Source organism: Lethenteron reissneri, unplaced genomic scaffold (assembly GCF_015708825.2).
Source record: "Lethenteron reissneri isolate LAM-NWPU_2019-01 unplaced genomic scaffold, ASM1570882v1 scaffold_88, whole genome shotgun sequence".
Taxonomy (NCBI): Eukaryota; Metazoa; Chordata; class Hyperoartia; order Petromyzontiformes; family Petromyzontidae; genus Lethenteron; species Lethenteron reissneri.
This window is the reverse complement of record NW_026892417.1, coordinates 1-54,613: the sequence shown is the minus strand read 5'-3', so window position 1 is coordinate 54,613 and position 54,613 is coordinate 1. Positions and strand designations below refer to the sequence as shown.

At 41.4% G+C, this 54,613-nt stretch overlaps 1 protein-coding gene across 2 annotated transcripts; it reads right to left on the bottom strand.

Annotated features, from left to right (window-relative positions):
- Positions 1–28,084: 28,084 nt before the first annotated feature.
- On the bottom strand, positions 28,085–48,486 carry LOC133340207 (zinc finger protein OZF-like). Of its 2 annotated transcripts, XM_061548234.1 has the most exons (5): positions 48,418–48,486; positions 44,354–44,481; positions 40,990–41,405; positions 32,467–32,510; positions 28,085–30,886 (listed from the first exon to the last, which is right to left on the bottom strand). In XM_061548234.1, the coding sequence occupies exons 2-5, from the start codon at positions 44,464–44,466 to the stop codon at positions 29,648–29,650; spliced, it is 1,812 nt and encodes a 603-aa protein (XP_061404218.1). In that variant the 5' UTR covers positions 44,467–44,481; positions 48,418–48,486; the 3' UTR covers positions 28,085–29,647. The 2 variants fall into 2 exon arrangements, with proteins under 2 accessions (XP_061404218.1, XP_061404217.1); XM_061548233.1 differs by lacking the exons at positions 32,467–32,510; positions 40,990–41,405; positions 44,354–44,481; positions 48,418–48,486 and adding exons at positions 36,550–36,622; positions 36,908–36,997 and having other exon boundaries at positions 28,085–31,007.
- Positions 48,487–54,613: the final 6,127 nt, after the last annotated feature.

Here is a 54,613-nt window from a genome sequence, read left to right as displayed (position 1 = left end):
ATGGCAGCATTAAGCAATTGGTAATTAAAGTGTAAAATTTTGGACAAAATTTTCACGAACATTAACTGTCAAACACAACGAGTCTGTGTGCAAAATTTCAGCTCGATTGGATCACGGGAAGTGGGTTTAAAAACGACCGAAAGATGTGCACGATCGTAAGCGCACAAGCAAGCAAGCAAGCGAACTTGAAATAAAGGATTTAATAAAGGATTTTAAATATATTCGCCTGTGGAGGATGCGGGGATCGATCCCGCGACCTTTGGCATGGGAAGCGAGGAGGCTACCAACTGCGCTACTCCGCCAGGGCCTGTGGAGGTGTCACGCTCTGGGCTCCTACACTGTGACGTTCAGCCAAAGCCATGAATGAGTTATATTTGAATAAATGGAAAATAAAAAAATTTTGCCTAAAAAGTGTAAAATTTTGGAATTTTTTTTTTCACGAACATTAATTGTCACGCACAACGAGTCTGTGTGGAAAATGTCAGCTCGATTGGATCACCGGAAATGGGTTAAAAAACGACCGCAAGATTTACACGGTCCAAAGCAAGCAAGCAAGTGAACTTAATACAAAGGATTTAAAATTAACCCGTAAAAACAAAGTTTTTCACTCTAAATCCTTTATATGCGTGGTGGCTAGAGTCCTCTCGTCCTCTGGCTTGAGATGGCTGCCACCTATGGGTCAGATGATTGTCTGCCAGCATTAAGCAATTGGTAATTAAATATTTAAAACATTTTCCCTAAACAGTGTAAAATTTTGGAAAAATGTTTTCACGAAAATTAATTGTCACGCACAACGAGTCTGTGTGGAAAATGTCAGCTCGATTGGATCACGGGAAGTGGGTTAAAAAACGACCGAAAGATTTGCACGGTCGTAAGCAAGCAAGCAAGCACGCAAGCAAGCAAGCGAACTTAATATAAAGGATTTAAAAAGAAGCAAATCGGCATACTAACCTATGCCGTTTTTGGCCAATATTGGCCACATTTTTACAGCTTTCTTTTTCAACAAAAGTGCAATCCTCGGGGTTGTTTTGCCTTATATATCCGATATATTACGTTAAAAAGTTGGAAATTTCACCATGAAATTTTCAAGTAAAAAAAGCAAATCGGCATACTAACCTATGCCGTTTTTGGCCAATATTGGCCAAATTTTTACAGCTTTCTTTTTCAACAAAAGTTAATTCCTCGCTTTTGTTTAGCATTAGTATGCTAGATATTGCATTAAAGTAGGATATTTCACCATGAACATTTCATGTAAAAAAGAAGCAAATCGGCATACTAACCTATGCCGTTTTTGGCCAATATTGGCCAAATTTTTACAGCTTTCTTTTTCAACAAAAGTGCAATCCTCGGGGTTGTTTTGCCTTATATATCCGATATATTACGTTAAAAAGTTTGAAATTTCACCATGAAATTTTCAAGTAAAAAAAGCAAATCGGCATACTAACCTATGCCGTTTTGGGCCAATATTGGCCAAATTTTTACAGCTTTCTTTTTCAACAAAAGTTAATTCCTCCGTTTTGTTTAGCATTAGTATGCTATATATTGCATTAAAAGTAGGATATTTCACCATGAACATGCCATGTAAACAAGTATAACCCGTAAAAACAAAGTTTTTCACTCTAAATCCTTTAGATGCGTGGCGGCTAGAGTCCTCTCGTCCTCTGGCTTGAGATGGCTGCCACCTATGGGTCAGATGATTGCATGGCAGCATTAAGCAATTGGTAATTAAAGTGTAAAATTTTGGACAAAAATTTTCACGAACATTAACTGTCAAACACAACGAGTCTGTGTGCAAAATTTCAGCTCGATTGGATCACGGGAAGTGGGTTTAAAAACGACCGAAAGATGTGCACGATCGTAAGCGCACAAGCAAGCAAGCAAGCGAACTTGAAATAAAGGATTTAATAAAGGATTTTAAATATATTCGCCTGTGGAGGATGCGGGGATCGATCCCGCGACCTTTGGCATGGGAAGCGAGGAGGCTACCAACTGCGCTACTCCGCCAGGGCCTGTGGAGGTGTCACGCTCTGGGCTCCTACACTGTGACGTTCAGCCAAAGCCATGAATGAGTTATATTTGAATAAATGGAAAATAAAAAAATTTTGCCTAAAAAGTGTAAAATTTTGGAATTTTTTTTTCACGAACATTAATTGTCACGCACAACGAGTCTGTGTGGAAAATGTCAGCTCGATTGGATCACCGGAAATGGGTTAAAAAACGACCGCAAGATTTACACGGTCCAAAGCAAGCAAGCAAGTGAACTTAATACAAAGGATTTAAAAATTAACCCGTAAAAACAAAGTTTTTCACTCTAAATCCTTTATATGCGTGGTGGCTAGAGTCCTCTCGTCCTCTGGCTTGAGATGGCTGCCACCTATGGGTCAGATGATTGTCTGCCAGCATTAAGCAATTGGTAATTAAATATTTAAAACATTTTCCCTAAACAGTGTAAAATTTTGGAAAAATGTTTTCACGAAAATTAATTGTCACGCACAACGAGTCTGTGTGGAAAATGTCAGCTCGATTGGATCACGGGAAGTGGGTTAAAAAACGACCGAAAGATTTGCACGGTCGTAAGCAAGCAAGCAAGCACGCAAGCAAGCAAGCGAACTTAATATAAAGGATTTAAAAAGAAGCAAATCGGCATACTAACCTATGCCGTTTTTGGCCAATATTGGCCACATTTTTACAGCTTTCTTTTTCAACAAAAGTGCAATCCTCGGGGTTGTTTTGCCTTATATATCCGATATATTACGTTAAAAAGTTGGAAATTTCACCATGAAATTTTCAAGTAAAAAAAGCAAATCGGCATACTAACCTATGCCGTTTTTGGCCAATATTGGCCAAATTTTTACAGCTTTCTTTTTCAACAAAAGTTAATTCCTCGCTTTTGTTTAGCATTAGTATGCTAGATATTGCATTAAAAGTAGGATATTTCACCATGAACATTTCATGTAAAAAAGAAGCAAATCGGCATACTAACCTATGCCGTTTTTGGCCAATATTGGCCAAATTTTTACAGCTTTCTTTTTCAACAAAAGTGCAATCCTCGGGGTTGTTTTGCCTTATATATCCGATATATTACGTTAAAAAGTTTGAAATTTCACCATGAAATTTTCAAGTAAAAAAAGCAAATCGGCATACTAACCTATGCCGTTTTGGGCCAATATTGGCCAAATTTTTACAGCTTTCTTTTTCAACAAAAGTTAATTCCTCCCTTTTGTTTAGCATTAGTATGCTATATATTGCATTAAAAGTAGGATATTTCACCATGAACATTTCATGTAAAAAAAAGCAAATCGGCATACTAAGCTATGCCGTTTTTGCCCAATATTGGCCAAATTTTTACAGCTTTCTTTTTCAACAAAAGTTAATTCCTCCGTTTTGTTTAGCATTAGTATGCTAGATATTGCATTAAAAGTAAGATATTTTACCATGAACATTTCATGTAAAAAAAAGCAAATCGGCATACTAACCTATGCCGTTTTTGGCCAATATTGGGCAAATTTTTACAGCTTTCTTTTTCAACAAAAGTTAATTCCTCGCTTTTGTTTAGCATTAGTATGCTATATATTGCATTAAAAGTAGGATATTTCACCATGAACATGCCATGTAAACAAGTATAACCCGTAAAAACAAAGTTTTTCACTCTAAATCCTTTAGATGCGTGGCGGCTAGAGTCCTCTCGTCCTCTGGCTTGAGATGGCTGCCACCTATGGGTCAGATGATTGCATGGCAGCATTAAGCAATTGGTAATTAAAGTGTAAAATTTTGGACAAAAATTTTCACGAACATTAACTGTCAAACACAACGAGTCTGTGTGCAAAATTTCAGCTCGATTGGATCACGGGAAGTGGGTTTAAAAACGACCGAAAGATGTGCACGATCGTAAGCGCACAAGCAAGCAAGCAAGCGAACTTGAAATAAAGGATTTAATAAAGGATTTAAAATATATTCGCCTGTGGAGGATGTGGGGATCGATCCCGCGACCTTTGGCATGGGAAGCGAGGAGGCTACCAACTGCGCTACTCCGCCAGGGCCTGTGGAGGTGTCACGCTCTGGGCTCCTACACTGTGACGTTCAGCCAAAGCCATGAATGAGTTATATTTGAATAAATGGAAAATAAAAAATTTTTGCCTAAAAAGTGTAAAATTTTGGAATTTTTTTTTCACGAACATTAATTGTCACGCACAACGAGTCTGTGTGGAAAATGTCAGCTCGATTGGATCACCGGAAATGGGTTAAAAAACGACCGCAAGATTTACACGGTCCAAAGCAAGCAAGCAAGTGAACTTAATACAAAGGATTTAAAAATTAACCCGTAAAAACAAAGTTTTTCACTCTAAATCCTTTATATGCGTGGTGGCTAGAGTCCTCTCGTCCTCTGGCTTGAGATGGCTGCCACCTATGGGTCAGATGATTGTCTGCCAGCATTAAGCAATTGGTAATTAAATATTTAAAACATTTTCCCTAAACAGTGTAAAATTTTGGAAAAATGTTTTCACGAAAATTAATTGTCACGCACAACGAGTCTGTGTGGAAAATGTCAGCTCGATTGGATCACGGGAAGTGGGTTAAAAAACGACCGAAAGATTTGCACGGTCGTAAGCAAGCAAGCAAGCACGCAAGCAAGCAAGCGAACTTAATATAAAGGATTTAAAAAGAAGCAAATCGGCATACTAACCTATGCCGTTTTTGGCCAATATTGGCCACATTTTTACAGCTTTCTTTTTCAACAAAAGTGCAATCCTCGGGGTTGTTTTGCCTTATATATCCGATATATTACGTTAAAAAGTTGGAAATTTCACCATGAAATTTTCAAGTAAAAAAAGCAAATCGGCATACTAACCTATGCCGTTTTTGGCCAATATTGGCCAAATTTTTACAGCTTTCTTTTTCAACAAAAGTTAATTCCTCGCTTTTGTTTAGCATTAGTATGCTAGATATTGCATTAAAAGTAGGATATTTCACCATGAACATTTCATGTAAAAAAGAAGCAAATCGGCATACAAACCTATGCCGTTTTTGCCCAATATTGGCCAAATTTTTACAGCTTTCTTTTTCAACAAAAGTGCAATCCTCGGGGTTGTTTTGCCTTATATATCCGATATATTACGTTAAAAAGTTTGAAATTTCACCATGAAATTTTCAAGTAAAAAAAGCAAATCGGCATACTAACCTATGCCGTTTTTGGCCAATATTGGCCAAATTTTTACAGCTTTCTTTTTCAACAAAAGTTAATTCCTCCGTTTTGTTTAGCGTTAGTATGCTAGATATTGCATTAAAAGTAAGATATTTCACCATGAACATTTCATGTAAAAAAAAAAGCAAATCGGCATACTAACCTATGCCGTTTTTGCCCAATATTGGCCAAATTTTTACAGCTTTCTTTTTCAACAAAAGTGCAATCCTCGGGGTTGTTTTGCCTTATATATCCGATATATTACGTTAAAAAGTTTGAAATTTCACCATGAAATTTTCAAGTAAAAAAAGCAAATCGGCATATTAACCTATGCCGTTTTGGGCCAATATTGGCCAAATTTTTACAGCTTTCTTTTTCAACAAAAGTTAATTCCGCCGTTTTGTTTAGCGTTAGTATGCTAGATATTGCATTAAAAGTAAGATATTTCACCATGAACATTTCATGTAAAAAAAAAGCAAATCGGCATACTAAGCTATGCCGTTTTTGCCCAATATTGGCCAAATTTTTACAGCTTTCTTTTTCAACAAAAGTTAATTCCTCCCTTTTGTTTAGCATTAGTATGCTATATATTGCATTAAAAGTAGGATATTTCACCATGAACATTTCATGTAAAAAAAAGCAAATCGGCATACTAAGCTATGCCGTTTTTGCCCAATATTGGCCAAATTTTTACAGCTTTCTTTTTCAACAAAAGTTAATTCCTCCGTTTTGTTTAGCATTAGTATGCTAGATATTGCATTAAAAGTAAGATATTTTACCATGAACATTTCATGTAAAAAAAAGCAAATCGGCATACTAACCTATGCCGTTTTTGGCCAATATTGGCCACATTTTTACAGCTTTCTTTTTCAACAAAAGTTATTTCTTCCGTTCTGTTTAGCATTAGTATGCTAGATATTGCATTAAAAGTAGGATATTTCACCATGAACATTTCATGTAAAAAAAAGCAAATCGGCATACTAACCTATGCCGTTTTTGGCCAATATTGGGCAAATTTTTACAGCTTTCTTTTTCAACAAAAGTTAATTCCTCGCTTTTGTTTAGCATTAGTATGCTATATATTGCATTAAAAGTAGGATATTTCACCATGAACATGCCATGTAAACAAGTATAACCCGTAAAAACAAAGTTTTTCACTCTAAATCCTTTAGATGCGTGGCGGCTAGAGTCCTCTCGTCCTCTGGCTTGAGATGGCTGCCACCTATGGGTCAGATGATTGCATGGCAGCATTAAGCAATTGGTAATTAAAGTGTAAAATTTTGGACAAAAATTTTCACGAACATTAACTGTCAAACACAACGAGTCTGTGTGCAAAATTTCAGCTCGATTGGATCACGGGAAGTGGGTTTAAAAACGACCGAAAGATGTGCACGATCGTAAGCGCACAAGCAAGCAAGCAAGCGAACTTGAAATAAAGGATTTAATAAAGGATTTTAAATATATTCGCCTGTGGAGGATGCGGGGATCGATCCCGCGACCTTTGGCATGGGAAGCGAGGAGGCTACCAACTGCGCTACTCCGCCAGGGCCTGTGGAGGTGTCACGCTCTGGGCTCCTACACTGTGACGTTCAGCCAAAGCCATGAATGAGTTATATTTGAATAAATGGAAAATAAAAAAATTTTGCCTAAAAAGTGTAAAATTTTGGAATTTTTTTTCACGAACATTAATTGTCACGCACAACGAGTCTGTGTGGAAAATGTCAGCTCGATTGGATCACGGGAAATGGGTTAAAAAACGACCGCAAGATTTACATGGTCCAAAGCAAGCAAGCAAGTGAACTTAATATAAAATATTTAAAAAGAAGCAAATCGGCATACTAACCTATGCCGTTTTTGGCCAATATTGGCCAAATTTTTACAGCTTTCGTTATCAACAAAAGTTAATTCCTCCCTTTTGTTTAGCATTAGTATGCTATATATTGCATTAGAAGTAGGATATTTCACCATGAACATCTCATGTAAAAAAAAAATTAACCCGTAAAAACAAAGTTTTTCACTATAAATCCTTTATATGCGTGGCGGATAGAGTCCTCTCGTCCTCTGGCTTCAGATGGCTGCCACCTATGGGTCAAATGATTGCATGGCAGCATTAAGCAATTGGTAATTAAATATAATATTTTTGTCCTAAAAAGTATAAAAAAAATTAAAAATTTTCACGAACATTGTCACGCACAACGAGTCTGTGTGCAAAATTTCAGCTCGATTGGATCACGGGAGTGGGTTAAAAAACGACCTGAAGATTTGCACGGTCGTAAGCGCGCAAGCAAGCGAACTTAATATAAAGGATTTAATAAAGGATTTAAAAATATATTCGACTGCGGAGGATGCGGGGATCGATCCCGCAACCTTTGGCATGGAAATCGAGGGCGCTACCAACTGCGCTACTCCGCCAGGGCCTGTGGAGGTGTCACGCTCTGGGCTCTTAAACTGTGACGTTCAGCCAAAGCCTTGAATGAGTTCTATTTGAATAAATGTAAAATATTTTTTTTTGCCTAAAAAGTGTAACATTTTGGAATTTTTTTTCACGAACATTAATTGTCACGCACAACAAGTCTGTGTGGAAAATGTCAGCTCGATTGGATCACGGGAAATGGGTTAAAAAACGACCGCAAGATTTACACGGTCCAAAGCAAGCAAGCAAGTGAACTTAATATAAAATATTTAAAAAGAAGCAAATCGGCATACTAACCTATGCCGTTTTTGGACAATATTGGTCAAATTTTTACAGCTTTCTTTTTCAACAAAAGTTAATTCCTCCCTTTTGTTTAGCATTAGTATGCTAGATATTGCATTAAAAGTAGGATATTTCACCATGAACATGTCATGTAAAAAAAAGCAAATCGACATACTAACCTATGCCGTTTTTGGCCAATATTGGGCAAATTTTTACAGCTTTCTTTTTCAACAAAAGTTAATTCCTCGCTTTTGTTTAGCATTAGTATGCTATATATTGCATTAAAAGTAGGATATTTCACCATGAACATTTCATGTAAAAAAGAAGCAAATCGACATACTAACCTATGCCGTTTTTGGCCAATATTGGCCAAATTTTTACAGCTTTCTTTTTCAACAAAAGTTAATTCCTCGCTTTTGTTTAGCATTAGTATGCTATATATTGCATTAAAAGTAGGATATTTCACCATGAACATGCCATGTAAACAAGTATAACCCGTAAAAACAAAGTTTTTCACTCTAAATCCTTTAGATGCGTGGCGGCTAGAGTCCTCTCGTCCTCTGGCTTGAGATGGCTGCCACCTATGGGTCAGATGATTGCATGGAGGCATTAAGCAATTGGTAATTAAAGTGTAAAATTTTGGACAAAAATTTTCACGAACATTAACTGTCAAACACAACGAGTCTGTGTGCAAAATTTCAGCTCGATTGGATCACGGGAAGTGGGTTTAAAAACGACCGAAAGATTTGCACGATCGTAAGCGCACAAGCAAGCAAGCGAACTTGAAATAAAGGATTTAATAAAGGATTTAATAAAGGATTTAAAATATATTCGCCTGTGGAGGATGCGGGGATCGACCCCGCGACCTTTGGCATGGGAAGCGAGGAGGCTACCAACTGCGCTACTCCGCCAGGGCCTGTGGAGGTGTCACGCTCTGGGCTCCTACACTGTGACGTTCAGCCAAAGCCATGAATGAGTTCTATTTGAATAAATGGAAAATAAAAAATTTTTGCCTATAAAGTGTAAAATTTTGGAATTTTTTTTTCACGAACATTAATTGTCACGCACAACGAGTCTGTGTGGAAAATGTCAGCTCGATTGGATCACCGGAAATGGGTTAAAAAACGACCGCAAGATTTACACGGTCCAAAGCAAGCAAGCAAGTGAACTTAATACAAAGGATTTAAAAATTAACCCGTAAAAACAAAGTTTTTCACTCTAAATCCTTTATATGCGTGGTGGCTAGAGTCCTCTCGTCCTCTGGCTTGAGATGGCTGCCACCTATGGGTCAGATGATTGTCTGCCAGCATTAAGCAATTGGTAATTAAATATTTAAAACATTTTCCCTAAACAGTGTAAAATTTTGGAAAAAATTTTTTCACGAACATTAATTGTCACGCACAACGAGTCTGTGTGGAAAATGTCAGCTCGATTGGATCACGGGAAATGGGTTAAAAAACGACCGCAAGATTTACATGGTCCAAAGCAAGCAAGCAAGTGAACTTAATATAAAATATTTAAAAAGAAGCAAATCGGCATACTAACCTATGCCGTTTTTGGCCAATATTGGCCAAATTTTTACAGCTTTCGTTATCAACAAAAGTTAATTCCTCCCTTTTGTTTAGCATTAGTATGCTATATATTGCATTAGAAGTAGGATATTTCACCATGAACATCTCATGTAAAAAAAAAATTAACCCGTAAAAACAAAGTTTTTCACTATAAATCCTTTATATGCGTGGCGGATAGAGTCCTCTCGTCCTCTGGCTTCAGATGGCTGCCACCTATGGGTCAAATGATTGCATGGCAGCATTAAGCAATTGGTAATTAAATATAATATTTTTGTCCTAAAAAGTATAAAAAAAATTAAAAATTTTCACGAACATTGTCACGCACAACGAGTCTGTGTGCAAAATTTCAGCTCGATTGGATCACGGGAAGTGGGTTAAAAAACGACCTGAAGATTTGCACGGTCGTAAGCGCGCAAGCAAGCGAACTTAATATAAAGGATTTAATAAAGGATTTAAAAATATATTCGACTGCGGAGGATGCGGGGATCGATCCCGCAACCTTTGGCATGGGAATCGAGGGTGCTACCAACTGCGCTACTCCGCCAGGGCCTGTGGAGGTGTCACGCTCTGGGCTCTTAAACTGTGACGTTCAGCCAAAGCCTTGAATGAGTTCTATTTGAATAAATGTAAAATATTTTTTTTTGCCTAAAAAGTGTAACATTTTGGAATTTTTTTTCACGAACATTAATTGTCACGCACAACAAGTCTGTGTGGAAAATGTCAGCTCGATTGGATCACGGGAAATGGGTTAAAAAACGACCGCAAGATTTACACGGTCCAAAGCAAGCAAGCAAGTGAACTTAATATAAAATATTTAAAAAGAAGCAAATCGGCATACTAACCTATGCCGTTTTTGGACAATATTGGTCAAATTTTTACAGCTTTCTTTTTCAACAAAAGTTAATTCCTCCCTTTTGTTTAGCATTAGTATGCTAGATATTGCATTAAAAGTAGGATATTTCACCATGAACATGTCATGTAAAAAAAAGCAAATCGACATACTAACCTATGCCGTTTTTGGCCAATATTGGGCAAATTTTTACAGCTTTCTTTTTCAACAAAAGTTAATTCCTCGCTTTTGTTTAGCATTAGTATGCTATATATTGCATTAAAAGTAGGATATTTCACCATGAACATTTCATGTAAAAAAGAAGCAAATCGACATACTAACCTATGCCGTTTTTGGCCAATATTGGCCAAATTTTTACAGCTTTCTTTTTCAACAAAAGTTAATTCCTCGCTTTTGTTTAGCATTAGTATGCTATATATTGCATTAAAAGTAGGATATTTCACCATGAACATGCCATGTAAACAAGTATAACCCGTAAAAACAAAGTTTTTCACTCTAAATCCTTTAGATGCGTGGCGGCTAGAGTCCTCTCGTCCTCTGGCTTGAGATGGCTGCCACCTATGGGTCAGATGATTGCATGGAGGCATTAAGCAATTGGTAATTAAAGTGTAAAATTTTGGACAAAAATTTTCACGAACATTAACTGTCAAACACAACGAGTCTGTGTGCAAAATTTCAGCTCGATTGGATCACGGGAAGTGGGTTTAAAAACGACCGAAAGATTTGCACGATCGTAAGCGCACAAGCAAGCAAGCGAACTTGAAATAAAGGATTTAATAAAGGATTTAATAAAGGATTTAAAATATATTCGCCTGTGGAGGATGCGGGGATCGACCCCGCGACCTTTGGCATGGGAAGCGAGGAGGCTACCAACTGCGCTACTCCGCCAGGGCCTGTGGAGGTGTCACGCTCTGGGCTCCTACACTGTGACGTTCAGCCAAAGCCATGAATGAGTTCTATTTGAATAAATGGAAAATAAAAAATTTTTGCCTAAAAAGTGTAAAATTTTGGAATTTTTTTTTCACGAACATTAATTGTCACGCACAACGAGTCTGTGTGGAAAATGTCAGCTCGATTGGATCACCGGAAATGGGTTAAAAAACGACCGCAAGATTTACACGGTCCAAAGCAAGCAAGCAAGTGAACTTAATACAAAGGATTTAAAAATTAACCCGTAAAAACAAAGTTTTTCACTCTAAATCCTTTATATGCGTGGTGGCTAGAGTCCTCTCGTCCTCTGGCTTGAGATGGCTGCCACCTATGGGTCAGATGATTGTCTGCCAGCATTAAGCAATTGGTAATTAAATATTTAAAACATTTTCCCTAAACAGTGTAAAATTTTGGAAAAAATGTTTTCACGAAAATTAATTGTCACGCACAACGAGTCTGTGCGGAAAATGTCAGCTCGATTGGATCACGGGAAGTGGGTTAAAAAACGACCGAAAGATTTGCACGGTCGTAAGCAAGCAAGCAAGCACGCAAGCAAGCAAGCAAACTTAATATAAAGGATTTAAAAAGAAGCAAATCGGCATACTAACCTATGCCGTTTTTGGCCAATATTGGCCAAATTTTTACAGCTTTCTTTTTCAACAAAAGTGCAATCCTCGGGGTTGTTTTGCCTTATATATCCGATATATTACGTTAAAAAGTTTGAAATTTCACCATGAAATTTTCAAGTAAAAAAAGCAAATCGGCATACTAACCTATGCCGTTTTGGGCCAATAGTGGCCAAATTTTTACAGCTTTCTTTTTCAACAAAAGTTAATTCCTCCGTTTTGTTTAGCATTAGTATGCTAGATATTGCATTAAAAGTAAGATATTTCACCATGAACATTTCATGTAAAAAAAAAGCAAATCGGCATACTAACCTATGCCGTTTTTGCCCAATATTGGCCAAATTTTTACAGCTTTCTTTTTCAACAAAAGTTAATTCCTCCCTTTTGTTTAGCATTAGTATGCTATATATTGCATTAAAAGTAGGATATTTCACCATGAACATTTCATGTAAAAAAAAAGCAAATCGGCATACTAAGCTATGCCGTTTTTGCCCAATATTGGCCAAATTTTTACAGCTTTCTTTTTCAACAAAAGTTAATTCCTCCGTTTTGTTTAGCATTAGTATGCTAGATATTGCATTAAAAGTAAGATATTTCACCATGAACATTTCATGTAAAAAAAGCAAATCGGCATACTAACCTATGCCGTTTTTGGCCAATATTGGCCAAATTTTTAAAGCTTTCTTTTTCAACAAAATTTAATTCCTCGCTTTTGTTTAGCATTAGTATGCTATATATTGCATTAAAAGTAGGATATTTCACCATGAACATGCCATGTAAACAAGTATAACCCGTAAAAACAAAGTTTTTCACTCTAAATCCTTTAGATGCGTGGCGGCTAGAGTCCTCTCGTCCTCTGGCTTGAGATGGCTGCCACCTATGGGTCAGATGATTGCCTGCCACCATTAAGCAATTGGTAATTAAATATATATATTTTTTCCTAAAAAGTGCAACATTTTGGAAAATTAATTTCACGAAAATAATTGTCACGCACAACGAGTCTGTGTGGAAAATGTCAGCTAGATTGGATCACGGGAAGTGGGTTAAAAAACGACCGAAAGATTTGCACGGTCGTAAGCGCACAAGCAAGCAAGCGAACTTGAAATAAAGGATTTAAAAATATATTCGACTGCGGAGGACGCGGGGATCGATCCCGCAACCTTTGGCATGGGAAGCGAGGGCGCTACCAACTGCGCTACTCCGCCAGGGCCTGTGGAGGTGTCACGCTCTGGGCTCTTAAACTGTGACGTTCAGCCAAAGCCTTGAATGAGTTCTATTTGAATAAATGTAAAATATTTTTTTTTGCCTAAAAAGTGTAACATTTTGGAATTTTTTTTCACGAACATTAATTGTCACGCACAACAAGTCTGTGTGGAAAATGTCAGCTCGATTGGATCACGGGAAATGGGTTAAAAAACGACCGCAAGATTTACACGGTCCAAAGCAAGCAAGCAAGTGAACTTAATATAAAATATTTAAAAAGAAGCAAATCGGCATACTAACCTATGCCGTTTTTGGCCAATATTGGCCAAATTTTTACAGCTTTCGTTATCAACAAAAGTTAATTCCTCCCTTTTGTTTAGCATTAGTATGCTATATATTGCATTAGAAGTAGGATATTTCACCATGAACATCTCATGTAAAAAAAAAATTAACCCGTAAAAACAAAGTTTTTCACTATAAATCCTTTATATGCGTGGCGGATAGAGTCCTCTCGTCCTCTGGCTTCAGATGGCTGCCACCTATGGGTCAAATGATTGCATGGCAGCATTAAGCAATTGGTAATTAAATATAATATTTTTGTCCTAAAAAGTATAAAAAAAATTAAAAATTTTCACGAACATTGTCACGCACAACGAGTCTGTGTGCAAAATTTCAGCTCGATTGGATCACGGGAAGTGGGTTAAAAAACGACCTGAAGATTTGCACGGTCGTAAGCGCGCAAGCAAGCGAACTTAATATAAAGGATTTAATAAAGGATTTAAAATATATTCGACTGTGGAGGACGCGGGGATCGATCCCGCAACCTTTGGCATGGGAAGCGAGGGCGCTACCAACTGCGCTACTCCGCCAGGGCCTGTGGAGGTGTCACGCTCTGGGCTCCTACACTGTGACGTTCAGCCAAAGCCATGAATGAGTTCTATTTGAATAAATGGAAAATAAAAAAATTTTGCCTAAAAAGTGTAAAATTTTGGAATTTTTTTTTCACGAACATTAATTGTCACGCACAACGAGTCTGTGTGGAAAATGTCAGCTCGATTGGATCACCGGAAATGGGTTAAAAAACGACCGCAAGATTTACACGGTCCAAAGCAAGCAAGCAAGTGAACTTAATACAAAGGATTTAAAAATTAACCCGTAAAAACAAAGTTTTTCACTCTAAATCCTTTATATGCGTGGTGGCTAGAGTCCTCTCGTCCTCTGGCTTGAGATGGCTGCCACCTATGGGTCAGATGATTGTCTGCCAGCATTAAGCAATTGGTAATTAAATATTTAAAACATTTTCCCTAAACAGTGTAAAATTTTGGAAAAAATGTTCTCACGAAAATTAATTGTCACGCACAACGAGTCTGTGTGGAAAATGTCAGCTCGATTGGATCACGGGAAGTGGGTTAAAAAACGACCGAAAGATTTGCACGGTCGTAAGCAAGCAAGCAAGCACGCAAGCAAGCAAGCAAACTTAATATAAAGGATTTAAAAAGAAGCAAATCGGCATACTAACCTATGCCGTTTTTGGCCAATATTGGCCACATTTTTACAGCTTTCTTTTTCAACAAAAGTGCAATCCTCGGGGTTGTTTTGCCTTATATATCCGATATATTACGTTAAAAAGTTGGAAATTTCACCATGAAATTTTCAAGTAAAAAAAGCAAATCGGCATACTAACCTATGCCGTTTTTGGCCAATATTGGCCAAATTTTTACAGCTTTCTTTTTCAACAAAAGTTAATTCCTCCCTTTTGTTTAGCATTAGTATGCTATATATTGCATTAGAAGTAGGATATTTCACCATGAACATCTCATGTAAAAAAAAAATTAACCCGTAAAAACAAAGTTTTTCACTATAAATCCTTTATATGCGTGGCGGATAGAGTCCTCTCGTCCTCTGGCTTCAGATGGCTGCCACCTATGGGTCAAATGATTGCATGGCAGCATTAAGCAATTGGTAATTAAATATAATATTTTTGTCCTAAAAAGTATAAAAAAAATTAAAAATTTTCACGAACATTGTCACGCACAACGAGTCTGTGTGCAAAATTTCAGCTCGATTGGATCACGGGAAGTGGGTTAAAAAACGACCTGAAGATTTGCACGGTCGTAAGCGCGCAAGCAAGCGAACTTAATATAAAGGATTTAATAAAGGATTTAAAATATATTCGACTGTGGAGGACGCGGGGATCGATCCCGCAACCTTTGGCATGGGAAGCGAGGGCGCTACCAACTGCGCTACTCCGCCAGGGCCTGTGGAGGTGTCACGCTCTGGGCTCCTACACTGTGACGTTCAGCCAAAGCCATGAATGAGTTCTATTTGAATAAATGGAAAATAAAAAAATTTTGCCTAAAAAGTGTAAAATTTTGGAATTTTTTTTTCACGAACATTAATTGTCACGCACAACGAGTCTGTGTGGAAAATGTCAGCTCGATTGGATCACCGGAAATGGGTTAAAAAACGACCGCAAGATTTACACGGTCCAAAGCAAGCAAGCAAGTGAACTTAATACAAAGGATTTAAAAATTAACCCGTAAAAACAAAGTTTTTCACTCTAAATCCTTTATATGCGTGGTGGCTAGAGTCCTCTCGTCCTCTGGCTTGAGATGGCTGCCACCTATGGGTCAGATGATTGTCTGCCAGCATTAAGCAATTGGTAATTAAATATTTAAAACATTTTCCCTAAACAGTGTAAAATTTTGGAAAAAATGTTCTCACGAAAATTAATTGTCACGCACAACGAGTCTGTGTGGAAAATGTCAGCTCGATTGGATCACGGGAAGTGGGTTAAAAAACGACCGAAAGATTTGCACGGTCGTAAGCAAGCAAGCAAGCACGCAAGCAAGCAAGCAAACTTAATATAAAGGATTTAAAAAGAAGCAAATCGGCATACTAACCTATGCCGTTTTTGGCCAATATTGGCCACATTTTTACAGCTTTCTTTTTCAACAAAAGTGCAATCCTCGGGGTTGTTTTGCCTTATATATCCGATATATTACGTTAAAAAGTTGGAAATTTCACCATGAAATTTTCAAGTAAAAAAAGCAAATCGGCATACTAACCTATGCCGTTTTTGGCCAATATTGGCCAAATTTTTACAGCTTTCTTTTTCAACAAAAGTTAATTCCTCGCTTTTGTTTAGCATTAGTATGCTATATATTGCATTAAAAGTAGGATATTTCACCATGAACATTTCATGTAAAAAAGAAGCAAATCGGCATACAAACGTATGACGTTTTTGGCCAATATTGGCCAAATTTTTAAAGCTTTCTTTTTCAACAAAAGTGCAATCCTCGGGGTTGTTTTGCCTTATATATCCGATATATTACGTTATAAAGTTTGAAATTTCACCATGAAATTTTCAAGTAAAAAAAGCAAATCGGCATACTAACCTATGCCGTTTTGGGCCAATAGTGGCCAAATTTTTACAGCTTTCTTTTTCAACAAAAGTTAATTCCTCCCTTTTGTTTAGCATTAGTATGCTATATATTGCATTAAAAGTAGGATATTTCACCATGAACATTTCATGTAAAAAAAAAGCAAATCGGCATACTAAGCTATGCCGTTTTTGCCCAATATTGGCCAAATTTTTACAGCTTTCTTTTTCAACAAAAGTTAATTCCTCCGTTTCGTTTAGCATTAGTATGCTAGATATTGCATTAAAAGTAAGATATTTCACCATGAACAATTCATGTAAAAAAAGCAAATCGGCATACTAAGCTATGCCGTTTTTGCCCAATATTGGCCAAATTTTTACAGCTTTCTTTTTCAACAAAAGTTAATTCCTCGCTTTTGTTTAGCATTAGTATGCTATATATTGCATTAAAAGTAGGATATTTCACCATGAACATGCCATGTAAACAAGTATAACCCGTAAAAACAAAGTTTTTCACTCTAAATCCTTTAGATGCGTGGCGGCTAGAGTCCTCTCGTCCTCTGGCTTGAGATGGCTGCCACCTATGGGTCAGATGATTGCCTGCCACCATTAAGCAATTGGTAATTAAATATATATATTTTTTCCTAAAAAGTGCAACATTTTGGAAAATTAATTTCACGAAAATAATTGTCACGCACAACGAGTCTGTGTGGAAAATGTCAGCTAGATTGGATCACGGGAAGTGGGTTAAAAAACGACCGAAAGATTTGCACGGTCGTAAGCGCACAAGCAAGCAAGCGAACTTGAAATAAAGGATTTAATAAAGGATTTAAAAATATATTCGACTGCGGAGGACGCGGGGATCGATCCCGCAACCTTTGGCATGGGAAGCGAGGGCGCTACCAACTGCGCTACTCCGCCAGGGCCTGTGGAGGTGTCACGCTCTGGGCTCTTAAACTGTGACGTTCAGCCAAAGCCTTGAATGAGTTCTATTTGAATAAATGTAAAATATTTTTTTTTGCCTAAAAAGTGTAACATTTTGGAATTTTTTTTCACGAACATTAATTGTCACGCACAACAAGTCTGTGTGGAAAATGTCAGCTCGATTGGATCACGGGAAATGGGTTAAAAAACGACCGCAAGATTTACACGGTCCAAAGCAAGCAAGCAAGTGAACTTAATATAAAATATTTAAAAAGAAGCAAATCGGCATACTAACCTATGCCGTTTTTGGCCAATATTGGCCAAATTTTTACAGCTTTCGTTATCAACAAAAGTTAATTCCTCCCTTTTGTTTAGCATTAGTATGCTATATATTGCATTAGAAGTAGGATATTTCACCATGAACATCTCATGTAAAAAAAAAATTAACCCGTAAAAACAAAGTTTTTCACTATAAATCCTTTATATGCGTGGCGGATAGAGTCCTCTCGTCCTCTGGCTTCAGATGGCTGCCACCTATGGGTCAAATGATTGCATGGCAGCATTAAGCAATTGGTAATTAAATATAATATTTTTGTCCTAAAAAGTATAAAAAAAATTAAAAATTTTCACGAACATTGTCACGCACAACGAGTCTGTGTGCAAAATTTCAGCTCGATTGGATCACGGGAAGTGGGTTAAAAAACGACCTGAAGATTTGCACGGTCGTAAGCGCGCAAGCAAGCGAACTTAATATAAAGGATTTAATAAAGGATTTAAAATATATTCGACTGTGGAGGACGCGGGGATCGATCCCGCAACCTTTGGCATGGGAAGCGAGGGCGCTACCAACTGCGCTACTCTGCCAGGGCCTGTGGAGGTGTCACGCTCTGGGCTCCTACACTGTGACGTTCAGCCAAAGCCATGAATGAGTTCTATTTGAATAAATGGAAAATAAAAAAATTTTGCCTAAAAAGTGTAAAATTTTGGAATTTTTTTTTCACGAACATTAATTGTCACGCACAACGAGTCTGTGTGGAAAATGTCAGCTCGATTGGATCACCGGAAATGGGTTAAAAAACGACCGCAAGATTTACACGGTCCAAAGCAAGCAAGCAAGTGAACTTAATACAAAGGATTTAAAAATTAACCCGTAAAAACAAAGTTTTTCACTCTAAATCCTTTATATGCGTGGTGGCTAGAGTCCTCTCGTCCTCTGGCTTGAGATGGCTGCCACCTATGGGTCAGATGATTGTCTGCCAGCATTAAGCAATTGGTAATTAAATATTTAAAACATTTTCCCTAAACAGTGTAAAATTTTGGAAAAAATGTTTTCACGAAAATTAATTGTCACGCACAACGAGTCTGTGTGGAAAATGTCAGCTCGATTGGATCACGGGAAGTGGGTTAAAAAACGACCGAAAGATTTGCACGGTCGTAAGCAAGCAAGCAAGCACGCAAGCAAGCAAGCAAACTTAATATAAAGGATTTAAAAAGAAGCAAATCGGCATACTAACCTATGCCGTTTTTGGCCAATATTGGCCACATTTTTACAGCTTTCTTTTTCAACAAAAGTGCAATCCTCGGGGTTGTTTTGCCTTATATATCCGATATATTACGTTAAAAAGTTGGAAATTTCACCATGAAATTTTCAAGTAAAAAAAGCAAATCGGCATACTAACCTATGCCGTTTTTGGCCAATATTGGCCAAATTTTTACAGCTTTCTTTTTCAACAAAAGTTAATTCCTCGCTTTTGTTTAGCATTAGTATGCTATATATTGCATTAAAAGTAGGATATTTCACCATGAACATTTCATGTAAAAAAGAAGCAAATCGGCATACAATTATGCCGTTTTTGGCCAATATTGGCCAAATTTTTACAGCTTTTTTTTTCAACAAAAGTGCAATCCTCGGGGTTGTTTTGCCTTATATATCCGATATATTACGTTAAAAAGTTTGAAATTTCACCATGAAATTTTCAAGTAAAAAAAGCAAATCGGCATACTAGCCTATGCCGTTTTGGGCCAATAGTGGCCAAATTTTTACAGCTTTCTTTTTCAACAAAAGTTAATTCCTCCGTTTTGTTTAGCATTAGTATGCTAGATATTGCATTAAAAGTAAGATATTTCACCATGAACATTTCATGTAAAAAAAAAGCAAATCGGCATACTAACCTATGCCGTTTTTGCCCAATATTGGCCAAATTTTTACAGCTTTCTTTTTCAACAAAAGTTAATTCCTCCCTTTTGTTTAGCATTAGTATGCTATATATTGCATTAAAAGTAGGATATTTCACCATGAACATTTCATGTAAAAAAAAAGCAAATCGGCATACTAAGCTATGCCGTTTTTGCCCAATATTGGCCAAATTTTTACAGCTTTCTTTTTCAACAAAAGTTAATTCCTCCGTTTTGTTTAGCATTAGTATGCTAGATATTGCATTAAAAGTAAGATATTTCACCATGAACATTTCATGTAAAAAAAGCAAATCGGCATACTAACCTATGCCGTTTTTGGCCAATATTGGCCAAATTTTTACAGCTTTCTTTTTCAACAAAAGTTAATTCCTCGCTTTTGTTTAGCATTAGTATGCTATATATTGCATTAAAAGTAGGATATTTCACCATGAACATGCCATGTAAACAAGTATAACCCGTAAAAACAAAGTTTTTCACTCTAAATCCTTTAGATGCGTGGCGGCTAGAGTCCTCTCGTCCTCTGGCTTGAGATGGCTGCCACCTATGGGTCAGATGATTGCCTGCCACCATTAAGCAATTGGTAATTAAATATATATATTTTTTCCTAAAAAGTGCAACATTTTGGAAAATTAATTTCACGAAAATAATTGTCACGCACAACGAGTCTGTGTGGAAAATGTCAGCTAGATTGGATCACGGGAAGTGGGTTAAAAAACGACCGAAAGATTTGCACGGTCGTAAGCAAGCAAGCAAGCACGCAAGCAAGCAAGCAAACTTAATATAAAGGATTTAAAAAGAAGCAAATCGGCATACTAACCTATGCCGTTTTTGGCCAATATTGGCCACATTTTTACAGCTTTCTTTTTCAACAAAAGTGCAATCCTCGGGGTTGTTTTGCCTTATATATCCGATATATTACGTTAAAAAGTTGGAAATTTCACCATGAAATTTTCAAGTAAAAAAAGCAAATCGGCATACTAACCTATGCCGTTTTTGGCCAATATTGGCCAAATTTTTACAGCTTTCTTTTTCAACAAAAGTTAATTCCTCGCTTTTGTTTAGCATTAGTATGCTATATATTGCATTAAAAGTAGGATATTTCACCATGAACATTTCATGTAAAAAAGAAGCAAATCGGCATACAAACCTATGCCGTTTTTGGCCAATATTGGCCAAATTTTTACAGCTTTCTTTTTCAACAAAAGTGCAATCCTCGGGGTTGTTTTGCCTTATATATCCGATATATTACGTTAAAAAGTTTGAAATTTCACCATGAAATTTTCAAGTAAAAAAAGCAAATCGGCATACTAGCCTATGCCGTTTTGGGCCAATAGTGGCCAAATTTTTACAGCTTTCTTTTTCAACAAAAGTTAATTCCTCCGTTTTGTTTAGCATTAGTATGCTAGATATTGCATTAAAAGTAAGATATTTCACCATGAACATTTCATGTAAAAAAAAAGCAAATCGGCATACTAACCTATGCCGTTTTTGCCCAATATTGGCCAAATTTTTACAGCTTTCTTTTTCAACAAAAGTTAATTCCTCCCTTTTGTTTAGCATTAGTATGCTATATATTGCATTAAAAGTAGGATATTTCACCATGAACATTTCATGTAAAAAAAAGCAAATCGGCATACTAAGCTATGCCGTTTTTGCCCAATATTGGCCAAATTTTTACAGCTTTCTTTTTCAACAAAAGTTAATTCCTCCGTTTTGTTTAGCATTAGTATGCTAGATATTGCATTAAAAGTAAGATATTTCACCATGAACATTTCATGTAAAAAAAGCAAATCGGCATACTAACCTATGCCGTTTTTGGCCAATATTGGCCAAATTTTTACAGCTTTCTTTTTCAACAAAAGTTAATTCCTCGCTTTTGTTTAGCATTAGTATGCTATATATTGCATTAAAAGTAGGATATTTCACCATGAACATGCCATGTAAACAAGTATAACCCGTAAAAACAAAGTTTTTCACTCTAAATCCTTTAGATGCGTGGCGGCTAGAGTCCTCTCGTCCTCTGGCTTGAGATGGCTGCCACCTATGGGTCAGATGATTGCCTGCCACCATTAAGCAATTGGTAATTAAATATATATATTTTTTCCTAAAAAGTGCAACATTTTGGAAAATTAATTTCACGAAAATAATTGTCACGCACAACGAGTCTGTGTGGAAAATGTCAGCTAGATTGGATCACGGGAAGTGGGTTAAAAAACGACCGAAAGATTTGCACGGTCGTAAGCGCACAAGCAAGCAAGCGAACTTGAAATAAAGGATTTAATAAAGGATTTAAAAATATATTCGACTGCGGAGGACGCGGGGATCGATCCCGCAACCTTTGGCATGGGAAGCGAGGGCGCTACCAACTGCGCTACTCCGCCAGGGCCTGTGGAGGTGTCACGCTCTGGGCTCTTAAACTGTGACGTTCAGCCAAAGCCTTGAATGAGTTCTATTTGAATAAATGTAAAATATTTTTTTTTGCCTAAAAAGTGTAACATTTTGGAATTTTTTTCACGAACATTAATTGTCACGCACAACAAGTCTGTGTGGAAAATGTCAGCTCGATTGGATCACGGGAAATGGGTTAAAAAACGACCGCAAGATTTACACGGTCCAAAGCAAGCAAGCAAGTGAACTTAATATAAAATATTTAAAAAGAAGCAAATCGGCATACTAACCTATGCCGTTTTTGGCCAATATTGGCCAAATTTTTACAGCTTTCGTTATCAACAAAAGTTAATTCCTCCCTTTTGTTTAGCATTAGTATGCTATATATTGCATTAGAAGTAGGATATTTCACCATGAACATCTCATGTAAAAAAAAAATTAACCCGTAAAAACAAAGTTTTTCACTATAAATCCTTTATATGCGTGGCGGATAGAGTCCTCTCGTCCTCTGGCTTCAAATGGCTGCCACCTATGGGTCAAATGATTGCATGGCAGCATTAAGCAATTGGTAATTAAATATAATATTTTTGTCCTAAAAAGTAAAAAAAAAATTAAAAATTTTCACGAACATTGTCACGCACAACGAGTCTGTGTGCAAAATTTCAGCTCGATTGGATCACGGGAAGTGGGTTAAAAAACGACCTGAAGATTTGCACGGTCGTAAGCGCGCAAGCAAGCGAACTTAATATAAAGGATTTAATAAAGGATTTAAAATATATTCGACTGTGGAGGACGCGCGGATCGATCCCGCAACCTTTGGCATGGGAAGCGAGGGCGCTACCAACTGCGCTACTCCGCCAGGGCCTGTGGAGGTGTCACGCTCTGGGCTCCTAAACTGTGACGTTCAGCCAAAGCCATGAATGAGTTGTATTTGAATAAATGTAAAATATTTTTTTTTGCCTAAAAAGTGTAACATTTTGGAAAAAATTTTTCACGAACATTAATTGTCACGCACAACGAGTCTGTGTGGAAAATGTCAGCTCGATTGGATCACGGGAAATGGGTTAAAAAACGACCGCAAGATTTACACGGTCCAAAGCAAGCAAGCAAGTGAACTTAATATAAAATATTTAAAAAGAAGCAAATCGGCATACTAACCTATGCCGTTTTTGGCCAATATTGGCCAAATTTTTACAGCTTTCGTTATCAACAAAAGTTAATTCCTCCCTTTTGTTTAGCATTAGTATGCTATATATTGCATTAGAAGTAGGATATTTCACCATGAACATCTCATGTAAAAAAAAAATTAACCCGTAAAAACAAAGTTTTTCACTATAAATCCTTTATATGCGTGGCGGATAGAGTCCTCTCGTCCTCTGGCTTCAAATGGCTGCCACCTATGGGTCAAATGATTGCATGGCAGCATTAAGCAATTGGTAATTAAATATAATATTTTTGTCCTAAAAAGTAAAAAAAAAATTAAAAATTTTCACGAACATTGTCACGCACAACGAGTCTGTGTGCAAAATTTCAGCTCGATTGGATCACGGGAAGTGGGTTAAAAAACGACCTGAAGATTTGCACGGTCGTAAGCGCGCAAGCAAGCGAACTTAATATAAAGGATTTAATAAAGGATTTAAAATATATTCGACTGTGGAGGACGCGCGGATCGATCCCGCAACCTTTGGCATGGGAAGCGAGGGCGCTACCAACTGCGCTACTCCGCCAGGGCCTGTGGAGGTGTCACGCTCTGGGCTCCTAAACTGTGACGTTCAGCCAAAGCCATGAATGAGTTGTATTTGAATAAATGTAAAATATTTTTTTTTGCCTAAAAAGTGTAACATTTTGGAAAAATTTTTTCACGAACATTAATTGTCACGCACAACGAGTCTGTGTGGAAAATGTCAGCTCGATTGGATCACGGTAAAGTCACGTAGGGAAAAAATAATAATAAAAGTTAGTTTTATTTTACTTTTATTCATTTTAATTTTTTAATAAAAGTTATTTTTATTTTACTTTTATTCATTTTAATTTTTTAATAAAAGTTATTTTTATTTTACTTTTAGTAATTTTGTACCTACGTGACTTTACCGAAAAAACCTAAGAATATGAATATAATACAACATGGCGCTGTATCGCCACTGTGTGGTCACGTGGTACCACTGCAGTGCCTGGCGCGGTGACAGCAGCAGTGGCGCTGTGCGGCGTCTTCACGGCTTCATCGCCGCCAACCCGCTGGGGACTAACGCCAGGACGCCGCAGCAGCAGCAGCGACTCACAACTGCGGGGAACGCGCGGGGTGACGCCTGACAGCGGCAACTGCTGGCGAACTGTGTTGGCCTACACTGCACATGTCCACCACATAGCAGACGCCACCACGAATTGAATGCGTGTGGTAGTAAATCTTGACTTGTGGTACTGCACGTGTCCACTAGAGGGCACACGTAACACGTCAAGCGCCGGAAAAAAAAACTAAACTCTGCGGCCGATTTGCATTGACTTCAATGCAAAATGCCGCCCCGGTTCCACAAGTCACACAACAAGCAAGTGGTGTGTGACCTTCGACTCTACCCGACAGAGTCGCGCCATATACAATTCAACTCATCTCTCTGAGACGCGTTTAAAGGCATATCAATTGGGGTTTGGGATTAGTCTTCTTGGTTCTTTCGGTAAAGTCATCACGTAGAAGGGAAGTAATAAAATAATAAAAATAAAACATAATAAAAAATTCTCACGACGTTTCGGCCACAACGCAAGCAGCCGTCCTCAGGTGAAACCAGGTCTGTCGAGGCGACAGCGTCTGAATGACGTCTGAATGACGCTGTCGCCTCGACAGACCTGGTTTCACCTGAGGACGGCTGCTTGCGTTGTGGCCCAAACGTCGTGAGAATTGTTTTATTTTTATTATTTTATTACTTCCCTTCTACGTGACTTTACCGAAAGAACCAAGAAGATGAATCCCTGCAGTCACGAAAGCTTTAAATCGAAAGTTTGGGATTAGGTTTAGGAATTAGGTTAGGGGTTAGAATTAGGTTTACGGGTTAGGGTTATGGTTAGGGTGCGGGTTAGAGTTATGGTTAGGGGTTTAGGGTAGGGTTAGGGGTTAAGTTTAGGGTTAGGGGCTAGGGTTTAGGGGTTAGGGTTAGGGCTAAGGGTTAGGGTTGGGGTAGTAAGGATTAGGGAACCTATGCAGTTTTATGCCAAAATCATCCAAATTTTCATAGCTACATTTTCCAAGAAAAAGTTAATTCCTCCCTTTTGTTTAGCATTAGTATGCAATATATTGCATTAAAAGTAGGATATTTCACCGTGAACATTTCATGTAAAAAAGAAGCAAATCGGCATACTAACCTATGCCGTTTTTGGCCAATAGTGGCCAAATTTTTTCAGCTTTCTTTTTCAACGAAAGTTAATTCCTCCCTTTTGTTTAGCATTAGTATGCTATATATTGCATTAAAAGTAGGATATTTCACCATGAACATTTCATGTAAAAAAGCTAATCGGCATACTAACCTATGCCATTTTTAGCCAACATTGGCCAAATTTTTACAGCTTTCTTTTTCAACAAAAGTGCAATCCTCGGGGCTGTTTAGCCTTATATATCCGATATATTACGTAAAAAAGTTGGAAATTTCACTATGAAATTTTCAAGTAAAAAAAGAAAATCGGCATACTAATCTATGCCGTTTCTGGCCAATAGTGGCCAAATTTTCACAGCTTTATTTTTGGACAATAGTTCATTCCTCTATTGTATTCAGCCTTATTATGCTATGTATTAGATTAAAAGGGGAAAATTTCACGATGAAATGTTACGTCCCACAAAAAGAAAATAGGCATACTAACCTCTGCCGTTTTTGGCCAATATTGGCCGAATTTTTACAGCTTTCTTTTTCAACAAAAGTTAATTCCTCCCTTTTGATTAGCATTAGTATGCTATATATTGCATTAAAAGTAGGATATTTCACCATGAACATTTCATGTAAAAAAAAAATAACCCGTAAAAACAAAGTTTTTCACTATAAATCCTTTATATGCGTGGCGGCTAGAGTCCTCTCGTCCTCTGGCTTGAGATGGCTGCCACCTATGGGTCAGATGATTGCATGGCAGCATTAAGCAATTGCTAATTAAATATAATATTTTTGTCCTAAAAAGTGTAAAATTTTGGAAAAAAATTTTCACGAACATTGTCACGCACAACGAGTCTGTCTGCAAAATTTCAGCTCGATTGGATCACGGGGAAGTGGGTTAAAAACGACCTAAAGATTTGCACGGTCGTAAGCGCGCAAGCAAGCAAGCGAACTTAATAGAAAGGATTTAAAAATATATTCGACTGCGGAGGACGCGGGGATCGATCCCACAACCTTTGGCATGGGAAGCGAGGGCGCTACCAACTGCGCTACTCCGCCAGGGCCTGTGGAGGTGTCACGCTCTGGGCTCCTAAACTGTGACGTTCAGCCAAAGCCTTGAATGAGTTCTATTTGAATAAAAGTAAAATATTTTTTTTTGCCTAAAAAGTGTAAAATTTTGGAATGTTTTTCACGAACATTAATTGTCACGCACAACGAGTCTGTGTGGAAAATGTCAGCTCGATTGGATCACGGGAAATGGGTTAAAAAACGACCGCAAGATTTACACGGTCCAAAGCAAGCAAGCAAGTGAACTTAATATAAAATATTTAAAAAGAAGCAAATCGGCATACTAACCTATGCCGTTTTTGGCCAATATTGGCCAAATGTTTAAAGCTTTCTTTTTCAACAAAAGTTAATTCCTCCCTTTTGTTTAGCATTAGTATGCTATATATTGCATTAAAAGTAGGATATTTCACCATGAACATTTCATGTAAAAAAGAAAATTAACCCGTAAAAACAAAGTCCTCTCGTCCTCTGGCTTGAGATGGCTGCCACCTATGGGTCAGATGATTGCCTGCCACCATTAAGCAATTGGTAATTAAATATATATTTATTCCTAAACAGTGTAAAAGTTTGGATAAAAATTTTCACGAAAATTAATTGTCACGCACAACGAGCTCGATTGGATCACGGGAAGTGGGTTAAAAAACGACCTAAAGATTTGCACGGTCGTAAGCGCACAAGCAAGCAAGGAAGTGAACTTAATATATAGGATTTAAGAAGCAAATCGGCTTACTAACCTATGCCGTTTTTGGCCAAGTGTGAGTCTATGTGTAGAGGAGTAATATGGGGATGTGACGTCATGCTCGCTGTCCAGTGCAATGACGTCATGGGATGTGACGTTATGCTTGCTGGGCGAGGCGATGACGTCATGTCTCCTCTAGGTACTTAAGGGGGACCCCGTGACGAAAGTAGGGTCACTTTGGGAGCCCGGGATAGAGAGCGGTTGAAGAGCCAGCCAGGGGTAGAGCTCAGGGAGTCTGGAGACAAGCCGGCCGTAGTGATAGAAGAAGGTGCTGCTCTCCCCGGTCGGTGTTGGCTGAACCCCCGATCCGACTCGAGGGAGGGAGCCCTGGAGCTAGCCGAGCCAGGAACAGAGTGAAGGTTCGTGTGAAGGACCCCTACCCCTGGGGAAATTACCAGAAACGCTTAATAAATAACTGGCGCAAGCCCTTAACTGAAGACCTGTCTCCGCGTCGTCATTTGCACCTCAACATTTGTATGCGAGTCCATGTGTGTGTGTAAGTCGATGTGTGTGTGTTCGAGTCGCTGTAGGTGTGTACGTCGATTTGTGTGTAACTACATGTGTGTATCTAAAGCGAATGTCTGTGTGTGTCGATGTGTTTGTGTGTGTGGGTCGATGTTTGTGGGTCTAAGTCCATGTGTGTGTCTTTTTCGCTCGGGCAACGCCGGGTACTTCCCGCGAGTACTCTTATATAAGCGCACTTCATCTATCTGTGATGAACGCTGCACTTTCCATCGTTTTCATGCAGGGGGTGCTGCAAACCTACACGCACCCTGCATATGAACGACGGAGGCACAGGGACAGACGTTCGATCGCGTTGGAATCGAACTGTAGACGGCGGTCTTCTCGCACGGCCAGCTCTGTGTCGCCTCATCTCCACCCCGCGATCCCAACCAGGTGAAAGTCCGCATCGAACCGAACCCCGGTAAGGCCATCTAGTTAACTGGAGAAAATTCAAATGAAATGTCGTTTTCAACGAAGTCTTCCAGATGTAAAATGATAAGCTTTTATTGAATAAACACAATTCAAAACAATACAATTCAAAGTTGTTTCATTTTAAAACTTCAAAACGGAGCATCGGGTGCTTGCGTGGATGGATCGTTCGTATGCAATTTTTTCGTGACTTTCCTGGCCCAAGGCCGTAAATCGTTGCGAGGGGCATCGCAGGCAGTCAGGCTTGCTTCACCCCATGGTTGTGAACATCCAGACGTTAATCGGCAAGGACCATTTCTTGTCCAAGTTCGCCAACATATAAGACATCAAGCAAAATTATGAGTGTCGTGGAGAATGTATCTACTAGATGTGCTCTGCCTTGTAACCGAATACAAATCTGTACCAAAAATGCATTTCAAATGTGCTCTTAGAATTACCTCCTTGCTATGAAGCAGATCAGCAGACACGACATCTTTCATTTATCGATCTCTCCACGAAACAAATGAATGTTTTACACAAACTATAACTAGCACAGCCGTCTGGGAGTGCGTCAATGATTCAGTACAAGCCACCTGTGGACCCTTATTGGTGCACAGCGTCTCAACAGCAGCCGGGCTTGTTTCAACCGATAGTTACGGACATCCAGACGTTAATCAGCAAGGAGCATTTCTAGTCCGAGTTAGACAAAATCTACGTCAACACGTAATGCAAAATTATAATTCGTGTTGTAGAGAATGTAACTCCTCTACGTTTAACTTTTAAGTGGTTTGCCTTGTAACTGATGAATGATCCGAGTGTGCTCCCTATTTCAAAGACAATGAGTTGTTCCAGAGGGAGATGCTTCCTGAAAACACAAAAATACCCTTTGACCTGTATCACAAGAACAATGAATCTCACCTGAGTGATCTGTACAGGTTACTCCAAAAACACACACTTTGTCCTAACATGACTTAATCAATGTTTGACCCTTGTAGACAAAATGTTACATGTACGCACACAATCGGACAAGTGTTCATTCTAAATTATTGACAATCATTTTTACGAAGTTAAATTACTGCACTGAAATATGCTGCATCAGGTTACATCGTATTAACAAGATAAACAAAAAACACTGTCTGCTTAATAGTGTATGTACAACATACTATTGTGTCATTCAAAACGAGTAGGCCATTGCATGCTGGCGTCTGGGTCAACATTTATAAATTCTAAACATTACCTACAAACTCCACAACTGAGATGCCACATCAACCATCGCCCCCTACTGACAGGCTCTTGTCCACATGCAGGCCGGTGCAGGGCCACCACCTTGTGCCACACAGGGGCAGCTGCCACTTGGGATGCTCTTCGAGTGTTTGAGACGAGATACGATACAAAACTCCGAGTTGCTGAGATGATTAAGCAAGCACAATATAAATGCAATTGATAACATTGTGAATGCTTGGGAGCTTATTGGCTCCCGCTCCTGGTTAGAGATCTACCCAACACACAGGTCCACAAAGACTGGCCGCTCTTACCCTGCAGGTTGAACCTAGCAATTGAGTGTTCAACTTCTAATTCTTGTCATTAAAGGCCTGTGACAAAGGTGCGTCTATTGGAGCGACATCGTCTCAAGCTTACGCATCTACCGGGTCTCCATTTGACTTTGTATTGTCTCGGAGGAAGTCCACCCACACCTCCACTTCCACAAACTGCTGGGAGTTGCCTCGCTCTGCCTCACAGTCAGAATTCTCCTCCTGCTTCACGTTGCCTCCATCGATGTGAAGGTCCGATTTGGGAGTTGAATCTTCATCTTCACATTTTACCTTCACTTCTTCACTCTTCACCATCACTTCTTCACATTTCACCTTCACCTCTTCATATTTCACCTCGTTACCGTTAAAAGTGTCCATGCTGGGATTTTCTTCCAGTTCTTGTTTCATGAGGGATGGGCTCATTGCAACACTTTGACTTTCACAAGCTGATTTTAGACTCCACTCCTTGTGGATCTTCTGATGCATGTGTGTTCTCTGGTGTTCTACAAGAGTAGATGAATGTGCAAACGCCTTCCCACACACATTGCACTTGAAGGGTTTCTCTCCCGTGTGTGTTCTCTGGTGTACTACAAGAGCAGATGAATGTGCAAACGCCTTCCCACACACACTGCACTTGAAGGGTTTCTCTCCCGTGTGTGTTTTCTGGTGTGTTATAAGAGCAGATGAATGTGCAAACGCCTTCCCACACACAGTGCACTTGAAGGGTTTCTCTCCCGTGTGTATTCTCTGGTGTGCTACAAGAGTAGATGAATCTGAAAACGCCTTCCCACACACACTGCACTTGTAGGGTTTCTCTCCCGTGTGTGTTCTCTGGTGTTTTACAAGAGTAGATGAATCTGAAAACGCCTTCCCACACACACTGCACTTGAAGGGTTTCTCTCCCGTGTGTGTTCTCTGGTGTACATGAAGAGTAGATGACCCTGCAAATGCCTTCCCACACACACTGCACCTGAAGGGTTTCTCTCCCGTGTGTGTTCTCTGGTGTTTTTTAAGAGCAGATGAACGTGCAAACGCCTTCCCACACACACTGCACTTGAAGGGTTTCTCTCCCGTGTGTGTTTGCTGGTGTTTTTTAAGAGTAGATGAACGTGCAAACGCCTTCCCACACACACTGCACTTGAAGGGTTTCTCTCCCGTGTGTGTTCTCTGGTGTGCTACAAGAGTAGATGACTGTGCAAACGTTTTCCCACACACACTGCACTTGAAGGGTTTCTCTCCCGTGTGTGTTCTCTGGTGTATATTAAGAGTAGATGACCCTGCAAACGCCTTCCCACACACACTGCACTTGATGGGTTTCTCTGCTGTGTGAGTTCTCTGGTGCTGTGTCAAATGTTCAATATGATCCGTGCTGTATGCACACCAGTCGCATTGTTGCCTTGTCGTACCGAGCTGCGCCGACTGCCTTTGCTCCATCAGACAAATTCTGCAGAGGAAGCGACAGCTGCAGACAGAAAAATATAATATCCACACCATCTACACGTCAGTATCAATGCACAGAGGAATGCCTATATATAAAGTCACACATGACTTACACGTCTATACTTATTCATATATTCATGATATAGTGAAAAAGTGTCCCAAATTCATCACAAGGGCTGTTATGGCACACAATGAGAGGGCGAATGGTCATAAAATGCCTGGAAGCCCTTGTATCTTCAAAATGAACGTTAACCCAAAACTCTGAGCACACAATTTCGGCTGTCTGGCTTCAAAATAAATGTTTATGAAAGCAAAATTTAGCTGACAAAGCAAAGGGTGTTGAAAATAATACTATTTGTATTATGCACAAATGCATAAATGAATGTTCTATCACAACTTAGAGGTGTGAAGCCAGGCTCAGATGTCCTTGATTGCTGGGATGAACAGTTCCGACTTCAGCTGCTGCACATGTGCTGTGATCACTTCCTGACTCCATTCTTACAAAGAGTTCCAGAGGAAAACAAAAATAAACTACTGTTTTGATATAACCTCCGTGCTCAATAGAGTTAATAGACTTTACTGCAAATACAAACTTCATACTGTCGCACAGAGGCAGAGTCAGGATTTTCAGGTGGGGAGGGGGGGTAACATCTCCAGCAATGAAAAATGATAGTTGTTAGAGAGTAAGGAGTTGTTAGTCAGTAAGGAGTTGTTAGTAAGTAAGAACCTCGGCATCGCGCTCGCTGAAGGTGTTGATGCCTTCAGGGAAGCCGTGTACTGTAGACGCAACTGCGCACAATTCTGCGAGTCGCTTGCAATTGCTTTGTCGTTACGGACTGTTGTCCTCTCAGAGAGTCCCTGGCACGTAATACTTTGCCACACGGTGGTGGTGGGGGTCGCAAAATGCCGATTTATCTACGTATAATAAAGGGAAATTTGTGAATATGTCTGTTCGAAATGTTTAGCATACTTCCCGACATGCAACAAACTTGAAATTTGGCATGTGGGTAACTTCCACACTGTACACAATGGGAAAAGTATAAAAATAGACTTTTGTATTTTGGGAAGGGGGCGGGGCGCAATAATGCATTCATTTTGCACGCAAGTGAGCAGTGACATCACATCTGTGATCACATCTGTGATGTCACACCCGCATGCGGCAGCGTTACGCAGTGTGCATGCTGACGTCACCCCCCCCCCCCAAACACTCCGCGTAGGCCGTGTTTAATCCAAAACAAGTATCCAAGTCCCGGGCGAAGCCGGCTAGTAAAACTAGTCTATATATAAAAGTAAAATGTGTGGATATGTGTGTCTGATCGAAATGTTTAGCATACTTCCCAACATGCAACACGCTTGAAATTTAGCATGTGGGTAGGTTCCATACTGTACACAAAGTCATAACTATAAAAATAGACTTTTGTGTTTTGGGAGGGGGGGGCGAGAAATGACCATGGAGTATGTGGCGTCAACCCGCATCACACCTGAGTTAAGTGCTCTGCAATGCTTACCCCCCTACCACATGGCTCTTCGCGCGCCGTACTTCTACAGCTGTTAACAGTGTGCAGGTTGGTGCTTCCCTCTAGGCCGATGAAGTCGATGGCTTCTCGGAGTTTCAATACAAATCCGTGTGAAGAACGGGTACAACTGCCATCTTAAATATAAAGCAGAACTTACACCTGCTTGTTTGTGTGAAGCAGCAAAAACTCTCCAACGCTGAGCTCTGGCGTCATGACATTTTCACAGCTTTTGCTGTCTGGAAGATCGAAGTGAACACCACTATTTTCAGGTTGCCACGTCATTCCCTTCCCGAGTTGCCGAAATCTACATTACGTAGAAGTGGGTTAAGGTTGAATTTCCTTCAGTGAAAAACATCCGATTTAGTTAAATGTATTTATTTCAGCTTTTTTCTTTCTTACAAGAATACAATTCAGGGGTTTTCACTGGCATGGTTCACAGGTGGTGGTGTCCAGACCCATGCCTGGCCACCTTCACCTGCTCAGTATTAATGCTTCCTCACTTCACCAAGTAATTCATTGAGGATCAATCAACACAGCCGAGGCTGTGTGCCTCTCTCTCTAGTGAGTGAACACCGCCACGCGTCTATAGTAAACACCGCCACGCGTCTACAGTGAACACCGCCACGCGTCTAGAGTGAACACCGCCACGTGTCTAGAGTGAATACCGCCACGCGTCTAGAGTGAATACCGCCACGTGTCTAGAGTGAACACCGCCACGCGTCTAGAGTGAACACCACCACGCGTCTAGAGTGAATACCGCCACGCGTCTAGAGTGAACACCGCCACGCGTCTAGAGTGAACACCGCCACACGTCTAGAGTGAACACCGCCACGTGTCTAGAGTGAACACCACCACGCGTCTAGAGTGAACACCACCACGTGTCTAGAGTGAACACCACCACGTGTCTAGAGTGAACACCACCACGTGTCTAGAGTGAACACCACCACGCGTCTAGAGTGAACACCACCACGTGTCTAGAGTGAACACCGCCACGCGTCTAGAGTGAACACCACCACGTGTCTAGAGTGAACACCACCACGTGTCTAGAGTGAACACCACCACGCGTCTAGAGTGAACACCACCACGTGTCTAGAGTGAACACCGCCACGCGTCTAGAGCGAACACCGCCACGTATCTAGAGTGAACACAGCCACGCGTCTAGAGTGAACACAGCCACGCGTCTAGAGTGAACACCACCACGCGTCTAGAGTGAACACCACCACGTGTCTAGAGTGAACACCACCACGCGTCTAGAGTGAACACCACCACGTGTCTAGAGTGAACACCACCACGTGTCTAGAGTGAACACCACCACGCGTCTAGAGTGAACACCACCACGTGTCTAGAGTGAACACCGCCACGCGTCTAGAGCGAACACCGCCACGTATCTAGAGTGAACACAGCCACGCGTCTAGAGTGAACACAGCCACGCGTCTAGAGTGAACACCACCACGCGTCTAGAGTGAACACCGCCACGCGTCTAGAGTGAACACCGCCACGCGTCTAGAGTGAACACCACCACGCGTCTAGAGTGAACACAGCCACGCGTCTAGAGTGAACACCGCCACGCGTCTAGAGTGAACACCGCCACGCGTCTAGAGTGAACACCGCCACGCATCTAGAGTGAACACCACCACGCGTCTAGAGTGAACACAGCCACGCGTCTAGAGTGAACACCGCCACGCATCTAGAGTGAACACCGCCACGCGTCTAGAGTGAACACCGCCACGCGTCTAGAGTGAACACCGCCACGCGTCTAGAGTGAACACCGCCACGCGTCTAGAGTGAACACCACCACGCGTCTAGAGTGAACACCACCACACGTCTAGAGTGAACACCACCACGCGTCTAGAGTGAACACCACCACGCGTCTAGAGTGAACACCGCCACGCGTCTAGAGTGAACACCGCCACGTGTCTAGAGTGAACACCGCCACGCGTCTAGAGTGAACACCGCCACGCGTCTAGAGTGAACACCACCACGCGTCTAGAGTGAACACCACCACGCGTCTAGAGTGAACACCGCCACGCGTCTAGAGTAAACACCACCACACGTCTAGAGTGAACACCACCACACGTCTAGAGTGAACACCACCACGCGTCTAGAGTGAACACAGCCACGTGTCTAGAGTGAACACCGCCACGCGTCTAGAGTGAACACCGCCACGCGTCTAGAGTGAACAACACCACGCGTCTAGAGTGAACACCACCACGCGTCTAGAGTGAACACAGCCACGTGTCTAGAGTGAACACCGCCACGTGTCTAGAGTGAACACCACCACGTGTCTAGAGTGAACACCACCACGCGTCTAGAGTGAACACAGCCACGCGTCTAGAGTGAACACCACCACGTGTCTAGAGTGAACACAGCCACGTGTCTAGAGTGAACACCGCCACGTGTCTAGAGTGAACACCACCACGTGTCTAGAGTGAACACCACCACGTGTCTAGAGTGAACACCACCACGCGTCTAGAGTGAACACAGCCACGCGTCTAGAGTGAACACCGCCACGCGTCTAGAGTGAACACAGCCACGTGTCTAGAGTGAACACCGCCACGTGTCTAGAGTGAACACCACCACGTGTCTAGAGTGAACACCACCACGCGTCTAGAGTGAACACCACCACGTGTCTAGAGTGAACACCACCACGCGTCTAGAGTGAACACCACCACGCGTCTAGAGTGAACACCACCACGTGTCTAGAGTGAACACCGCCACGCGTCTAGAGTGAACACCACCACGCGTCTAGAGTGAACACCACCACGTGTCTAGAGTGAACACAGCCACGTGTCTAGAGTGAACACCGCCACGTGTCTAGAGTGAACACAGCCACGTGTCTAGAGTGAACACCACCACGTGTCTAGAGTGAACACCACCACGCGTCTAGAGTGAACACCACCACGTGTCTAGAGTGAACACCGCCAAACGTCTAGAGTGAACACCACCACGTGTCTAGAGTGAACACCACCACGCGTCTAGAGTGAACACAGCCACGTGTCTAGAGTGAACACAGCTACGTGTCTAGAGTGAACACCACCACGCGTCTAGAGTGAACACCACCACGTGTCTAGAGTGAACACCACCACGCGTCTAGAGTGAACACCACCACGCGTCTAGAGTGAACACCACCACGTGTCTAGAGTGAACACCACCACGTGTCTAGAGTGAACACCACCACGCGTCTAGAGTGAACACCACCACGCGTCTAGAGTGAACACCGCCACGCGTCTAGAGTGAACACCGCCACGCGTCTAGAGTGAACACCACCACGCGTCTAGAGTGAACACCACCACACGTCTAGAGTGAACACCACCACGCGTCTAGAGTGAACACCACCACGCGTCTAGAGTGAACACCGCCACGTGTCTAGAGTGAACACCACCACGTGTCTAGAGTGAACACCGCCACGCGTCTAGAGTGAACACCACCACGCGTCTAGAGTGAACACCGCCACGCGTCTAGAGTGAACACCACCACGTGTCTAGAGTGAACACAGCCACGTGTCTAGAGTGAACACCGCCACACGTCTAGAGTGAACACCACCACGCGTCTAGAGTGAACACAGCCACGTGTCTAGAGTGAACACCACCACACGTCTAGAGTGAACACCACCACGCGTCTAGAGTGAACACAGCCACGTGTCTAGAGTGAACACCGCCACGTGTCTAGAGTGAACACCGCCACGTGTCTAGAGTGAACACCACCACGCGTCTAGAGTGAACACAGCCACGTGTCTAGAGTGAACACCACCACGTGTCTAGAGTGAACACAGCCACGTGTCTAGAGTGAACACCACCACACGTCTAGAGTGAACACCACCACGCGTCTAGAGTGAACACCACCACACGTCTAGAGTGAACACAGCCACGTGTCTAGAGTGAACACCGCCACGCGTCTAGAGTGAACACCACCACGCGTCTAGAGTGAACACCGCCACGTGTCTAGAGTGAACACCGCCACGTGTCTAGAGTGAACACCGCCACGTGTCTAGAGTGAACACCACCACGTGTCTAGAGTGAACACCGCCACGCTGTTGACGAGCCTCACCTTGTTGTTATTGTTGTTGTGGGCAGGTCGCTTCTGAAAACAAGAGCGGTACAGCAGCTCAAGCGGGCGTGGCCTGGTAAAAATAAAAACTGTGTTAATGTTTAAAGTAAAACAAAGGTACAAAGTGGCGAGCCGGGTGAAGACAAATTCAACTTAAGCGAGAGAATTGAAGCGAACGCGACCAGGCGAGGGCAGGAGGCACTAGGCCCCGCGTTGTAAAGTTTAAATCTGGACATCGCTTCCATGCTCGCTGCTACTCAATTGACATCCCTACGAGAGAGAGAGCGAGGCTCTACCTCGGTAAACAACAACAACAACCACCACAACAACAACCACCACCGTAATGAGAATTTCTCACCTCGGATGTCAGTGCACGGGCCGAGTGGCAACTTCCTGGTCCCTCGTGACGTCACGCAGGCAGCAGGTGACATGACGTCACTCGCGGGGTACGATGACACTCCCCTCCCACAATGAGCGGCTCTCAACTCGCGACGCCTTTCACGAATAAATTATGTTAATGAGCCGCCAGTCACCGGGCGTGGCTTTGCCCAAATAAGGATTGGCACTGGGACAGACATCGGCAGCGGCCTAGCGGAGGTGACGTCACGCTCAAGAGCGCGGTGGTCGGGGTAGGTGACATGACGTCACTAGCGAGGCACACTTCCCCATTGCGTTTGACGCCGATGAGATCACGCGGCGCTGTGACGTCAGAGGGCGGGGTCAGAGTTCAAGTTTGTTGACAGAAGGCGAGCGGCAGTGACGTGGTGAGCGCTGCGCTCCGCACCGACCAGCCGAGTTCCATTCCCGCTCGTGGCCAACGCCGCCAGAGACACTTTCTGAGCCGGTCCTGAGCCTCCCCTACGTCGACTCAGCCTCAAACGAGTCCCCGGTGCGGTGTGTCAACATCGCCAGCACTGGGGAGACAAAGGCGGCCGGGCGTGGTGCTGGCCACCCACCCCCCCCTCTGTGTGTGCCGTGACGACCTCCACCGGGTCTGCTACTCGCTGTGAGCAGCACTTTGTGGATGTCGCGGCTTGGCTCTCCAGCACACCGCTGGCGACATGTCACGATGACATTTTCACGTCCATAAAAAGAAAATCGCCATACGAACCTAGGCCGTTTTTTGGCAAAATTGATCCAATTTTTTAAAGCTTTTTTTGCAACGAAAAGTGCATTCCTTGGTTGTGTTTATAGCCTGAGTAGCCCATATATTACGTTAAAAAGTGTGGAATTTCATGTATTAAATTTTCGAATATAAAAAAGTTAATCGGCATACTGTGCCGTTTTTAGGCTCAATAAGCCAAACTTTTGACAGCTTTATTTTTGGACGAAAGTTAATTCCTCTATTGTATTTATCCTTAGTATGCCATGTATTAGATTAAAATGCCGTTTTTGGTCAATAATGGCCAATTTTTTACAGCTTCATTTTTCAACAAAAGTGCAATCCTCGGGTGTGCTTAGCCTTAGTATTCTATATATTACGTAAAAAAAGTGGTAAATTTCACCATGAAATTTTAAAGTAAAAAAATAAAATTGGCCAAACTTTCACAGTCTTATTTGTCGACAAAGGTGCATTGCTCCATTGTATTTAGCCTTAGTATGCTATGTATTAGATTATAATTGGAAAATTTCACGATAAAATGTTCACGTCCCAAACAGAAAATAGACATACTAAACCTCTGCCGTTTTTGGCTAAAATTGAACGAATTTTTACAGCTGTATTTTTTAATAAAAAGTGCATTCCTCGGTTGTGTTGAGCCTGAGTAGCCTATATATTACATTAAAAGTGGGAAATTTCACCATGAAATTTGAAGTAAAAAGATCAAATCGGCATACTTTACCTATGCCGTTCTTGGTCAAAATTGGCTACATTTTCATAGCTAGATTTTTCAAGAAAAAGTGAATTCCTCCATTTTGTTAAGCATTAGTATGCTCTATATTACTTTAAAAGTGGGAAATTTCACGATTAAATTTTCACGCCCCAAAAATAAAATCGGGGATACTTACTTACGTTTTAACCAAAAATAAAATCGGGGATACTTACTTACGTTTTAACCAAAATAAGCCAAATTTTCATAGCTTTCTTTTTCAACAAAAAGTTAATTCATCAATTATATTTACCCTTAGTATGCTATGTATTAGATTAAAAGTGGAACATTTTATGATGAAATGTGCACGTCCCAATATAGAATATCGGCATACTAACCTATGCCGTTTTTGGCCAATAATGGACAAATATTTGCCACTTCATTTTTCAACAAAAGTGCAATCCTCGGGTGTGCTTAGCCTTAGTATCCTATATATTACGATAAAAGGTGGGAAATTTCACACCAGGTACTTTCCGCGAGTACTCTTATATAAGCGCACCTCATCCGTGATGAACGCTGCACTTTCCTTATTTTTCATGCAGGGGGCGCTGCAAACCTACGCGCCCCCTGCATGAACGACGGAGGAGCAGGGACAGACGTTCGATCGCGTTGGAATCAATATGCAGACGGCGGTCTTCTGGCACGGCCAACTCTGTCACCTTATCTCCACCCCAAGATCCCAACCAGGTGAAAGTCCGCATAGAACCGAACCCCGGCAAGGCCATCTACTTAACGACTAGAGAAAATTCACACGAAATGTCGTTTTCAATGAAGTCTTCCAGATGGAAAATGATATCAGCTTTTAATGAAGAAATACAATTATCTAATGCAAAACAATATACAATTCAAAGTTGTTTCATGTTAAAACTTCAAAAGGGAGCATCGGGTGCTTGCGTGAATGCGTCGTTCGTGTTCAATTTTCTTCGTGACTTTCCTGGCCCAAGGCCGTAAATGGTTGAGGGGCACCGCAGGCGGTCAGGCTTGCTTCAACCCCATGGTTGTGAACATCCAGACGTTAATCGGCAAGGACCATTTCTCGTCCTAATTCGACAAAATCTACGTCAACACGTAATACAAAATTATAATTCGTGTTGTTGAGACTGTATCTCCTCTACGTGTAACTTTTGAGTGGTATGCCTTGTAACAGATGAATGATCCGAGTGTGCTCCCTATTTCAAAGACAATGAGTTGCTCCAGAGGGAGATGTTTCCTGAAAACACAAAAGTACCCATTGACCTGTATCACAAGAACAATGAGTCTCACCTGAGTTATCTGACCAGGTTACTTGCAAAACACACACTGTGTCCTAACATGACTTATTCAATGTTTGACCCTTATAGACAAAAGGTTACATGTACGCACACAATCAGACAAGTATTCATTCTAAATTATTGACAGGCATATGAACAAAATTGAATTACTGCACTGAAATATACTGCATTAGGTTACATCGCATTAACAAGAAGCTAATTAAAAAATACGCACCGTCTGCTTCACAGTGTATGTACATACTAATGCACCATTCAAAACGAGTCGGCCATTGCATGCTGGCATCTGGGTAAAAAGTTTAGCAAATTCCAAACATTACCTACAAACTCCACAACTGAGATGCCACATCAACCATCACCCCCTACTGACAGGCTCTTGTCCACATGCAGGGCCACCACCTTGTGCCACACAGGGGCAGCTGCCACTTGGGGATGCTCTTAGAGTGTTTGAGACGAGAAACGATACAAAACTACGAATTGTCGAGGCAATTAAGCAAGCACAATATAAATGCATATGAGAACATAGAGAATGCTTGGGAGCTTATTGGCATTCGCTCCTGGTTAGAGATCTACCCAACACACAGGTCCACAAAGACTGGCCGCTCTTACCCTGCAGGTTGAACCTAGGAACTGAGTGTTCAACTTCACATTCTTGTCATTAGAGGCCTGTGACAAAGGTGCATCTATTGGAGCGGCATCGTCTAAGGCAGTGGTTCTTAACCTTGTTGGAGGTACTGAACCCCACCAGTTTCATATGCGCATTCACAGAACCCTTTTTAATTGGAAAAATACAATTATTTTTTCAAATTCAAAACATAGGTACATGTTTTACTGGTGCACAATCATACGAGTCAGGTGTGTGTCTTAACCTCCGCCGAACCCCTGTGACTGACTCACCGAACCCCTGGGGTTCGATCGAACCCAGGTTAAGAACCACTGGTCTAAGGCTTACGCATCTCCCGGGTCTCCATTTGACTTTGTATTGTCTCGGAGGAAGTCCACCCACACCTCCACTTCCACAAACTGCTGGGAGTTGCCTCGCTCTGCCTCACAGTCAGAATTCTCCTCCTGCTTCACGTTGCCTCCATCGATGTGAAGGTCCCATTTGGGAGTTGAATCTCCATCTTCACATTTTACCTTCACCTCTTCACATTTCACCTTCACCTCTTCACATTTCACCTTCACCTCTTCACATTTCACCTCGTTACCTTCAAAAGTGTCCAAGCTGGGATTTTCTTCCGGTTCTTGTTTGATGAGGGATGGGCTCATTGAGGCACTTTGACTTTCACAAGCTGATTTCAGACTCCACTCCTTGTGGATTTTCTGATGCTTGTGTGATCTCTTGTGTCTTTGAACATGTGATGACTGTGCAAAGGCCTTCCCGCACACACTGCACTTGAAGGGTTTCTCTCCCGTGTGTGTTCTCTGGTGTACTACAAGAGCAGATGACTGTGCAAACGCCTTCCCACACACACTGCATTTGAAGGGTTTCTCTCCCGTGTGTGTTCTCTGGTGTGCTACAATATTAGATGACTGTGCAAACGCCTTCCCACACACACTGCACTTGAAGGGTTTCTCTCCTGTGTGAGTTCTCTGGTGCAGTGTCAACTGTGCAGGACAATCCGTGCTGTATGCACACCGGTCGCATTGTTGCCTTTTTGCACCGAGCTGCGCCGAGTGCCTTTGCTCCATCAGACCACTTCTGCAGAGGCAGCGACAGCTGCAGACAGAAAAAGAAGAATATCCACACCATCTACACGTCAGTATCGAGGCACAGAGGAATGCATATACACAGTCACACGTGACTTACACGTCTATAGTTGTTCATATATTTATGATATAGTAAAAAAAAAGTGTCCCAAATTCATCACACGGGCTGTTATGGCACACAATGAGAGGCCAAATGGTCATAAACGTGCCTGGAAGCCCTCGTATCTTCAAAATGAACGTTAACCCAAAACTCAGAGCACACAATTTCAGCTGTTTGGCTTCAAAATAAATGTTTATGAAAGCTAAATTTAGCTGACAAAGCAAAGGATGTTGAAAATAATACTATTTGTGTTATGCACAAATGCATAAATTAATGTTCAATCGCAATTTAGAGGTGTGAAGCCAGGCACAGATGTCCTTGATTGCTGGGATGAGCAGTTCCGACTTCAGCTGCTGCACGTGTGTGCTGTGATCACTTCCTGACTCCATTCTTACAAAGAGTTCCAGAGGAAAACTAAAATAAACTACTGTTTTGATTCTAGATTTGAAGCTTTCGTGACTGCAAAGATTCATATTCTTAGGTTTTTTCGGTTAAGTCACGTAAGTAAAACATCAAAATAAAAATAAAATAAAAATAAAAAATCGTCGTGATTTTTATTTTTATTTTATTTTTATTTTGATGTTTTACTTACGTGACTTAACCGAAAAAACCTAAGAATACTGTTTTGATATAACCTATGTGCTCAATAGAGTTAATAGATTCTAGATTCGAAGCTTTCGCGACTGCAAGGATTCATATTCTTAAGTTTTTTCGGTAAAGTCACGTAGGTAAAAACATTAAAAAGTAAAATAAAATAAAAAATCACGACGTTTCGGAGGCAACACAAGCTTCCGTCTTCAGGTGGTACCGTCACAGCCACGACAGCTGTATCAAGTAAATGAGAGATTGCAGTAGCTACCACTCCGTTTATATAATGGTTAGAGAAGGTGGTGGGGCAAGGGCCGCATACTTTTTATTAATATGGTAAGGTGAGGCTTAAGACTAAGAGTGGAGAGGTGCGGTTTGTGACTACCTGTGACAGGGAGACCGCCACTAAACATGGTAAAACTGTAATAGTTGTCTGTCAAATAAGATTGGCAAATAAGTGTAGTTAAATCTTTTTTGCATGGTTAATCACATCTTTCCAATGATTACTCAGTTTGTAACCGTCATCACGGTTGAAATTATGTCTGTGTTTGTATATTTGTATGGCTTCGTGTACAAACCTTTGATGGTAGCCAGGAGGTTTGCAGAGAACCTTGGTCTCGGAAAATACAATTTCATGAGAGCCCACCGAGTTGTAGCAATGATCGGCAACGGCTGAAGAATCAGTTCTGCCGTGTTTCAGATCTGACTTGTGAAACACGGCAGTGTTGTGTATGTACCCCCTTTTTATTTTTTTAATATTCTTTTTTTTAAAGAATTATTCTGCCAACATATATATCGTTTTTTTTAATAGACACTGGGCAACGTGGAACGAACACTGCCCCCACACTTCCACAGATGTGCGCATACCTCATTTCAAAGGAAAGAGGGCATGAAAGAGGGCAATCAAGGTCATAAAAACTCCCCGAATTTCACACAAGAGGAACAAGGGAGGGGGGAATGGCAGGCGGGGGGTTAGAATGACACCCTTTCGTAAAAAGCCTTACAAAACCAGGCACCACGGAGGAAGAGATAATTATATTCTTAACAAAGAAACAGCATTGACGACAAAAAGCACATACGGGTCTTTGAACCATGTTAGATACACAAAGTTACCAACTTAGCCATGAAGATTAAGCAAACAGTATCCATCCTCACTCCAATTGGAAATCAGACTACAGTCTGCACCAGAATCGCGACTCATCATTGTTAATTAAATACTGACATTATTTACCTTTAAAGAATTTCTACACGGCCGGGCCGAAGCATCGAAGAATAATTATGGCATCTATTTCGCTCCAAAACAAAGATCCCTAGCCGGGATATCAGATTAAATAATCACAAGAAGTCAAATAATAAGTACGGAATTAAAGTAGAAGAGGAATCAAGGGCGGAGAAGGCTCTCAAAATTAACCAAACGCAACACCCATGGGAAGCGAGCAACACGGCCGTCTTTGTCTTTCCGAGAGGATCTCCACACGCAGGCACAAAGCCAGGAAATGACACCCATAAAGGTTGGGGCAATGGCTCAAAGGAAATTAACACGTCTTCGAAGATAAATAAATAAGCGCATGCGCCGGGTGCTTCCACCGTGGAAACAACCGTCTTTGTCTCCCCACAACACGGACAGCAAAAATTGCACACGCGAGGAAATAACATTTCCATGAGAGATCGGGTCACGATGAAACATCGTGAACACGGTTTCGGCATAACTTGGGCATAATGGAACCAAGCAGCAAATAAGTCGCATTTCAACTTCCAAACCAAAACAACTTAAGCTGTGCGAGACAAAAGATATGATCCCCGAGCAAGGGAGGGAATAATTAAGCTCGCTTAACGCGTAGGTTTTCGTGACAAATATTATTCAGTAACAAAACATGGATTCGAATGTTTTTTTTATATATAACTCGACGCGAATCATCGGTCTGGCTAATGGATAACTTCGGTGGCGCCGTCACGAGGCCCCCACCCCCCCCCCCCTTTTCTTCCAGAACGACACACAGCTGTGTCTTCAAAGCTAATAAACACACGGACGGACACGCACACGACACACACACAGACGCAGATGGTTCACACCCACAGGAATGTTTTATGACAGACTTTGAACAACTCGGGAAACTGAGTGGAATTTCCAGATATAAACCGAAGGAAAATCCATACAAAGGAGATCGCCAGGGCTCTGAGCCCCATCTCGTCGCCTGGGCTTCGGCTCCACCACAGATCTTCACGAGCTCCGGCCTACATCTCATCTCGTCTCCGGGCTAAGGCCCCACCAGAGATCTCCAGGGCGACAGCCATCTCTCCTCGCCGCCGCCAACGAAGAAGCTCCTGTCATCCAGAAGGACGAGGCTCGTGGGGTGGCGACGTGCGTCGCCTTGACGTGCATCGCCGAGGTGCGCGCCTGCCGCACACGAGTGAACGAGCCAGCTCCCTTGCCGCCACCACACACGTGCTCGCCTGACCACGCAAACGAGCGCAGCCACGCCGTCAATCTTCGTACGGGCTCAGCCGAGGCAGGAGTCTGAAGCAGCCGATCACCGCAGCCGCGACAAAGAGGGCCCTTCTCCGAAAGTCGTTCGTACCCACAACTTCCCTCACGTAGGCTCACACGCGCTCGCGTCGACGCCCACCTCCCTTTGAGACTATCTATTTCGTCCTTACCATCATATCAACCCTACACAATTATCGGAAGACTGATTATCAACTACATGAACCATCAGCTGGCCATGAGGAATCGTGGCCCATCGAGTGATTAAGAGTCCGTCGGTTATAAGAGTGAGGTTGTTTCCGTGCCTTTCCCTTGTTCCGCTCATCACATAGGCGATCAATAGACTCGTCGAGGCAAACTCAACCTCCCGAAATCCTCATTACGAATCGACCGTACACAGAGAGAGAAAATCTTGTCAAACCAGTTTCCTTTGTCATAGAGTCTCGCCGAAGCATTAATTAAAACAGAGCCAGATTCGCTCTCCCACACCCACGCCCTCACCCACCATTATATCAAACATTCCGTTAAAAGTATTTTATACTTGCCGATGAATCTATTGACATATACTTTCGCCTCTGGGATACAATAAGTGCTTTTGATTACCGCAAAATGAAGTGTGTCATGCTTGTTTTCAAATTCGGCCAGTCGCCGATTGTGATCGATACAAAAACGAACTAATGAGATGCCTGGTGGGAAGGTAGAGGTTACGATTGTTAGGAGGGTTTTTAGTCATTCAGTTCGTTAAATGCACAATATCGCAAATGCATAAGAGTTTTGAGTTATTCAATTTAGTAAATGCATAGTCTCGCAAATGCATACGTGTTCATTCATTCATTTTAGTCAAATGCTTAATCTCGTAATTGCATAAGAATTTTAGTTATCCATATTAGTCGAATGCATAATATCGCAAATGCATAAGAGTTTGGTTATTCAATTTAGTTAAATGCATAGTCTCGCAAATGCATACGTGTTTATTCATTCATTTTCGTCAAATGCATAGTCTCGTAATTGCATAAGAGTTTTAGTTATTCATATTAGTCTAATGCATATCGCAAATGCATAAGAGTTTGGTTATTCCATTTAGTTAAATACATAGTCTCGCAAATGTTAGAAGTGTTTAGTCATCCATTTTTCGTTAAGTGCATAATCTTACCCATGAATTATCGACGCATGTTTGACCTGCATGATAGAATGTCACATGCTTGTTAGAATAAAATTGTTACCACAGAAGCATATCGAGTGTTCCTTCCAAGTCCATGCAAAACCATCTTATTCTTGATAACTGTATCCTGTGATGAGATATGAAAATGGAGACCTAAAATATCATAACACACACTAGGATAATCGGTAAACGTTTAATCGATGATAATCGTGTTATCCTGATTGAGATAACACTGGATAAACGAAGCTGAGCCTAATTATCATAACTGCACACATTAACAGAATCGCAAGCATCCGCATAAATTACTACGATTATCTCCGCGATTATCATAATTTATGCATATAATTACTCACATTATCATAATATATGCATATAATTACTCATTATCATAATTTGTGCATATTAATACACACATTAACATAATTAATGTGATTTGCGCATTTTTCGGAAAATTATTAATTTTTATTATTTTTATCAAAATTTCATAATCCAACACATACAACAGCAGAACTTATTCTTCAGCCTTTGCCGATCATTGCTACAACTCGGTGGGCTCTCATGAAATTGTATTTTCCGAGACCAAGGTTCTTTGCAAACCTCCTGGCTATCATCAAAGGTTTGTACACGAAGCCATACAAATATACAAACACAGACATAATTTCAACCGTGATGACGGTTACAAACTGAGTAATCATTGGAAAGATGTGATTAACCATGCAAAAAAGATTTAACTACACTTATTTGCCAATCTTATTTGACAGACAACTATTACAGTTTTACCATGTTTAGTGGCGGTCTCCCTGTCACAGGTAGTCACAAACCGCACCTCTCCACTCTTAGTCTTAAGCCTCACCTTACCATATTAATAAAAAGTATGCGGCCCTTGCCCCACCACCTTCTCTAACCATTATATAAACGGAGTGGTAGCTACTGCAATCTCTCATTTACTTGATACAGCTGTCGTGGCTGTGACGGTACCACCTGAAGACGGAAGCTTGTGTTGCCTCCGAAACGTCGTGATTTTTTATTTCATTTTACTTTTTAATGTTTTTACCTACATGACTTTACCGAAAAAACCTAAGAATGAGAGTTAATAGACTTTACTGCAAATACAAACTTGACACTGTCACACACTCAGAGGTGGAGCCAGGATTTTCAGGTAGGGGGGGGAAACCCCTCCAGCAATGAAAAATTACAGGAGTTGTTAGTAAGGAGTTGTTAGTGAGAAAGGAGTTGTTAGTAAGAAAGGACTTGTCCCTTGCTTTTCATTCGACGCGTGTGATCGTCATCGCACTCGCTGAACGTGTTGATGCCTTCAGGAAATAAAAATAGACTTTTGTATTTTTGGGGGGGGGGGGGGAATGACCATGAAGTATGTGGCATCAACCCGCATCACACCTGAGCTAAGCGCTCTGCAATGCTTACCCCCCTACCACATGGCTCTTCGCGCGCCGTACTTCTACAGCTGTTCACAGCGTGCCGGGAGATTTTAGGTGGCGCTTCGCTCCTGGCCGATGAAGTCAATGGCTTCTCGGAGTTTCAATACAAATCCGTGTGAAGAACGGGTACAACTGCCATCTTAAATATAAAACAGAACTTACACCTGTTTGTTTGTGTGAAGCAGCAAAAACTCTCCAACGCTGTGAGCTCTGGCGTCATGAAATTTTCACAGCTTATGCTGTCTGGAATGTCTAAGCGAACGCCACGTCATTCCCTTCCCGAGTGGCAAAAATCGACCTGACGTAGCAGTGGGTTCAGGTTGAATTTCCTTGAGTGAAAACATCCGATTTAGGTAAATTGAAGTGTTTCGGCTTCCTTCTTGCAAGCATCAATTTTTTCAGGGTTTTTCATTGAATTATGAGGGAATATTAAATTAATCCAAGACAAGAATCCAAGTCCCGGGCGAAGCCGGGTAGTGAAGCTAGTTACTAATAAACCCCAATGATCCTATCAAAATTAGGGATTTATATCGGATCGTTGGGGGGGCACGTGCCACCCCACCCCCACTGGCTCCACCACTGTCACGCACTGGCATGGTTCACAGGTGGTGGTGTGTCCAGACCCACGCCTGGCCACCTTCACCTGCTCAGTATTAATGCTTCCTCACTCCAAGTAATTCATTGAGGATCAATCAACACAGCCGAGGCTGCGTGTCTCTCTCTCTCCGTGGTGAGATGTTAACTACCTCTCCTGGCATACAGGAAGTCGTGGGTTCGATCCCAGCCTTGACGCCTGCTGTATATTTGGAGTTTGCGTGCCTCTCTCTCTCTCCCCCCGTGGTCGCGTCGATTTCCCTCCGTGTCCCCCGGTTGTCCCCACTCCACATGCAGAGAGTGAACACCGCCACGCGTCCAGAGTGAACACCGCCACGCGTCCAGAGTGAACACCACCACGTGTCTAGAGTGAACGCCGCCACGCGTCCAGAGTGAACACCGCCACGCGTCTAGAGTAAACACCGCCACGCGTCTAGAGTGAACACCGCCACGCGTCTAGAGTGAACACTGCCACGCGTCTAGAGCGAACACCACCACGCGTCCAAAGCGAACACCGCCACGCGTCTAGAGTGAACACCGCCACGTGTCGAGAGTGAACACCGCCACGTGTCTAGAGTGAACACCGCCACGTGTCTAGAGTGAACACCGCCACGTGTCTAGAGTGAACACCGCCACTCTGTTGACGAGCCTCACCTTGTTGTTATTGTTGTTGTGGGCAGGTCGCTTTTGAAAACAAGAGCGGTACAGCAGCTCAAGCGGGCGTGGCCTGGTAAAAAATGAAAAAAAACGTGTGAATATTTAAAACAAAACAAGTTACAAAGTAGCGAGCCAGGTGAAGGGAAATTAAAACTTAAGCAAGATACTCTTTGGTTCTTTCGGTAAAGTCACGTAGAATAAATAAATACATTATATAATAGCATACGACGTTTCAACTGCAACACAAGCAATCATCATCAGGTACAAATGAAAGAGGAAACAAACCTATTAAACTTAGAGTCAGCTAACATAACAGTCAACACCCTACCTGGTTGATAACGTTCTTCCAAAGATTGCTCAATTTGAGAGAGAGACATGGAGACACATAGACAGACACATAAGCAGAGAGAGATGACACAGAAAGAGACACATATAGACACACAGAGAGAGATGACACAGAGACACACAGAGAGAGACACACACACATAGACACACAGAGAGAGAGACACACATAGACACACAGAGAGAGATGACACAGAGAGAGACACACATAGGCACACAGAGAAACAACGCCTCTGTGTTGAGGCCTTAAATAGAGAGGGGGGGGGGGGGTAGAGAAACTAGCACGTCAATGCAAGGCCGTAGCCATGGAGTCAACATTGGGGGGGACCAAATCTTCCACGGGTCTGGGGTCCCCCCCCCCAGAAAAATATCTAAATTTGAAAACTATTTTCCTGCCATTTCCTCCCTAAAATATTTTTAAAAGTTCACTAGCACATGGGATGGACTTTGTTTTATTTGATACAATAATGTCTAATAGTGTATTGTAATACATTGCTGTTTTTTCTTTTTTACCTTTCTTGTTTCATAGTATGTAATGGCAGAGATTAGGGATTCATAAAGTACAACGCAATCCTACAAACAGGAATCTATGCATTGTTATATGAAGACAAGTCCAGATTTCGTGGCCAAGGTTTAGCAAATTGTTGTCTTTATTAACAGAGCATCGCAATTATTATTTACAAATATTTTTACAGAAACATATTGGGGGGGCATATTTGATTATTATACTTATAACATATTATAACATTATAATTATGACATATTATACTTATTATAACATTATAATTATGACATATTATACTTATTATAACATTATAATTAATATATATTAATATAATTATTATAACATATTATACTTATTATAACATTCTAATTATTACATATTATAACATAATATTATACTTATTATAACATGTTATAATGACGGCCTTGTGTCAATGAGACTTGGAGGTTTGGAGACTGCACAGAGAGAGACACTTAATGTAATGCAACACAGAGAGTCGGTCAACACACCAACTCACGTACTCTTAGGTTTTTTTCGGTAAAGTCACCACGTAGGTAAAAAATGAAATTAAAATTAATAAAAGTAAAAATTGAAATAAAATAATAAAATTATTATAAATCATGCCTCACTTGATGCAGCAAATTATAGTCTACATTATAGACTGCCAGTACACTACCCAGCTTAATAACCAGGCTACAGTCTACATTATAGACTGCCAGTACACTCACCCAGCTTAATAACCAGGCTACAGTCTACATTATAGACTGCCAGTACACTCACCCAGCTTAATAACCAGGCTACAGTCTACATCATAGACTGCCAGTACGCTCACCCAGCTTAATAACCATGCTACAGTCTACATTATAGACTGCCAGTGCACTCACCCATCTTAATAACCAGGCTACAGTCTACATTATAGACTGCCAGTGCACTCACCCAGCGTAATAACCAGGCTACAGTCTACATTATAGACTGTCAGTACACTCACCCAGCTTAATAACCAGGCTACAGTCTACATTATATACTGCCAGTACACTCACCCAGCTTAATAACCAGGCTACAGTCTACATTATAGACTGCCAGTGCACTCACCCAGCTTAATAACCAGGCTACAGTCTACATTATATACTGCCAGTGCACTCACCCAGCTTAATAACCACGCTACAGTCTACATTATAGACTGCCAGTACACTCACCCAGCTTAATAACCAGGCTACAGTCTACATTATATACTGCCAGTGCACTCACCCAGCTTAATAACCAGGCTACAGTCTACATTATAGACTGCCAGTGCACTCACCCAGCTTAATAACCAGGCTACAGTCTACATTATATACTGCCAGTGCACTCACCCAGCTTAATAACCACGCTACAGTCTACATTATAGACTGCCAGTACACTCACCCAGCTTAATAACCAGGCTACAGTCTACATTATAGACTGCCAGTGCACTCACCCAGCTTAATAACCAGGCTACAGTCTACATTATATACTGCCAGTGCACTCACCCAGCTTAATAACCACGCTACAGTCTACATTATAGACTGCCAGTACACTCACCCAGCTTAATAACCAGGCTACAGTCTACATTATATACTGCCAGTGCACTCACCCAGCTTAATAACCAGGCTACAGTCTACATTATAGACTGCCAGTGCACTCACCCAGCTTAATAACCAGGCTACAGTCTACATTATATACTGCCAGTGCACTCACCCAGCTTAATAACCACGCTACAGTCTACATTATAGACTGCCAGTACACTCACCCAGCTTAATAACCAGGCTACAGTCTACATTATAGACTGCCAGTACACTCACCCAGCTTAATAACCACGCTACAGTCTACATTATAGACTGCCAGTACACTCACCCAGCTTAATAACCAGTCTACAGTCTACATTATAGACTGCCAGTACACTCACCCAGCTTAATAACCACGCTACAGTCTACATTATATACTGCCAGTGCACTCACCCAGCTTAATAACCACGCTACAGTCTACATTATAGACTGCCAGTACACTCACCCAGCTTAATAACCAGGCTACAGTCTACATTATATACTGCCAGTGCACTCACCCAGCTTAATAACCAGGCTACAGTCTACATTATAGACTGCCAGTGCACTCACCCAGCTTAATAACCAGGCTACAGTCTACATTATAGACTGCCAGTACACTCACCCAGCTTAATAACCACGCTACAGTCTACATTATAGACTGCCAGTACACTCACCCAGCTTAATAACCACGCTACAGTCTACATTATAGACTGCCAGTACACTCACCCAGCTTAATAACCAGGCTACAATCTACATTATAGACTGTCAGTACACTCACCCAGCTTAATAACCAGGCTACAGTCTACATTATATACTGCCAGTACACTCACCCAGCTTAATAACCAGGCTACAGTCTACATTATAGACTGCCAGTACACTCACCCAGCTTAATAACCAGGCTACAGTCTACATTATACTGCCAGTGCACTCACCCAGCTTAATAACCAGCTACAGTCTACATTATAGACTGCAGTACACTCACCCAGCTTAATAACCAGGCTACAGTCTACATTATAGATTAAATTAATAAAAACGCCTCACTTGATACAGCAAATGTGGCTGTGACGGTGCCACCTGATGACGGAGACTTGTGTTGCCTCCGAAACGTCGTGATTTGTTTATATTTTATTTCTATTTTTACTTTTATGAATTTGTATTCATTTCTTACCTACATGGTGACTTCACCGAGAACTAACGCTTCGCCTGGCTGATCGCGTTCTTCCACAGGTTGCTAAACTATCTTCTTGGTTCTTTCGGTAAAGTCACTTAGAATGGAAATAATGAAATAATAAAAATATTCAACATATTAGTTTTACTATTTTATTATTTACATTCTACGTGATGTAAAATATAATAAAAGTTTATTATGTAAAACATAATAAAAGTGTATAGTTTTATTTTTATTATTTTATAATTTCCATTCTACGTGATATAAAACATTACAAGGTTATTATGTTTTATTTTTATTATTTTATTGGTTTATGTTTATTATTTTATTATTTCAATTCTACGTGATATAAAACATAATACAATTGTATAGTTTTATTGTTTTATTTTTTTATTTCTATTCTACGTGACTTTACCGAAAGAACCAAGAAGATGAATCACTGCAGTCACGAAAGAAGCTTTACATCGAAATTGCTCAACGAAGCGAGAGAATTGAAGCGAACGCGACCAGGCGAGGGCAGGAGGCACTAGGCCCCGTGTTGTAAAGTTTAAATCTGGACATCGCTTCCATGCTCGCTGCTACTCAATTGACATCCCTACGAGAGAGAGCGCGAGGCTCTACCTCGGTAAACAACAACAACCACCACAACAACAACAACCACCACAACCGCGATGACAATTTCTCGCCTCAGATTTCAGTTCCCGCGCCGAGCGGCAACTTTCCGTTACCTCGTGACGTCACGCGGCAGCAGCAGGTGACATGACGTCACTTGAGCGGCTCTGTAACTTACATAAATTATGTTAATGAGCCTGGCCCACACGTGGAGGGATGGGCCGTGGGTGCCGAACCGGTCACAACGAACTCGTGACGTCATTCACGAATAAATTATGTTAATGAGCCGCCAGTCAGTGGGCGTGGCTTTGCCCAAATAAGGATAGTGCTTGAACAGATAACGGAAGTGACCAAGGCAGAGGTGACGTCACGCTGCCTTGAGACGGGTTGGGGTGAATACTTTGGTGACATGACGTCACTAGCAAGGTACACCTGCCCCTGGCGTTTCACGCCGATGAGGTCATGCTGAGTGGTGACGTCACGTAGCGGGATTAGAGTTTAAGTTGATTAAGATTAATTTTCCATTGCTCCCTCCCTTGAACAGAGACCCCTTGGGTGTGTGTGCTCAGCTCAACAATGTGGACATTATTGTGTGTGTGTGTGTGTACACACTGTGTGTGTACACACACACACACACAGTGTGTACACGCACTGTGTGTGTACGCACTGTGTGTACACTGTGTGTGTGTACATTGTGTGTGTACACTGTGTGTACATTGTGTGTACACTGTGTGTGTACATTGTGTGTGTGTACACACTGTGTGTACACTGTGTGTGTGTGTACATTGTGTGTGTACACTGTGTGTACATTGTGTGTACACTGTGTGTGTACATTGTGTGTGTACACACTGTGTGTGTACACACAGTGTGTACATGTGTGTGTGTACATTGTGTGTGTGTGTACACACTGTGTGTACACTGTGTGTGTGTGTGTACATTGTGTGTGTACACTGTGTGTACATTGTGTGTACACTGTGTGTGTACATTGTGTGTGTGTACACACTGTGTGTGTGTACATTGTGTGTGTGTGTGTACACACTGTGTGTGTACACACACACACACAGTGTGTACACACACTGTGTGTGTGTGTGCACTGTGTGTGTACAGTGTGTGTACATTGTGTGTGTACACTGTGTGTACATTGTGTGTACACTGTGTGTGTACATTGTGTGTGTGTACACACTGTGTGTGTACACACACACAGTGTGTACATGTGTGTGTGTACATTGTGTGTGTGTGTACACACTGTGTGTACACTGTGTGTGTACATTGTGTGTGTGTACACACTGTGTGTGTACACACACACAGTGTGTACATGTGTGTGTGTACATTGTGTGTGTGTGTACACACTGTGTGTGTACACTGTGTGTGTGTACATTGTGTGTGTGTGTGTACACACTGTGTGTGTACATGTGTGTGTGTGTGTACATTGTGTGTGTGTGTACACACTGTGTGTACACTGTGTGTGTGTACATTGTGTGTGTGTGTACACTGTGTGTGTGTACATTGTGTGTGTGTGTACATGTGTGTGTGTGTGTACATTGTGTGTGTGTGTACACACTGTGTGTACACTGTGTGTGTGTACATGTGTGTGTGTGTACACTTGTGTGTGTACATTGTGTGTGTTGTGTGTACACACTGTGTGTGTACAGTGTGTGTGTGTACTTTGTGTGTGTGTGTACACACTGTGTGTACACTGTGTGTGTGTACATTGTGTGTGTGTGTACCTGTGTGTGTAAACGTGTGTACATTTGTGTGTACACTGTGTGTACATTGTGTGTGTGTACACTGGGTGTGTACACTGTGTAAATGTGTGTACACTGTGTGTGTGTACACTGTGTGTACTGTGTGTTACATTGATGTGTACACTGTGTGTACACTGTGTGTACACTGTGTGTGTGACATTGTGTGTACACTGTGGTGGTGCATTGTGTGAGTGTACACTGTGTGGTACACTGTGTTTACACTTGGTGTGTGTAACTTGTGTGTACACTGTGTGTGTGA

Excerpts from the sequence above, each read along its gene's own strand:
- LOC133340207 (XM_061548234.1), bottom strand. The coding sequence starts at position 44,466 with ATGCACGTCAAGGCGACGCACGTCGCCACCCCACGAGCCTCGTCCTTC. Across the intron at positions 41,406-44,353 it reads TGTCGCCCTGGAGATCTCTG|CTGTCGCTGCCTCTGCAGAA; the intron begins GTGGGGCCTTAG and ends TTCTGTCTGCAG. Across the intron at positions 30,887-32,466 it reads TTGCAGAGCACTTAACTCAG|CACCAGAGAACTCACACAGC; the intron begins GTGTGATGCGGG and ends CATTTGACACAG.